Here is a 72089-nt window from a genome sequence, read left to right as displayed (position 1 = left end):
CTTAAAATGAGCACAGCAGAAATGATATATTGCAATTCTCACTGACGGGATTACCTAGATTACAGTATTGTAATTTCAAATAGGTAAATCTGTTTTAAGCAATTTTATTACTTTTTTATTTTCTAATACTTCACCAGAAAAATGACAATTATGCACACATGTGTGCACCAGTGTTTATCTATTCAAGCCATAGCGGTCACCGAAAGTGAACCTTTTGCACTATCAACTTGTATGTTATGAAAACTTCAACTACAAAGTACAATTAAAAAAAAATTAATTTCATTTTATTACACGCGCAAATACTACAGTAATATTTTCTCTGATCACCAAATGTCCACACACTACGAAACTTTAATTTCACTCTTGCATGGTTTTTCTCTTGTTTCACATTTGTATTACTTATTCGTTAGCATATCCGATGCCGAATATTAGTACTCAACACCATGCAATACAAAATACGACCTAAACAGCTAACACAATAATTAATATCTCCGATTACTAAACACGCATATCAAAAAATATCCTTGCGTTGAGAAATTAGGAGGGTCCATTTCACGGAACTAATCAATGTTATCAAGTCGGGTGAATGTTGTACATTATGACCTCTTAGCTTAGAAACTGGTTGATTACTCAAGCTGAGAAATATTTTCCCAACACCGACTGTGCATAATCAGCAAATCACTGGAATCTAACAAAGCTATAAACGGAAAGGTCAATGCAGATCGTACATATCCCAGTTTACTACAGCATAGTTTCTGCTGTGTTTATTTTGAAGTAAGATAACCAAAATATATGGCGTAATGACCAAGAAGGCACATAAGCTTTAACCATACCACTTAGGTCACTATACCAAGTCTTTTGACTAAATGACTGATACTATAAATATACGCTATAGTATTCGCTTACCCTCCCGTTGTTTGTACCCACCCCCCACCCCCATTTAGAAAAAAGAAAAGCATGAATACATAGCAATGCACAGAACGTAGTCATTTCATTCATCAATTTATACTTTCTAACCTGTTTGTCTTCAATTTACTCGCGAAAGTGTCTTGTTCGCGTTTCCAAACAAATGAATCTGTCGATGTAAACAATCGGACAGAATGTTCACTTTTCTATTCCATTTTTTCTTTTTCTCGAACAGTCCATTTTCAGTAAAAATTGTGTCATCTGCGTCCAATATTTGCAATTTCTTTATATAAAAAATTGGAACAAATATAAACATGCAATTATTGTGTACATGCGTTTAAAGGTACGCAACTCCCACAGTGACAGAAATTTACGGAATTCTAATTGTTCAGGAATTAAAACAAATAATAACCGCAGTCAGAACCAAACAAGTTTTGGCCTACATATCAGCCATGCTTTAATCTGCATTTATAGATAGGTACAGCTGTGCAATAAGGTAGGTGGGTGGGCATAACTATCTTCGCCTGACAATATTAACAAAGTATACACATGCAGATCAAATTAAAAATTGAATAATGAGTTGATGAGTATTCAAAAAGATGCGTTGTAAAACTATTGGCTTCTTGATTTTAAGTATGTTCTTTAAATCCATATAAGAGAATCAGTAGTGACCACTCTGGGGTCCTTAATGGTTAGAGCGTCCGACGTAGATGCGGGAGGACGAGGGTTAGAACCCCAGGCGAGTCATACCATAGATTTATAATTAAAAAAATGGTACTAGCAGCTGTCTGGCTTGACGCTCAGCAATAATAAGAGGTTAGTGTTAGTTTTGGTCGGCCTTGTGTCAGAATAATTTGACTGGTGGGACATCATGCTACATGTCAGGGACATGATGCCCCATTGCTAGACATCACTATAAACTGCCACACTGCAGACATCGTAGCGATATGACTGACAAATTTTTAAAGCTACGTTGATGATCCAAATCTCTCTCTCTCTCTCTCTCTCTCTCTCTCTCTCTCTCTCTCTCTCTCACACACACACACACACACACACACATAATAAGTAGTTGAAATTATAATGACAAGAATGGAAAAGAGGACATAATAGGTAAATAAGTGTCAATTAAAAGTTCCAAAAACTGTAAACATAAATAAAATTGCATAATTTGATTTAGGACGGAACATATTGAGTCTTCCCGGTGCATGCAGTCTTTTTGTTGCTGTAATGTTACAGATTTAGGTCTCACTGGATAGTTTCGTATTTTGACACCTCCCTGACTTTAAGGTAGAAGGCATGAACCTAATTATCACAAGCCTAGCATTTAGCAGAAAGGGGGAGGGGATTTAGGGGCGGTAATGGGGGAGAAAGTTCCCTCGCCCTCCGGGCAAAACGGGGGAAGGGAGATAGTGGAGAGAAAGTCTTCCGCGTCCCTCGGGCAAAACGGGGGTAGGGGATGGTGGCAATGTGGGAGAAAGTCCCCGCGCCTCTCGGGCAAAACGGGGGAGGGGAGTGAGTGGGTGGTAGCAATGGGGTAAAAAGTCACCGCGCCCTTCGAGCGAAACGGGAAGAGGGGATACATAGAATGCTTACATGGGAAATGTGGCGAGTCGGCACCATTGGCTGTACTTTTCTAGATGAAAATACTTACATGGTACATGTGGCGAGTTGACACCATTGGCTGTACTTTTCTAGAATGCTTACATGGGAATGCGGTGATATGCTACCATCGGTTGTACTTTTCTATATTAGAAGGCTTGCATGGTACATCTGGCGATATGGCACCATTGGCAGTACTTCTCTCTCTCTCTCTCTCTCTCTCTCTCTCTCTCTCTCTCTTTTGGACGGTTTGACTTAATTTTAGCATCATTCATACGTCCAGAGTCATGTTTTTAGTTTTGTTATTGTAGGGTCTAACGCCATTTCTCAGCAAAAGATATGCTATGCATGGCAACCAATATTACTTTCGGAGGAAGAACCCTGGAAAACCCCAGGAAGAACAACCGACCCACAAAAAGCTATTGGCAGGCTTTCTTACGTACTCACGTTTGCCGATCATGAGACTCGAACCCACGCAGAGGTGAGATGGCAGTGATCCGGAACGGTGAGCGTTTTAGAACACTCGGCCACTCGAGGCTCCACCCCAGAGACATCGTCGTATGACACAAACGAAAATCCCCAGCACTCGTATTTTCATGGAATTTTGCCCTTATCCTACTACGATGGTCCAGAGAGAGAGAGAGAGAGAGAGAGGTGCGCCGTTTGGACATTTTCATGTTTAACTAATAATAAGAATCGATTTTTAAAACATTATAATATGTTTTAGAAACAACAAGAACAACAACAATAAAGCATTAAATACGTTACTGTATGTGTGCCTCGTAACCGACAAATTTAACTTATAGTGTAGATCGGCTACTGAAACTATGTCTCATTGATATTATGAACACTGTAGATAGATCTCAAGGAAAGTGTAAACATACCGTTACTACGAACCATATTCTTAAAGGTTACTTGGTGCAAGTTCAGTTTTAAGGTTTTCATCCAACCGAAATTGGTTTTCTCTCTCACTCCTTATTTATGCGTATGTCGCCCCTTGTACATAATAGGGGAGAGGGGAAAGGAAGAAAAAAAAAAGAATTGCGATGAAATTGTGTACCATATTAAATTCATTTAGAAACCTGGGACTATTAATACTTTGTATCGTTATTTACATACGTTATTAATAATTAATGATTGGAAATTCATCATTGATCTATAGGCCTGCAGTTGAATGAATATTTATATATTCGTATTATTGCGCCATGGGCGGATCACAATTTGATACACCAATAGTATAGGTATTTCAATTTGCTTTATGACATCTCTCTCTCTCTCTCTCTCTATATATATATATATAGTACTGAGTATTTAACTTGAAGAAGAAATACTTTTTCAAACTATTGTCAGTTGTATTGTGGAATTGGGCCGAACTGATTTTCGAGTTGGGTTGAATTCTCGTATTTTCGGTCCAAGTTAGGTTGAATTTTCTTGGGCCTATTTGTCTTTGGGCCGCATTGTCTTGATACCAATGAAAACCATTATGGCAGCCCCCATTGCGTGGCATCATGCTGCATATTACATGCATTATATGCAAGGCCCACTGTATATGAAAAATGTAACGCTCGTCTCATCTTGTTTAGTCTCCATGATAATTACAACGAAATAGGTCAATAGTATCCCAGTGCCGTGATTTACTGAATTTAAAATGCAGTATCAAATTGCCATTGTAGCTCATATAAATACCTTTTCCACAAAACAGACTGCACCTACATATTTTTCTTTTAGTTTTATAATTTGTAACTTTTCACTTATGCGTATTGTACGTGATATTTGGCTATATCACACCCACCCACCCTTTTAAGATTATTCGCATTGCCAGTAGCCCTTAATCTCGACGTGTGCATGCTGGATGATGTTTCGTTCCACACCAGATTTATTCACATGTTTTGAAACTGTACACATGCATGTGTGTGTGTGTGTGTGTGTGTGTGTGTGTGAGAGAGAGAGAGAGAGAGAGAGAGAGAGAGAGAGAGAGAGAATTATAAATTATAAGTCACGGTATAACCAACACAGATATATCGTCTGCTATATAGGTACGCAGCAGATCAATAACCAGTACAACATGCTCTATATTTTATAGATATCAGTCTCGTCATGTGCAGGTTTTACTTGTTATAACATGTTTCGCTTCGTCAGCACTATTTACCAATATAAACCCGCAGTCAGCGTTGGCAAGGCATATCAGTGAAGGTACAAGAGATCACACAAGAAGAGTCAAGTGAATAATTTAACATTAAACTTACAGGTAATAATTAGAAATCATAGTTAAATTTGTCAAGCTCAGTAAACGAAAGATTTATAAGCAAGTTAAAATGTTATCTCAAAATACGTGTTTGCGTCCGATCACTTTTACAGGGTCTGCAAGATAGCATATGAAAACTTGACCGATTGTATATTTTCTATAGACAAATACCAAACAAACGTGGTTTTTCTCCTTGCATTAGTTCTCATTCGTATAAAGATCAATGAAAATATAATTATTTAACAATGACACATTTTGCATACTCAGTAGGACTTCGTTACATATTTATCGGTATAAAAATATTCACTATAAATTGTGACTTTTAACGTTGGTATTAGTTTTCATATCATGCATGATTGGCATACTGTGTTGTTCTGTGATTGGTCAGTTTTCACGTGAATATTTAACTTTTTTCTTTGAATGTATTGATAGTTTTCAAGTTGAACAAAGATTGGAGAAGATAGCTTATGTTGTAAGACCTTCAAAGTTTTTTCAATGTCAAGAAGTATTTAAAAAAAGCGTTGAAAGTCATAACTTTTTACATTCTTAGAGAAAACATGGCCGCCGCTTTGCCTCCCGCGGGACTCATGGAAGTAGCGTTCTCTTTCGATACCACCGGCTCCATGTCATCATGTCTTGACGAGCTCCGAAGTCGCCTCCAAGACATGGTGCAGCGCCTGCAGGCGGACATTCCAGGAATCAGGATTGCAATCTTTGCACATGGGGATTATTGTGACCACAGTAACTACGTCACAAAGTACGTAGATTTCACCGACAACGTGGCCGAATTGTGCAAATTCGTTCAAAATGCTGGGCCAACTGGAGGCGGGGATTCTGACGAATGTTACGAACTCGTTCTATACGAAGTTCGTACAAAATTATCGTGGACTCCTGGTTCCCAGAGGCTGCTAGTACTAATAGGAGACGCAAATCCACACAAACCAAGCTATCCACAGAACACAATGAAACTGGACTGGAAAGCTGAAGTACAAAAACTCAAGGAAGAGGTGAGCAGAAATCCAATTTCTGTATTTCACTTGTATTGACATTAATAATTAATTGATGCATTAAGTACAGTCAGATATGAAATGGAGAGTTGAAATATGTAGTACAACCCATTGTCCAGCTCTATTCACAATCACTCATCATTCCATATACCACAGTGCTTGTATTTAAATAGTAATATACATAGCAAGATGGCTTCCTGATTATTTTTTAGGTGAAAGATTTTAAATTTCACCATGTTTAATCCAGACACAGAGGTAACACTGTAGCTTGCAAAGTAATCCAGGCACACTAGCTTACAAAGTAATCCAGACACAGAGGTAACGCTGTAGCCTACAAAGTTATCCAGACACAGAGGTAACAATGTATCTTGCAAAGTAATCCAGACACAGAGGTAATACTGTAGCTTACAAAGTAATTTAGACACAAAGGTAACACTGTAGCTTACAAAGTAATCCAGACACAGAGGTAGCACTGTAGCTTACAAAGTAATCCAGACACAGAGGTAACACTGTAGCTTGCAAAATAATGCAGACACAGAGGTAACAATGTACGTTGCAGAGTAATCCAGACACAGAGGTAACAAGGTAGCTTGCAAAGTAATTCAGACACATAGGTAACACTAGCCTACAAAGTAATTCAGACACATAGGTAACACTAGCCTACAAAGTAATTCAGACACAGAGGTAACACTGTAGCTTACAGAGTAATCCAGACACAGTGGTAACAATGTATCTTGCAAAGTAATCCAGACACAGAGGTAACACTAGCTTACAAAGTAATTCAGACACAGAGGTAACACTAGCTAACAAAGTAATTCAGACACAGGGATAACAATGTATGTTGCAAAGTAATCCAGACACAGACGTAACCATGTATCTTGCAAAGTAATCCAGACACAGATGTAACGCTAGCTTACAAAGTAATTCAGACACAGAGGTAACACTAGCTAACAAAGTAATTCAGACACAGAGGTGGGCCCCGAGTGGCCGAGTGGTCTAGAGCGCTCACCGTTCCGGATCACTGCCATCTCACCTCTGTCTGCGTGTGTTCGAGTCCAAGGCTCGGCTAGCGTGGGTACGTGGGAAAGCCTGCCAGTAGCTTCTCGTGTGTCGGTGGTTCTTCCCTGGGTTTTCCAGGGTTCTTCCTCCACCAGTTATACTGGCCGCCATGTATAGCCTATCTTGTGCTGAAAAATGGCGTTAAACCCTAGAACAACAACAGACACAGAGGTAACAATGTAGTTTCCGAAGTAATCCAGACATATAGGTAACAACGTAGTTCACAAAGGTAATCCAGACACAGGGGTAACAACTTAGCTTACAAAGTAATCGAGACACAGGTAGTAATGTAGTGCACAAAGGTAATACAGACAAAGGGATAACAGTGTAGCTTACAAAATAATCCAGACATAGAAGTAATGACACAGCTTAAAAAATAATCTTAAATAGTATAGAATATGTACAAGCCTTTTGATCTCTTCCGGATGAGAATGAAAGAGTATTCAGATTTTTACAAATGAAATATGTATGGTCTATACTAATTATTAATGAATCATCCTTATTTTTTGTGATAAATAGTCGGTGCGGATCTATGGCGTACATTGCTTGTCATCAACTGACGGGAATTTCTACAAGAAAATATCTGAAAAAACCTCAGGATGTTACTTAAAGCTTAGCGAGTTCCAGAACATATTTGACCTCATCATGGCCGTCTGCTACTGTGAAAAAGGCGAAGAATTTTTGTCGGTATGTTTTATGAATCCATTCTGTTTTTTATTTGTACATTTATTTATATACTTCCATGCATATTCCCTCTCTTAAAAAGGTACTGAAAACGTGGCCGAAAATGACGACACATTTAACAGTAAACAGTTTTAGGCGAAGTTATTTCTTGTAACCGTCAATATTGTTTTTAAGCATTTCTACTGATATGCCATTCATATTAGCGTGCAAACATCCATTAGTTAAATCTTTTATTATTTTGCTCTTTTCGGGGGGTGGAGTGTATTTAAGCCATTTTTCAGCACATGGTAAGCTATATATGACGGACAGTATATTTGGTAGAGGAAGTGCCCGAAAAACCCCGAAAGAATCACCGACCCACGGAAGCTAATGACAAGTTTTCACATACCCACGCCGGTCGAGCCGAGACTCGATCCTACGTGGACAGAGATGACATGTGAGTGATCTATTAACGTGAACGCCTTTGATCACTCGGATAACCATTGTCGCGAAATATTTCAAGAGAAGTGGAAAGTGGGGGACGGTAAAGAAATTACATTGTATGTTTTGCTGCATTATAAATTTCATTTTGTGTTTATAAGTGATCTGGTGTATCAACTTTAACTTTGTTTCAATGCTTTCTGCACAGATGTATGAGAAGGAAGTACGTGACAGATGCGCAAGGCAAGGAATGCACAAAGACTTGGACACAATGTTTGGAATGTTGCGGAAGGCATCATTTACAGGATCAGATGCAACAGTCCTCTTGCCCACAGCACCAAAGCCTGCTCTGAAAAAGTTGTCTAAACCACCGATGCTGATGAAGGCTGGTTCCAAAATACATCCTGCCAGGAAAACAGCATCAAGAAGACCAAAACGTGGCAAAGGAAATAAGGGCACGAAACTAACAAAGGTAACTCTAACTTGTAGCCTTACTGGGTTAGTCATTAAATCTGTTTTGAAATTACATCAAACAATATGTCCACTCATTATGTTATATACATTAAGTCCCAATACATTTCGTAATATTTATTGAGAACTTAAATTAAACTATTGACTAAATTAAAAAAAAAAAATAATCGAGTCAGTAGTGCCTGTGTCACAGATAGCAAAGTATGACGCTTTCTATTAACAGGAAAGTCGCAAAATCGTTCCTCATTTGAAAAGAGAAAACGTACCAGAGACTAACTTCATGCTGAGAGATCTCAACTGGTCTCCGTGGCAACTGGTTATCATTTCTGATGCCCCTGAATCATCCGAGACAGGCTGGAGGAAGAGAAATGGGGACGGATGTGGATACAGCAAGAGAAAACTGTTTGGCGGGAAAATGAACGTACCAGCATTCTACGAGGTAGCAGTCCAGATGAAATTTCGTGCAAAGAAATTTGTTGTCTTCAGCAAATTTGCAAAGTCTTGCAGAAACTGGGAGAGGGAATTACTTGGGAAGGCTGATTTAAAAGCACAAATCGATGATGTAATTAAAAGAAACTGCAAAGTGTACATAAGGCGAGTTATCCTAAACAGACGAAACGTTGAGAAAAAAGTAATTTTGGACATTCAGAATTATGACTACGCATGGAGTAAGATCAAGGGAAGACTCGGGCACAGAACGGTCACAAAAGCTAATGTTAGGATTTCGGATGAATAGCAGCCATGTCCTCCATAAGCTGTTGACTAGTGTTTTGCAAGGACTCTCTCCAATGACAAAATTAGTGGAATAATTCACAGTATAGAAAAATATTTAGTAAAATTAAAGATGTGGTTAATGTTTAGTTCATTTGACGTTTGTGTGCCCTAGCTTTTAATGTTTACAGGTAATACCAGTTTATACTGTTGGTATTTAACAAAGGTTTGGTGTACAATAGCATGTTTATTCATCTATCATATCTGATTACATGGAGAGAGAGAGAGAGAGAGAGAGAGAGAGAGAGAGAGAGCAATATGTGCATTATTTATTTGAGCGAATAATTTCTAACATCTTCAACTCAATTCTGAATTTTGTGTAATACATACTGGAACACTTTCATAAGCTGTTCTACCATTACGTATTTGATCTTTCTGTTATTGTAATTACGTCTATATCTTTGATAGAAGAAGAAAAAATCAGAAATTTAAAAAACACATCCCATTTCAGTATTTAAGTCATGATAAAATATTATGGATTTACAAAAACAAGTCCCAACATGGACCAGGGTAGAGTGGCGATTAGGGCAAGTGACAGCGACATGGGTAGGATGGTGACTAAATGCAAGTGACAGTGACATGGGTAGAGTGGTGACTAAATGCAATTGACAGTGACATGGGTAGAGTGGTAATTACGGCAAGTGCCAGTGACATGGATAAGTGGTGATTAGAGCAAGTGCCAGTGACATGGGTAGAGTGGAGATTAGGGCTAGTGCCAGTGACATGGTTAGAGTGGAGATTAGGGCAAGTGCCATGGACATGGGTAGAGTGGAGATTAGGGCAAGTGCCATGGACATGGGTAGAGTGGTGATTAGGGAAAGTGCCCGGGATAAAAGCAGGTTGGTGACTAAAGCAAATGCAAGGATTTTTTTATGAAACTATACAGTGTGTCCAAGGACCCTGTAATTCAACATTTTATAAAAAGTCTCTGATATTGGACTTGTTTTCCCAGGCAATGTAAAATTAAAGAAGCAAATAGATGTAATGCTACCTCACGATCATAAAATATGGCATTTGAAATTTTTCATTGGACGTTTGCTCATTAATTATTTTGTATGATCAGCACTTAACATGATTTTTACTTAACATTATGTGAACAATATACCTTACGAGACTCTACAAGGTGTCCACAGTATCTAGGTGTCCAGTCTACCAGGTATCCCATTTGTCTATGCGTCCACTAAATATCCAATGTATCTAGGTGTCCAGGTATCTGGTGTCTACCAGGTGTCCCATTTGTCTACGCGTCCACTAAATATCCAAATTATCTAGGTGTCCAGGTATCTGGTGTCTGCCAGGTGTTCCATTCGTCTACGCGTCCACTAAACATCCAAAGAAGCTGGTGAAGTTTGATGTATAAAACATATGCATTGAATACTGCAGAATAATGTTTCCATTTTGAAATAATTTCAACAGAATGTTCATATTTGACGATATTTGTCACGGAGTGGTCATGATATAAATATAAGTTATTTTATTACTGTTGTTTTAGTTATTATGTCATTTGGTTTCATGAAAATCGAACTTTATAATAAATTTTAACGACCGATTTCCTTTGTGTATGTAACTTATCTGCTATATTTGTATATCTGTCTACCACCATCACACTTTCTAAAACTGTGTTTTAAATATAGCATGCTTGAATAATACCACTACCACTTCCCCCTCACCACCACCCTCTCTCTCTCTCTCTCTCTCTCTCCTGACTTTCATGAGAAAGTATGAATCGACGTGACAAAATACAAGCATTTTTAAAACCAATCAAACACTTCAGGCTAAAATTCAGTATGATTCCGTTTCTTCATATTGAAATTCAATTAACAAGCACTTCATGCGATATTGATCTCAAACCTTACTAATAAACAGCAAATATTATCATATATAATTTAAATGGAAAGTATTAGGATGTGCAAATTTATACAAGTATATATCGTTTACATAGAAAGTATTAGGATGTTCATTTTTATACAATTATAAATAATTTCCATAGAAAGTATTAGGATATGCATGTTCATATAATTATATATAATTTCCATAGAAAGTATTAGGATATGCGTGTTCATACAATTATATATAATTTATATAGAACGTATTGGGATATCCGTGTTCATACAATTATGTATCGTTTGAAATCTTAAGAAAATAGCGTTCTTGAATATCTTTATCTCAAGTCTAAAAATAAAATATTGCTTGAGTATGCAAACTCAAAACACAATATCCTCGGAGCATCTTTTAGAAATCTATTTGTGCATTCTTTTTCTTACTTTCGCGGTCAGCCTCAATGAGAAGAAACCAGTTATCAGAGAACAAACATTTCGTGCATCTTTGGCGGTAATGTACATACAGATTTCACAGTAAACAAGTTTCGTTAATACAATGGATTGAGAGAGACTAACACAATAAAGGATAGCTCCGATAGCCTAAGTGGTTAGAATGTCCGTCTCGGATGCGGGATGTCGCGGGTTCGAACCTGGTGTCAGGACAATGTGACTGGGTGGGACATGATGATAAATGTCTGCGGCATAATCCCCAGTGCTAGACATCACTATAAACTGCCACATTGCAGAAATCGTAGCGTTATGACTGAAAAATTGTTACAACTAATTGAAATATCCGAAATCATACACAATCACATCACACAATACAAAAAAGCAATCCTACCGTCCATACAATAAGCAATATAAATAACACTGGAGTTCTCTCCCGTCCACATCTAAAATGGCTTTGTCTCCCCCGATGTCCTCTCTGCGACAGCTGGTGTTGGACTGTAAATCAAAGGCAAGATCTGACATATTGATCTTGAATTTACGTCGTCTTAAGTCTTTCTGGCATGTACAAATGATCGTTTTAGTCCAGCCTTAAAACTGGCATATCCGGAAGCACAAAGCGGAAGCGGAATAGTTAACTGAAGCGCCAGTTATACTCCGTCAGTTTTCTAAGTAGGGCTGTCCCTATTGTTTATTATGTGTTAGTCTATCTACAACCTTTTCTAAGATGTTGACACAAATATTAAACACGAACATATCTACCGAATGGCCGAGTGGTCTAAAGCGCTTACAGCTACGGATCATTGCCATCTCACCTCTGTCTACGTGGGTTCGAGTCTTTGGTTCGGCCAATGTGGGTATGTGAGAAAGCCTGCCAGTAGCTTCTCATGGATCGGTGGTTCTTTCCGGGGTTTTCCAGGATTCTTCCTCCACCATTCATACTGGCCGCCATGTATAGCCTATCTTGTGCTGAAAAATGGCGTTAAACCCTACAACAACAACAACAGCAACAACAACGAACATATCTATAAGGGTAACATGGTTGGATAGTAAGACTTGACTGCCGATGATCTAAACCAGTGGCAACTTGCCATTAGACAGTATGCTTTTGCTTGCGACAGTATCTTTTAAAGGTCTCTAGTCACTCTTTTTTTTTAAACATGAATCGCTGGTTGGCGATTTTAACTCAAGTTTTTGATTATCCGTCAACAAATAAATCACCCGTGATATAGTATCCAAAGCCCCCCCCCCCCCGCCCTCCGGACTTCGTAGTATGCTACTAGCTTAATAGCAGAATTGTTTTTATTTTCGGACATTTTTAAACTAACTGTCATTATCCTAACTTACTTCACACGCATATATCGTCATTCACGTGCAGCTGTAGTTTTACAGAACGTTAATTTGTTTACATATCGATATTAAATTTATTGACAGGTTCAAAGAAACAAAAAGTTATTTAAAAATGTCGTATCTTCTTAATACCCTTCGATTACGCAACTATCGATGTGAAGGTCAAGGACGTTGTCTCCTAAAGGTTACAATACAGCGCACTGGTTTGTCACGTAAGCAGGCAGAATGACATTGCCAAACACGTCGGGTGGAACAAACTCCGTGACCTATTCGTAATTCACCAAGATCAGATCTACACGAATTATTTCCACATGTTTGATGGGCTGTATTTTATCGTCATTCACACTAACGAACGAAGACAAAATGGAAAGCTGAAAGTATAGACCTGGATCCACCAACTATTCAATCACGCCCAATGAACAATGGCATAATGGGTCGCATAAATATTTCCAGCTGAACGCGATGAAAGCTCGCATAAAACAGTTTTGTTAAAAGTTGAATTGATATGGGAATATGTTAATGTTTAAAAAGTATTAGTCATGCACTGACTGCACCGTATCTTCCTAGTTGAACGCAACAAAATCTCTCAAAACATTTAAGTGCAGAAAGGATTTGTCAACATGCTAATGTGTGCTAAATATTAGTCATCTACTGGCTATAAAAGGGTAAAATGGTTTAGAAGCATGAGTTGCATGTTTATGTTAATATTGATACCATTTTCTCTGCTTGCACATCACTCTGGTTGTGTAGATTATAGGGAGAGCTTATGTTAGATAACGTTATTTTGTCTGTCTATCGGCATTTAATTTTATTACGGGGTTCATAGAAACAATATATATATATATATATATATATATATATATATATATATATATATATATATATGAATATTCGAAACGTCTTCAATTATCCTTATGTATGTATGTATGTATGTATGTATGTATGTCTCTTACTACAGCTACTACTAGTACAACTACTAAAATACTACTGCTTGATGTGTATTATTGGTTGATAATCAGTACATGTTCCACATTTAGACTGGTTTTATCATATGTTATGTAAACAGAACATGGCTGTCCGAGCTCAGACTTGTACAATGACATCAGCACACTCAGTAGTACTCCCTAGCAGAGCATAGCGAAGGCGTTGATCAAAAAATTCAGAAAAGGCAGTTACGAACATATACTCTATATTATGTTCTGCTTTAAACTTTATTTTGAAAGATAATCGTCAAACTATTCAGCAAATTGTTCAATGCAAAACCTATTAATGAGGTAGGTGGTGGTGGTTAAAAGGGGCAATAGTGCTATAGAGCATTCTATGTCCTAAAATACTAGAATTTTTTTTTATATGTTTATAGAAGTGTCACATATTTTTAAAACATCAGCGAAAAGTATCGGTTCAGAATTTATACAAAGAAATAATATTCTCAGCAAGCATCGTCTGGCCTTCACTTGCCAAGCCCTATGCCCGTCGACATAACACGCATCACCCAACAAATGATGCACAAAGTTCCTGCTATTATAGGCATCTGTGCACAACTCGCATCTTGTACATTTTCATCTAAGTACAGTGTCTCCGGATTCCTTCGACAGAAACCAGAGGTTATTATAGGGAATAACAAATATACACCAAGCAAAGCGGAAAGTGCTATCCCTGGTGTTTGGTGTACATTTGTAATTCTCTCTCTCTCTCTCTCTCTCTCTCTCTCTCGAAATAAAAAAACAAACAAACTCCGATATAGTTTTGCGTAAAGTTTTGCATTTACTGTAAGCTTCTTCAAGCTGTCTACGTGAGTAGTGAAGGGGGACACCCTAGGGACTAGGGGAGTTCCATGTTAAAAAGGCAATAGCCACTCTGGGGACTATGGAAAATTTAACATGGGAGAAAAAAATATCCACTCTGGGGACAAGGGAATTTAACATGGGAGAAAAAATATCCATTCTAGGGACAAGGGGAATTGAACATGGGAGAAAAAATATCCATTCTAGGGACAAGGGGAATTGAACATGGGAGAAAAAAATATCTATTCTAGGGACAAGGGGAAATTAACATGGGATTTGTTTTTTGTTTAAAAAAAAAAAGAGGGTTGGCAATTGAAAGTCAATCTCTTTTCGAGACCTATGAGTGGCCCTGAAAAGGGCCGTTGGTTTCATCATCATCTTCTTCTTTTATTTCCTCCACTTCTGCAGCCATCTTCTAACTTTTGCCATTATTCCTGTCTTCTTCTTCTTTATTTCTGATTCAGGCATCCAGTCAGGATGACCTATCGCTCGGAATTTCTCCTGTATTCGTATCCAGTTATTGTTGAGTTTCTCAAAGCTTTCTTATCTCTTTCTATTTTCTTCTTCTTTTCTTTCCTTAGTCCACCTTTCTTTGATGTTCTTTACCTCTTCCGTCATCACTTTCCTCATTACTTCTTCCGTTTTTGTCAGCTGGTCCAACCCCCATTTTACGTATCGCCACTCCGTCCAATTCAATATCTTTTCTAAGAAGCACCTGACTTCGATGACATTTTCAAGTGCTTCCTTTAAACTTCCCACTCTTACATAAGGCGGGTCAATCAATCCTCTCAGTCTCTTTTCCTCTTCTTCCATCATTCCTGTTACTATCTCCTTTGCTTCCTTCGAATTATTAAAACAGTCAAGACACTTTTCTAATTTGAATTCTTTCTCTATCTTTTCCATGACAAACGTAACATCTACTATCCAATAATAAATGCCTATCAAATGATTCAGTAACGCTGTTGCTACCACCATTTTCTTTGTCTTTATTCCGTGGAATGGTTTCTAATGGCTAACACTGTTAGCGTTATAGTTAAAGCGCGGACGTGATGGAAAACATCCCCCTAAAACAAAATTGATCTTACCTAGAGCATGACCAAACAACGTGCGGACGTGAAGGAAAACATCTCCTACTTTTCTCATTTCATATGATCTACTATCCACATACGTGAACCAGCAATAAACGAACCCCAAATCTACTATTTACACACGCAAATCATTAAAACGAAATCCATAATCTACTATCCACACAATCGTACGTGATCGGTTACAAAACCCTAACTATACTCTCCACATACGCTAAGAAACAATAAACAAACCCATAATCTACTATTCACACAAACGTACGTGAGCGCTTATAAACACAAACACACAAACACAAACACAAACACATACCCTCACACTTAAAAAGAGTCAGTGTTTATATTCACACTACTCTACATACACACATTGGCGAATCGATTGTTATTTCTTTTCTAGAGTATTGGGTAGCCGTGAAAAGGGCTGTTTGTTTTTGAACTCCATGACACCTGGTTAATGATGGCACCTTCCAGGCCTGGCACCACACACACATCTTCTTCCCCAGTCTCTTTTCACTCGTTTTGGGGGAAGAGCAGAGGCGGGATAAGTGGCTTCAGAATCCCAATTTTCTGTCTCTGGGATTCTGAAATTTCCTCTCTCTTCTTCTTTGTTTCTTCTCTCCTCCTCTTCTTTGTTTCTTCTCTTCTCCTCTTTCATCCTTCCCTCTTCTACTAGGGCCTCTGCAGCCAGCTCATTCACTATACGCCTGGCATATTCCAGGTGTACATGAAGTTCAAGCAGTTTTGCTAGTCTGGTGTTCATTCTCTTGATCAATCAACAAGGGTAGCTAGACTGCCCAGCGATTTTCAATTTATACAAAAAGCGCGGACGTGAAGGAAAACATCCCCCAAAACAAAATTGATCTTACCTAGATCATGACCAAACAACGCGCGGACCTAAAAGAAACACTCACTCACTTTTTATACTGCCCATCACTATTCTAAAAAAATTTATTAAACAAATAATATACTATTCACATACGCAAAGCAATCCAAACCCTAAATCTACTCTCCCCACACCTCAAACAGCAAAAAACATGATCTTAATCTACTATCCACACAAACGTACGTGAGCACTTACAAACACATACACTCACACTATAAAAAAGAGTCAGTGTTTATATTCACACTACTCTACCTACACACATTGGCAAATCGATTGTTATTTCTTTTCTAGAGTATTGGGTAGCCCTGAAAAGGGCTGTTTTTTGTTTGCTATGGCAATCTTTTTAGTTTCTAAGAATGCGACGTCCTCTGAGGATAGACTTTCTGACGATAGGTCTGCTTCTTCGGAAAGAGAAGAAGAACTCTTTGGTGTCGATACGACAATCGACAAAGCCTCTGTCAGGTTCAGGTTGCTGCTGCTGTTGCTGCTGCTGTTGTTGTTGCTGTTGCTGCTGTCTCTGAAGTCTGTACTTCTCTGTCCATTCTTCTTTCTCCCTGTTCACTTCTTCTCTGAAGAGCTCTTCTATCAGGTCTTCAGTGACTTTTAACATTCTCACATTCTCTATCTCTTCTGGCTTCGGTATCAGACTGTGTCTGACCCTATGCAAATTCACGTAGGCTTCGTTTAGCTTAGCTAGTTTGGAGCACATCTTCGTAGGAGGATGAGTCGACAATGGATGGTTAGACTGGAAACTAACCCGGTTCTTAAAGTCAAAGCGCGGACGTGAAGGAAAACATCCCTCTGCGGTTTTCGAGCCGCAACGTTCAATGAGTGTCATGAGAGAGATAGAGAGAAGTGAAAGAGCATGAATCAACATTCTTATAGCCAAACAAAAGACAAAGGCATTTTTTTCAAAACACAACATTTTTATTCAAAATCACTTAACACTAACAAACAACTCTAACATTTTTAACAATAATCCAACAATATAACATCAAACATTTTTTTTCAAATGACAAACATTTTTTTCAATTAACACTCTACTTTAAACAGGGTTGACAACGTTGTGAATGAAATTGTGATTTCCACTGTTGGAAGTCATTAGGCCATTGATGGACACTACGTTTCCTAGCTTGAGACAAAAGATAAGCATACTGGTGACAAAACCACCGATCTACTTTCTCATCGTTTCTAGAAGAAGAACGAGGATCAAAATGAGTCACTAAATGTTCTAAGGAATAGCCCAGGCTGCGATGATGCAGAAAATACACCCAATATTGTCCACACACCAAGGAATCTTTACCTTGTAATTTCACATTATTGAATCGGGTGGTCTGAGCATTTCTTCTCATAAAGTCGATGATATCGTCTTCCAAAGGGGGCAATCCATACGAATCGAAATATTCCACACATCCTTCTTGAGGAAAGTAGACGGCTACTCAGTGGGTTCCTGGGAGATGACTGTCGTCCGTGTTGATCACATAAGCTTGATGGTCTTGAGGTTTACGATGAGGGAGTTCATCTTTAGCACAGACGACAGGATTCCAAGAAGCCGTATACGAACTGTGGTTCAAAAGGTAATAAAGTTCCTAGGTATCCATTTGTGTGTTGTTTTTTTCTTCACAGGTAATGATAAGTCATCAATTCGATCCTGACTTTTTGCTTGAAAATGTCTGACAAATAACCGTTTCTTCGTTTGGTCTCCTCACTCTGATTCAGGAGAGCTTCGATACGATGGATCTCTTGAGTGGTTAATGGTGGACAAGAATGTTCACGCAAGTCTTTATACCACTGATGCAACACGACTTCGTCCGAGATGAGACTCCAAGCTTCGTCTAGATACCCGTTCAATTTTTCTTCTTGACTCAGCATCAGGCATTTATCGTGTTGAATTTGACTGGGATGATCGTTTTGACATCCATAGCAATCTTTCTTGATCAATTCCGTCATTTTTTCGACCAAGTGTTTGGCAAAACAGGAGACTAAATAGGCTTCTTGTTCTGGCCATCTTGACTTCATCATGATCACTTCTTCGTCTTTGTCTTGGGATTCTTCCACGGTCTCCTCACATTCCATGTCCAAAGTTTCTCCACTAGGTAAAGAGGGATAACAGTCTTCCATGGCTTCTAATAATCTAGAATGACTTCTCTCAAACTGTTGATTTCTATCGTATTGTCGAATTCTGCATACAGGATGACGTTCAACGTTGGATCAGCAGGGTCTCGGTTTACAAACTGAATTTCCATACGAATCTGGCCGGATTTTATAGGGTGGAAATGTCCCTCGTCGCTGCCTTGGTCTGGAGTGAAATCAAAACAACACAAAGCATAGCCTCCTGCATAATCCTCGTACGTAATGCCATGACTGGTGTTGGTTCCTAACTGTCCCGTGGCTTCGTACAGGGACAAGTACGATCTCAAGTAATTGTTCTGGGTAAAGTTAGTCTCAAAGGGTCGGGTACACAAGGTCTTGCCGTCGCGACTGACTTCGATCTTGGACACGCCAAAGTGTCGAAACTCAAAAGGATTTTCGTTGTGAAGTCCATTGAAAGCTGAATTCCTGACGATACCAACGATCAAACGTTTGGGTAACTGTCCTTGGAACAGATGATCTTCGATCATGGATCGCTGTCCAACAGGAATGGTGAACGTTTTCACTTCTACGCGTCGTATCGGATACTTGGCGGTCGTTCTGCTCAACGTCTGACTGACGTCGTTTCCCACTTTAGGTAACACTTCCACACGACGCACGTAAAGTCGGACTTCTTGAATGAAAGTTTTGTATTCATTGGAATGGGCCATCAAATGGAAAGCGGCACTGCTACGATTCAGTCTCAGACGGATATCCACTCCGTTCAGCAAATACTTTTCTTGTAACCACATGTCCAAATGCAAACGATCCATCAGTTCTAAACTTCGCCCTTGCAGAATTTTATTTCTACGTGTGTTAAACCCCACATTGTGAGGTTCGTCATCTGTTGTGAGGACTGTGTCGTTAAACGTGCCTGTCGTGTCAGGTTTCCATACCACGCAAGCATCCAGATGAGTATTCTTTGCTTCTTTTCCGTACGTCAAGAGATTTTCCAGGTAGGCACGATAAGGGTAAGTATCCATGCTGCTGCTGACCAGTTTGTTATTCAAGTACAAGTCCACTTCACTGAACAAGGAATGCATGAAATTGTTGACAGGAGCTACTCTATCATTGGCTCCAGGATTGGTGTTGTCCGTTTTGATCACTTTGACTTTCAAGTACAGGTAACTGCTATTCAGATCGATGTAATCTTCGGGCTGACCTTTGATGTCAAACTCGATGGGAGCAGAATCCGTCAAAGAGGAGACCGGGTGAAATTCCACCCATTGGGATTCTTGCATGGTCATCATGGTGGGCGGCATGGCAAACAGATCCAGTTCCGACTTGGGACAAGCGCAAGACTCTCGGTGCATCATTTTTTTTGTTCTTTCTCAATAATCGAAAACGTCTAAGTCTCGAACGGTTCTTCTTTTCTTTGTCTTTCTAGCTTTAGACGTGTGAAGTCTGGTGAAAGGCTGTTTTCTTCGTCGTCTCTTTCTGCCTTGTCCTTGCTGAATGCCTGACTCGGTAGCGTGCAGGGCATTTATAGGTGTTTCTCGTCGGCCCAAAAGGTCTTTACCAGTTTGCAGCAAGACATTTTTGCCTGCCCTCATGAAAGCTTCTTTGGGGTTTTGTTTGTCGATGATGACATTTTGGAGAAATTCTTTGCCTTGTGTCAGTGCAGCATCTTTCAAGGCGTGCAATCCGCGTGTCACCATCGGTTTCAACACCGGAGCCACCGAACGAAAAGCCGATTTTAACATATCTCCTAAACCGTGTCCTCGCTGTCGAGCAACCCCTCGGTACACTGGATACATGACTTACGAGTCGTGAGAGAACCGTTTTCGAAAATGGAGTTTCACCGTGACTTTTCCTTTGGTGAATGGAATATTTTGTCCCAGATCTCCTTTTATAGCAATGTTGACCGTGTCCAAATACGACTTGCTGACAGGCAAATAGTGAGGATGTACAAATTCGCGGTGAACGTGGTAAATGTTTCCACCTTCCTCGTCAGCGCTCGTGGCAGAATCCACTTTGAAAGGAATGACACGCAGTAACGGCACAGAGGTGTGTCCCACCACGTTATACTCCACCACATCGGAGTACACAAACATCAAATTCAGTCCTTGGTTCAGTTCTACCGGGGCACGAAATAACTTGATAAAAGACGCGTTGTCGTAAACGATTGGTAATTCGCTTTTCTTGATCATGGCCATTCTCATGTCCATGTCTCCGCCCAACATGGCAAACAATTCAGGACAAAATAAAATGGACATGATTTTACTCCCGTCAAATTTCATCATGAAGCGACGAGCTGCTTTGTGGTATTCCATTGTGACACTTTTTTTGACACTTTCCAAAGCTTTCAGAAACACGACATTAAATCTGGAGGTAATGGTGCTGACCAAATGTTGACCACTAAAATAGTAGCCTGGGGGAAACAACAAGTGGTAGGACCACTTTTGAGTTTTGTCATCATAGGTTTTGTGATCATATTTGACATGGGTATTCAAGTACTTTTGCATTGACTCGTCATGAACTTCCACCGTAAAAAAATTTTGATTGGGAAGGACATTGAGGACTTGGGTCGGGTGAATGATTTCCACTAAAGCCACTTCCCAATGGGCTTCGTGATCTAATGGGATGACCTGAGGTAATTTGGCCGTGTAACAGCACAACGTGTTCTGGGGAAACACCTCCATGGAACTGTCACTGGGTAAGGTTAAGTAAAACTGGTTTTGGTGACTCATAATTCCAGAGTTCTGTGGCTGTCCGAGGGGTTACTGGACGTCAGAGGCGTGTCTCCGCCCAAAATGGGGTTGTTGTTGTTGTTGTTGTTGTTATTGGAGTGGTGACTGGCACTGGCACTGGACACAAGGTTCCTGTTCGAGGAGAATTTCAGGGAGGGATTAGGAAGCAGGTAACCGATGCAACTGCTCAGTAAAATGGTCCACAATTGTTTGTCTCCTTGTTGCAAACTCAAATTGGCGATGGCTGCCCCGATGACACAATACACCACGAAGATTTGGCAGAAAAAGACGATTTGCGTTTTAGGCACACGTTCTCCGCACCACACCCACAAAGGTTGTTTTTGTAAATCTTGCACAGAAGAACTAGGTGAAGGAGTGGTCGACGTAGCTGCGTCTGTATGAAAGGGCATGATGGTCACTTCTTTTTATAGTTGATGACTTGCGAAGCGTCGATCCAAGAATCAAAACTGGGTGGATATCCTTTCCAACGTACTTTGACTTCTTTGACACGTCGTTTGCCCACTTTACGGGTTCTGCGTTCGAGAATGCTTTCGATGTCGTACACGTCGTCTTCTTTTTTGGTGACACGTTGTAACTCGGGCAAATAAAACGTTCCTTTGAGCACTTCTCCGTTCATGTCTTCCAATTTATAGACGGAAGGATGACGGCCATGCACTCGTCCAGTGACACGAAACAATTCGGTCGTCCAGTTAGGTAAGTAACCTTTGTCGAAAGTGCGTTTGGTTTTGCCAATGCGCACCCAATCTCCTACGGTCAACTCTCTACTTTTCTTGGGGACAGCCCTCGTCGGGGACGTACCAAACAGGCGCTCAAACACCAGCACTTCGTTGTCGGGAGTCACTTCTTGCGGGGCACGTCCGATGCTTCGATGGTAAGATTGGTTTTACGCTTGCACCAGGTGCGGTAAGATGTCGATGTACTTCAGAGTGTGGTGATGCGTAAAATATTTCCACATGCGTTCTTTCAAAGTGCGTTGAAAACGTTCCACGATGCTGGCTTTGGTTTCGGGATTCTCGGTGGTAAAAAAATGAATGTCACGTTTCTTTAATTCTTTTTGGAAAGCTTGGTTCAGAAATTCGGTACCTTTGTCCGTTTGCCATCGAAGAGGGTGACGACCACTTTGTTTCAACACTCGTTGCAGGGCTCGCATTAACTCGCTGCTCGATTTGGAAGTCAAGGGCACGACCCAGGCAAATTTGGAAAAGACGTCGATGACACAAAACAAATATTTGTAGCCACGATTGTAGCTGGTCAAATGAGAGACATCGGCTAAATCGGCTTGCCATTGATGATCGATGCCTTCCACTTGGGGGCGACTTCTGGAAAACTTGCGTCGAATGGGTTTGTGTAAAGTGTAGGTAGCTTGTTCTTGTCACCATCGTTGCACTTGAGGTAAACGGAGACTTTTCAGTCGAGTTTTGGCAGCACGATACAATTTTTGAACTCCTGCGTAACCTGCAGGATGGTAGGGATCGTAGTAAATGCTGGCTAAGACTTTTTCGATTTTTGTGTTTGTTTGTGTGTTAATAAGTCACCCACTCCTCGGTGATGCTACTTTGGGTGGGACGAAAGGGTGGTTTAGAAACGGATTTACGTGTCGATGGGCTACGGGAGTAGAAGTCGAAGGTAGTGGTGGTGGAGGTGGCAATGGAGTGGCTTTGGTCTTCTTTTCTTTTTTCACTTCTGGCTTCCCTTCTTTCTTTTTCACTTCTATCGAAGGAGGAGTGGACATCATCTTTTTAACCCAAGCTTTCATTTCTTCTCGTTGGGGTGTGGGGGACGGGGTCAACAAGGATGCTGCAATCTTACTTGAAATGGGAGCTGCTGACGGTGTTTGAAACATCTCTTCTTCCTCAGGTCTTCGTGGCGTAGCATCTCTGGTGACCCCTGGGGATGGTAGTAGTGGTGGTGGTGGTGTGGTAGTGATGATGGTGCTGGACTTTTCATCAAAGTCTTAAAATCTTTCAGAGTGGATAGAGCTGTTTCGTCTAAAGCTTTCTGGTGAAAGAGTTGCAGTCGTTGCAAGAGTTGACCGTACTTTTGCGATTTTTCTGTTTCGGACAAATCTTGGCGATCCATCAAGGACTGCAATTCGTGTTGTAATTGGGACATCTCGCTCAAATTGGGATTGGGAGGTAAATGCGGGGTGCGTTGTTCTTGCCACCGATGGTATTCCATCCATCGTTTGGAAGGCACTAAAGCTAGTTTTCGTCCTTCCATGGGGTTGTCAGGGGTCGATTCTGAGATCTTGGGACTTCAGAGGGCCTTTTTATCTTGCTCCCACCAGTCCTCCCAACATGGTTCCCAAGACTCCTTTCAGTAAGGGACCTAACAAGAGGGGTAAAATGCCTCCACGTTGGACCAACATCTTCTTCTTTTGACGAATGGGAATTTTCTTTTGAACCATTTGGCGAAGAACTTGACGATGTTTGCCTAAGCATTGTTTCTGGTGTTTGGACAAAGGGATCGTGCCTTTCAAGACGTTCAAACAGCATTCGCACACGGTATCGACGACCTCTTTGGAGGCTGATTGAATGAGTTTTTTTCGTAGAGGTGGAGAAGCTTTGGACAGGACAGATAACATGTCCCCATGTTTGACTAAACGAGGAGGCAGTCCTTTTCTTTTCTTTCCTTGGGGCTGTTTAGAAGAGGGATGTTTTCTTGAGGGTGACATCTTTGAGTCTTCAGCACCAAAAACACTGATACCCCCACTTGGTCACAGGCCTTTTTTATACTGGAACGCGTCGCCACTGATTGTCTTTACGTCGTATCAACTTCAGGACAGGCATGACACGTCGTGCAGGGGTACGCAACGGACTAAATCGAGCCAGTTCTTGCTTGGACAAATCCAGTAAACTTTGTAACATGCCCAATCTTTCTTGGACTTTGATTTTGGGAGAAGGTACTTTGTGAGCAGCAGCCACTGTCACTAAATTGGAGGGTCCTGCCACTGGGGAAGTTCTTGGGGTCATCAACGGAGAAGTTCTTGGTGTGATCAACGTCTCCAAGTACTCGTCAGTTCTTGGTGTCATCAACGGGGAAGTGGATGAACGTGAGGCTGCCGGAGACGCAGTCACCGCCGTGGCAGGTCGTGGTTTGCGAGTGTAAGGTTGCGTCCTGGCCGAAGTGCCTCTCTTGCGACTAGTTTTTTGTGGACTTTTCTTTTTCTGGGGACATTTTCTCTGTTTCTTTTTCTGGGGGCTTCTTTTCTTTTTCCGGGGTGGTGTCTGGTAAGAGGAGGGTCCCGCCACTGGAGGAGTTCTCCTTTGCGACCTGGTCTTTTTCTTCTTGGGGCTTCGTTTGACTTTTTTCTTGGGGAGAAGTTTGGGGGCATTAGGATCCCATCTTAAGAGAGAGCGAATGATGACCCCTCCTAGAGTACCGCTCCCTCCAGGTTTCAAAATGATTTGTTTTTTGGTTTGAGTGTCGATGCGGGGATCGGCCAGTTGGGTCAAAGCGACTTTGATTCGATCAAAAAAGCGTTTGGTTTGATGAGGAATCTGAATGATTCCTTGGAGTAATTGACGTGCCGTCACCGTGAACCATCGTAAGACTTCTTTGAGACTAGCTTCTAAGACACGAGCTCGTATTTGTGGATTTTTTTCTCGACTGATACCATACAAGGCACGAATCAATTTGACGGGAAGATGCGACTGAAGGGACGTCATGTTCAAAATGTGTGTGAGACAGACGAAAAGGGTCTGAGGTTTTTATAGATTTTTTTGTGGAGTGAAATTAAGTCGAGGACGGAGACGTGTACAGGACAGGCCCTCCGTCTTGGCACCAGTGGTGAAACAAGTGGGTACGAAATCGCAAATCCTCGGGGATCGTAGGTTTCAAATCGACGAGTAAATAGGCGTGTGGAGTTTGAGTGGCATCGTCGTACGCCTGAGTCAGCCAAGGCGTTCCTAACTGTTTGGCTAAGACTTGCACTTGCGATTTATCTCGAGGGCTTTTAAACAAGACCACGTAATGCGCATTGAGACTGATGGTGCGATGGGCTTTACTTTGTTGAAACAAATTTTGGGTGATGTAAACGACACTGGCATTACGGTGATGCCCTTTGCGCGTGAACCACAGTTTAATTTCTTCTTCGTCTTCTCCTAACATGTCGTCGAAAATGACCAAATGGGTTTGACGGGAGTCAGAGACGATGCCGTCGTCTTCTTTAGGAATGCCTTCCACAAACACAATGGAATCGCCTTGACTTTCTTGCAAGAGGCTGTACGCCGATTCCCACTATTTGTAACACCACACGATCCGCTGAGGTGGTCGATCGATCAAATGATGTTTATGTTCGATCAAACGTTTGACGAATTCGGTTTTGCCTGAACCTCTAGGTCCAGCAATGAGCATGTTAAAAGGATGGCGAAGATACAAAGCCTCCCAACTGGCACGATCTAAGTGTTCGTCGATGACTTTGACAGTGGAGGAAGAGGGAGCAGAGACAGCAGAGGTAGCCATAGTGTGAGGAATGTCACTTGTGACACGAAAACAAACAAGACGAGAGTTTATATGCTTTTTTCAGAACACGTTTATTGAATGTTTTAAACATGAATACGAAAGACAAAAATACATAAAAGCCAAAGGCTTAAGTACAACGATAAAAGGCACATGAAAATCATTAACGTGGAATAAAAACAAGTGTCTGTACAACATGTTTTGGGTAAAGTTCTGACCAGTTCTATAGGGGGTAAGGTCACACAAGTGTCCTCCCGAAAGGGTCTTTCAGGCCTGTCCACGACAGTCCTGTCCTGGGTGACGGGTTCTTCTGGCACCGTCACTAACACGGGTTGAAAAGTAACTTTTTTCCTTGAACAACTCTCGTGCATACTGGGCCACTTCTTGGGTCCAAGCCTCAAAATCCCATTCTTTCCAGGCACGGACATCTGTCCAATGGGGATGTAAGTCACAAGCTACACACACATCGTCATACACGTCTTGGGTAGCTAAAAGTTGACGAATCTTTTTTTCCCGTAGAGGTCGAGAAGTATCCAGATGAAAACGTAAGGCTTTGAGCAAAAGGAGTCTCTCGTGAACGTTTAAAGACACCACTTTCATGTTGAATGGGTGGTAAATACTGTTCGTAAATATTCCACAAGGAATCGGCTGGTAAACGAAATCCCAGAAAACAAGTCACTAAGACACACACTATGCGTCGTCCCAAATTGAATGGATACAGTTCTTGCAAGAATTGTTTTAATGATCCACGGTTTGAATATGGTCATTGAGTTCCTTCCACGGAATCTGTTCAATCACATGTGATAAAAACCTCGGCATGACAACCTGTTTTTATAGTCTCTTTTTTTCGGATGCAATACGCGTACTTTCTAGCCAGACATCTTCGTTCTCCAGTAGGAAATTTAAATGTTGCATACTGTAACCGAAACTTCAAACTTCGTTTAGGAGTTTCCTCTTCCTCTAAGTAGCTTCCACGTAAAATATGTTTGTAATCCTTTAACTTGTCTTTCTCAATGCGTTGCACTAGGTGAATCTCGAAGTAACCAAAATTATGAACATGTCGATCATTGGCGACCTCAATTTTGAACAATGTCTGACCACTGAAACAATTTCTGACGAATTGGGTGGTGGCCAATAGCCTCGTTTACCTATGTGACTGATGTAATATCCACTCATAATCAGTCTTCTTATACTTTGGAACAGAGCATAATTTAAAAACGGATGAATAACTTTGCGTTTGCGTTTCACTTGTATTTTGATCAGTTCTCGGTAAATGCGTTCTCTCAACTCCACAGGCAAAGCACGAATGTTCTCTAGCAAAGTATCCATGAATAGGTCAGTCCGTACAATTCATAATGTTCTCCTAGAGCAAAAGTAATCCACATAGTGAGTAATTTCTGACCACTGCCATTCAGGGTAACGTCCAAGAATGTCACTGAACTCTTTTGATGTAAACGGTCTAGAGTAATACAATAGGACGAATGCACACTTGACCCAAAGAAATCTAACACACTGGTTGACTTTTTTCACTTTCCTCTTGTGAATTTCTCGGCACAAAAGTTCTACAGTCATCCATTGAGATTTCACTCTGGCAAATCCCTGCCAAACTTCGTTGTAAATCTTCTCTTGCAGTTCTTTAGGTAATGATTCAATATCGTTTTTGAAATGAAGTTTAAATACTGGTCTCGGTGATGTCCAACATTTGACTCCTAACCAATCTGGTTTCTTCTTCGTCAACGACATGGTAAGTTCCTTTAATGTCTCGGTCCCACTAAGGGTAAGTAACGACAATTCGGTGACCATCGAGCATGTTCTACGTAGGCCGAATCTTGCGGTTCCCAGTGGTGAAGTGACACACCGCAACTGAAGCACTTGACTTTATCTCCTTCGCCCAAATAGAACAATCCGGCTCTGGCTAATTCTTCAGGGGTCGGTCCTCCCAGATACTTAGGCCATTTTCCTTTGAACGATTGAAGACGATTTTCAAAGTCGCAGTATTCCGACAAACGCACAGTAAACGAATATTCGTCTTTCACAGGTTCGTTTCGATGAGGGTTGGGTGACATGAACAGGAGTTTGCTCAGGGCTGGATGACATCCGTAGGGAGGTAAACGTGAAGGTCGACATTCCCCTTTAAAACGAAACCTAGTAAAATGTCCAAGAGGACGAGTGGCGTCGCTTTCGCATCCCTCAGGTTTGACACGCACAGCATCACTTTCCATGATAGGGGTAGTGAGAACAAAGTTCCCATGATGCTTTACGGCATCGTTAAGGTCACAACGTACAGCATCGTACCCATCGCAAGGCTCACAATCGCATTCCACTTCAGAAGTCCCACACTTGAATTGTGCCTTTCTAATCTTGTTTTGTGTTTCTCTGAAAGTATTCATCTTGTTCGCTTGGTCTTGGTAGTCACAATGAACTATCGATCTTACCTAGGGTTCCTTTTTATATACAGACCAATACCGACGTGTCCATACGGTAAGGTGAAATGATTGGGAAGTCGCACTCTCTTCTGGCACACGATTTGATAGACTTTTTCCAAGGGTCGATTGACGATGTGGTGAGTGGGTAAACGTACAATCTTGTGGGGTTGATAGGTGGTCACTTTAAAGTGTTCATCCTCTCCAGATTGCAAGGCTTCTTTCAATACCCCAAAGTTGACCACACGACTGGTACGATAATTCAGAGTCAATCCTTTCACTTTGCACGTCGTGTGCACTTCTCCTTGTGGGTCCCGGTATTCGTAGCCGTAATTTTTGGGACCACCACTGACGAAACTTAGAATCTTGTCGTCGGGATGCTCGTCTGTCCAGGCTCCTAAACGGTCTCCTTCGATGTCAGGGTGCTGTTGACTCGGGTGATGGATGTAAATGCAACTGTCCGTGTCAAAGTACAGGACGCGTTCCCCTAACAGTTCTAAAGCTTCGTACAATTTTAAGCGAGCATGAGCTGTCACGTAAGCCGCAATGATGACATTTCCAAAAGGGTCGTCTTGTACAAAGTCCAGATCTTCTTCGTAATTGACCAAGATCAAATCCTCGCGAACGACGTCCCCGTGTTTCATGTATTTGGTTTTGTCGTGAATCTGGAAGAAGCGGGAAGGTTCTGTCAAATACTCCGTCTTGGGTAAACACGGTCGTTGTGCCATTTTACCCCACAAGCAATTTAACATCACTTTGGCAAACGATCACCTGCCTTCGTTTTTCTCGATGTGGTCTAAAGAGATGCCTTCTTGTTCATAGTATTTCTCTTTGAATTTTATTTGGTCTTCGGGAGTGTGACACCAGGAAGGATAGCCGCTGGCTTCTTGCTTCAGTTTCAAAAAGGCATCCACGTAGTCGGCGAAAATGCCTTTCTGAGTAGGGTCACCCTTGTGGTATTGTTGTGTCTTGGGAAAGTGGCAAATTTCGTACGCTTCTAACAGTTGGTATCCCATGTCCAGAGCTTTGAACAATTCCACGCTAACCCACGTCCACGTCAAAGCCCGTTCTTCCTGTGTGTGCTGACAAGGCTGATCTTGGTTGCACGTTTCGGCACAAGTACGGCACAAAGGAAACATCAGTTTGCCTTGGCAATGGTGAGGTAGCACGGGATGGTACAAGTCCGTGGGAGGCAAAACTTTACACTTCATCAGACCCTCGTATTGTCGAATGTTTTTCAGGTCGATGTGTTCCGTTAACAATTGTGGATGCCCTACAGGAAAGCGACAATATTTGCACACGTAGGGATACAGCGAACACACGTCCAAGTATTTGATTTCTTCTCCTTTCTCTTCGTCGGCTTGGTACAGCAAACAGGTGGCATTGGTCCTTCCTCCGTACAAACTATCCCTCGGGTTCAGGGGGTCCATGAACTGGTAACTTTCCACGAGGCGTTTAAACTCGGGATCGGTTTTCAAACGGTGATCGTATTCGTGTTCCCACATTTCCACCACTTGGTATCCTTCCTGTTCTAACTTTAGGCGTGGCTGACAAGTGGCCTGGTACAAGTCTTCCATGGTTCGTTGTAAAAACTGATTTTTAGTGCCACGGTCAGGACAACAGACGGGACATCCGTGAAATAAGCAACCGTTAAACTCGTACACGATCTTGGGGTTTCATAAGTCTCAGCCATCTACCGAATGCGTTCCGATGGTCTTCTAGCCCCCTCCGTTGCGGGCATGCTGAATCCACTTGTATTCCTTGTCGCACAAGTAATGTAACCAGCGTAGGGCTTTGACCGAGTATTGACGTTTGACATAGTTGGTCGTTTGAGGACTGATGACAGCCACGGTGTTTTCAGGCATGAATCGTTTCCGGTACACTAAGGAACACGCTTTGGCAATGGTGCAAGCTTCTTTCAAAGGATCGACCCCTCCGTGTTCCATGAACAGTTCTCGAAATTGTCCACAACAACGCGTAAAATGTTCACGTCGGAACGACAATACTTTAACATTTCTTCCTGAAAGTCGAAAGGATCGGAGGCGTGAACCTGGTACCAAGCGTAGAAAGCTTCTCGTTGTTCGGTACGCATGTTGTCGGGGTCGTAATAGTAAGCCTCAGGTAAATGAGGTAGAACGGCGTGTTGATTGGCTTCCGTATTGAAAAAGTGTGGAAAGTACCCTTTAGCCATTTCTGTCATTCCAAACGTTTTAGGCATTCGGCTCAAAGGCATGGCCAAGTAACTCATCGAATCTTTACACTGTACTTGTCCCACTTGCATGAAAATGATTTTGGCTCCGTTCAAAGTCACTTTAGGACGCTCGGTGCCTTGCTCCGTATAGTATCTCAAAAGAAACTGTCCATCGTATCCGGATACATTGTGAGCCATCACCGTGGCATGACGATGACAATCTCCGTAACGTTCGATGTCCTCTTGGCTCCACGTCTTGTCGATGGGGTCTAAGACCCAACGAGCGAAATCGGCTAGCGTGTTCGGTCCCCGAAAGATTTTTTCACGTCCTCCAGGAATCTTACTGCAGTGAGGGCAATGACTGAAGATAGGTTCTTGAATGCACTTCTCGCACGCTCGATGAGCCACGCAGAAATTAGGAATGTGAATGCCAGTCTCTTGCATGCATTCGAAATCGAAAAAGATGAAATTGCCTTTCTTCTTGTGTCCATCCTCTTTCTCTGGTGGGGGTTGGTATTTTTGCACGTAGCATTGGTGTTCCAAGTCCACGATGTGGTGACAAATGTGACATTTTTTCTTTCCTGAACATACGTGTGCCTTGGCATTATTGGTACGTATGCCTTGTCCACACGTAGGGCACAATCATCTCAGTTGACAAGCACATTTCTGCTGTGAACCTTGCGTCTTCAGATGTTGTTGGTAACAGGCAGGGCTGAGAAACGTGCGCAGACAAGTTGAACGATGCACTGGTCCTTCGCTCAGACAGGGTGGAGAGGCCAAACATCCTGAGCATTTCAATCCACAAGGTTTGTGTTGCTCTCGATTATTATAACCATGGTCACATTTCTCACAGTAATATTTGTATCCCAGGAATCCGGTGATACTGGTAATGGTATCGAAATGGTCATCGTGATAATAGACATGAATGTATTTTCCATCCTTAAAGTCTTTCCCTGGAAACAACAGAGGCCCGCGCATTTCTTGAGGGTACACTTTCAAGGTGTATCGTGGAGCTAGGGCATCTTGCAATTTTTGCATGTCAGGAATGCCACAGGGTGTATCTTTGGACAGTCCGGCTTGTTGTAACAGGAGTTCTGCTTCATTTCGTTATTTGGCTTGGTTCGATTTTCGAATGTTCTCCCAGGCTCTTTTCCATTCTACCGTGTCGTTCTTGTTGGCATAGGTTCGTCCCACCACTATAGCCCTGGCTAAACACATCTGGTCTTGAGGGTTTTGAATTCGGACGAGGCTCGTTTTGGTGATGCGAAGGTCGTTCACCAATAACACCTTTTTGCGGCCAGTCCCTTGAGGAGGAGAGACGTGGGTCATGTCGAGTGTGGCTTTTCCATCGGTGATGTCAAACTGATCATTGGATTGTTGTACGTGTTGAATCTTGTCCATGACTTTGGAAGCAGTCAATTCTGCAGGGGTGCTAAACTCGATCCAAACATGGGATTTCAAACCGTCGTGTTGTATGGAAAGTCTCAAGCGATCGTCTTCTTTGGGTTGACATTGTCGCTTGAGTGTGGTGAGCAAAGAATTCCACACCCCGGTGATGAACCCTTCTGCTTTCTCTAACGGTACTTCAGCCTTGAAATCTTTAAACTTCACTGTGTATTTGTAAGCCGTGGTTCGAAATTTTCTAGAGGAGCGCTTTTCCGTCTCTCGAATGGAATAGTACTTTTCAGGGTTGACTAAGGGTGGTGAACTTTGTTTAGAGGGTTCGGATTCTGGTTCACTCATGTCCTCTTCAAAATCACTGGCATGAATTTGTGCCAAGACTTCAGCCCTGGTACGAGGCGATAGATCACGTTTCTGCCTCTTACTTTCTTCTTCTTCTTTCTTCTCAAATGAATTGGATCGTTTCATCTTGAGTGCAAAACGTCAAATGACTCAAGTTTAAACACCATGGACTAATTTATAGTCATGGCAGACCAGCGTATATAAAAGGGTGTGTGTCTTGTTCTTTCACTATTCATTTCACTCTCAAGCAGAGCACAACGATGGAAGAGACTAGCCAAAGCGAACGTTTCGTCAGAGCTTTGCGAGGGGTCATTAGAAAATTCTCTTCAGACCAGCCCACGGACTACTCTCCTTCCTTTCGAGATAAAAGTCAAGATACTTGCTATATCTGTCAAAAGAAAGGGCATTGGTCTTCAGAGTGTCCAGACCGTCAAAAAAGAAAAAAAAAACAGGGGCTAGAAAAGACAAAAGTCAAGATACCTCTTATTATTGTAAAGAAAAAGGACATTGGTCTCCAGATTGCCCAAAAAAGAAACAAGAGGAGTCAGAAGAAAAGAGGGATTCTTCAGAAGAAGAGAGGGATTCTTCAGAGGAAGAAAGCAGCCAGGTGAAGAAAAAGAAACAGGAGAAAAAAAAGAAGAAGGGAAGAAAGTGAGGAGGAAGAAGAGGAAAAGACTGTGACAGTGAAGAAATTGAAAAAACAGAGAGAGTAAACAATGAGACAGAAGAAGAGTATGAACTTTTTAAAGTGCTCTGTTGTGAACTGGATTGTAACTATTGATAAAAGAAAAAATTAATTATATAAGGTAAGTGTCTTTGGGTTTTGATTTTAAAATAAGAACGTACACTCACGCACTCATACACAGACACGTACTATAGGGGTAAAATGTTTTTTTTTTTTTTTGAGTTATTGGCAAATTGAAAGTGTATCTCTTTTCGAGAGACGTGGGTGGCCCTGAAAAGGGCCTTTGGTTTTTGGTGTAGGGGTGAGTTTAAGCAATCAACTTTAACTGTCTTAATCCTTTGCCACGGCCAAGGCCTACTTCTGGACTGCGTACTGTTGATGATGATGATGATTTGGTTGAAATCACTAAGGGTGGTACGGTAGGCTTAGTCACAGGGTTGACGTGTTTAGCTCGGGAAGGTCGTATTCTCTTTGGTCGTAATAAAGAAGTCTGATACATTTGTTTCAGACTTCTTAACTCCGCTAAAATGTCCAACAGTACCGTGACCGTTTGATTTTCACTCTCTTGTTTCTTTGCTGCTACTTCTTCTTGTTGTTTTTTTCTTACCTCTTCTTCTTGCTGCTGTTGCTGTAGAAGAAAAGTTTGTTCCGCTTCCTTTTGTCGTTGTATAAATTTCTCCAATTCTTCTTTCTGTCTCTGTCTAAAATTCTCCACTTGCGGTAATGAAGGTGACGAAGGTTCCGGAACAAATTCTTGCGAGGTAAGAAAATCCACAAAATCCCAATGTACCTCTTCTGAAAGTAAGTCCGGGTTCCCTTGGGCGGTCTCCACTGCTGGTGCACCCCAATGGATCGTTTTCTGAGTTTCCGTCATGTTGAATCACTATCTCGCATCGATTGACTGCACACAGGCGCTAGCGAATCTATATAGACCACGTGACGTCACAGACTGTTCTCTTCCCATTGGATGCGGACTGACTGAATTTTGTAACGCGTGTTTGGATTGGTCAATGAACTCAATCCATTTCAATCCTTCCTACCCCTATAAATAAGCGCAGTTCACTGCATTGATTCACCTGTTCTCGGCGCCTCAAGATGTGGACCACAGTCGAATCATCCACCCTTGTTTCTTCAATGATGTTTAGGACGGACATGCCAATGTATGTCCGATCCAAGTGGACAGTTGTCCACAAGTCAGACACCAGTCTGTGGATACGAAGAGTGTACGTGGAGAGACAAGGTTGCCTCAAGAGGACACTGATTTATGGTCCTCGAGTAAGACGCAGCTTGAGGACAAGAAGATGCCGCAGATGCCCTTTATGTTAAGGGCATATTAACATAAACCCAAAGGCCCTTTTCAGGGCCACTGATAGGTCTCGAAAAGAGATTGACTTTCAATTGCCAACCCTCTTTTTTTTTAAAACAAAAAACAAATCCCATGTCAATTTCCCCTTGTCCCTAGAATGGATATTTTTTCTCCCATGTTCAATTCCCCTTGTCCCTAGAATGGATATTTTTTTCTCCTATGTTAAATTCCCTTGTCCCCAGAGTGGATATTTTTTTCTCCCATGTTAAATTTTCCATAGTCCCCAGAGTGGATATTGCCTTTTTAACATGGAACTCCCCTAGTCCCTAGGGTGTCCCCCTTCACTACTTACGTGTCTACGTGTGTCATGGAAAAGGAATTTGGCTCCCATTTCCTTTACATGATACGGTAAAAAATGAACCGAAAGTATTGGTAGAGAAATCAACCAACCAGCCATCTTCATCTCGGAATTTATCTCTCTAACCATTTAATTCCTTTGTATGTCAAAGTAATAAATACATATGTAAATTAACGTTAATTCTGTTAATATGAAGTTCCTTTTCGATTGTAGTATCCATGTATTGCACTTTACGTGTTAAATATTATTTTGTATATTACAAGTTTGCATTTTTGCATTGAACAAATATATGTAATTTATTCAATATGTTGTAACAGTAAGTTGTTCATAATTCTAGTTTGAAGATGACCATGATATTACTAGGTTTCTGTGAGTACCTGAAAGGTTGGGTTTCTGTGAGTACCTGAAAGGTTGATAAAGCCAATTTGTGTTCTGGCACACTTGACAAGAAACGATACTTATGTTTTATTGATCAACAGAGGACTTGTTACAGTTCTGAGACTTCACTGCTCGCGCTTCAACACTGCATCTGCAAGTCTCTTCGGCTCAAATTCTGTAGATCCGGTATGGAAGAGACTCGACCAGGTGGAGCAATCCTGTTTACGATCTTCCGAAGACTCAGGGTCAATGTTAAAGCGTTTCTGGGATGACTTGAGGAAATCCTTGAAATATTTCTTCCGACTATACTGAGATTTGTTTCCCTCTTTCAGCCCCCCATAGAATATATAGTCGTTCCTCTGACATACAGGTGACGTGACCTGCAAATCTCAAATGTGATTTCATCGGCAGAGCGTGGATGCTTGGAATGCCCGCCTGTGTGAGAATTTCAGTGTCTTGGACCTGTCTTGCCATCTTAATCTTCATCAATTTCCTTCAGCAGCGTCTGTACAGTCCAGGTTTTGCTGACATTCGGCAGGGTCTACATCATAATAGCTTTGTAGATGTAAACTTTTATTTGTTTACTGATCTCTGCGCTCCCACACATTTGCACGTAATTGCCAAAGCCCAACCTTGCTTTAGCAATTCTGGCGTTGGTTGGTGGGGTTCGAATTTTAAAGAAAAATAAATTTCCCGTCTTTTCATTTAGCATTGTGCTTAGATCATGTACAATTTCCAAAAGTATAATATCCAAAGAAATATCATCCACATTACATTAATGTAGCATAGAGGTATGCCAACATTCTCTCCATTGTGCATGTTTTAAATGCAAACAACTTCACCTTACACACGTCACTCTCTCAAAAGTACATAATAACTGGTGAGCGCCCCCACAAAGAGAACATAGGTATTATTATTGTATGATTTAATTTTGATTGTACGGCTGAAACATTTAAGTCGCAAGCATCAAAACAGTCCTTTTGAATACTTCTCCTGCATTTCCCCCCACAGAACAGTATTTATGAGTGTCAGAGTCTCTAACAAGTCCACCACCACTTTATGATAAAAAGTGAGCTATTTTAAAAATGCACGTTACATTTTGTAAACATAGCAATCAATGTTATGCTTATGTGACAGGAATATGAAACTAGCCACAATTATTTCTGAGACATCAACAATGAATTTTACAGTTTGAAAAGGGATGGAACAGATCAGGTTCATAAAGGTCAAAGGTCAAAGTGTAAAATATTTGCCTATTGTTTAATATGGAAGAAGCGAGTTCGCTTTCTCATCATTTATTTATTTATTTCATTGCAAATAAATGAAAAGAAACATTTTCACAATATATTTCTTTTACTTATTGCAACAGTTTTAAGTTTAAGTTGACTCTATTCCTATATTCTAAGACTTATAATTTTCTCATAATTAAAGTCACTACTCACACAAACATGCCTCATGGCAAATTATGTAAGCAAGAGCAAAACGAGCATAATTAGCTTATGTTCAAGCTTAACATCAATATGAATGTACCATTTTATTCAGAACATCATACATAATGATATGAAGAGAAAAAAATAATTGCATACAATTTTATATTTGCTTTAAGGTGGCGCTCCACAGTTTCGTATTTTGCATAGGGTTAGAATTTTAAAGAAAAAGAATTTCCCTGGCTTTTCTCGCTGGTTATACTGGCTATTTACAAAAGACCTTGTATATCTTAGTATAATTCAAAGAACCTTTAATTCTCTTTATTTTGGTGTATGATTGATAGGTGTAATATGGGTTATAGAGTATACAGCTTGGCCTTACACCAGATGTGCACCTTTCAAAAAAGTGCTTGCTCCACTTGGTCATTTTCACTTTCTGACCTTCAGAGGTAAATTGCATAAAAAAGAGCCGATAACTTTTTTTTACACTTTATATATTTGGTAATTCATTCATTGCACTTTCAGAAGCTGGTATTGTCTAGTCTGGCAAAATTCATTTTCCCTAGTTTAATAGCTGCTATGTTTACAAATATATATTTATTATTTTAAATGTTTTTCTAATTTCATGGTGTTTGTTTTTGTAATAATATTATTATATGTTTTTTATCTTATAGGTGTTGTCTAATGTTGTAAAGCGCTTAGAGTTTCTAAAGATTAGGCGCTATACAAAGTCCTCATTATTATTATTATAGTGTACTTTAGACTAATTCAGGCTGATATTTTTAGCAAATGTGATCAGTCATTTTAGTTAGCATCTACTTAGATCATGTACAATTTCCAAAAGTACAATATCCAAAGAAATATCATCCACATTACATTAATGCAGCATAGAGGTATGCCAACATTCTCTCCATTGTGCATGTTTTAAATGCAAACAACTTCACCCTACACACGTCACTCTCTCAAAAGTACATAATAACTGGTGATCACTGTGTCATGGTCACGAAATGTATTAATAGGCATGGCAGAGAACAGCACACTGAAGAGGTCTGGGGCCAACACATGGCTCTGCTTGACTCCAATGGTTACTGGAATGGTTCAGATGACCGTCCGTCGTCCGCGACACGAGCGAGCATGCCGCCATGGAAAATCAAAATCATCATGAGGAATTTCACTATGCAATCAAATTTTGCCGTGATCTTCCAGAGGCCTCGACGGCTGACTGTGTCAAAGTCTTACGTCAAGGCAACGAATGGCGAGCACAGGCTGGAGTTCTTTTCTTAGCATCACTCCTGGAGTTGACGAACTGCAAACACCATGTCTATGGTTCCTCGTCCTTTTCTGAAACCATATTGACTCTATGGCAGGATGTGATGCACATGACGATTCAGCAGAACTCTGACAAGTATTTTGTCGGCTATTTATAGCAAAGATATGCCCTGACAGTTGTCGCAGAATAGTTTGTAGGGATTCCACTTGTAGAAGTGGACGAAGGATGCATCATCATACTCCTGGGATATAGTTCTCTGTGTTTATTTGACTGGACGAGTTCAGTAAGGTTCTGTGCCATGTGAGAACCTCTGGCTGTCTTGACTTCTGCTTGTATAACACACGATCCATGTGCTTTGCCATTTGACTGGATGCCAATTACGTTCACAATTACAGTCAGTAACTGGATAATCAGCAAGTATTTTGCTGATTTACACTTGGGGCAGTCGATCGATTACCTCCTCCCTGATAGATGACTTTTGATTGAGGATGTTGTTCAAATTTTCTGCCCGTCTTGGAAGTATTTTTTTGTCACTGAGCAGCGTAGTGCTCTCAGCACTCAATGTTGGAGTTAACTTTTTACACGCGTAACAGTTTAGATAAAACATGACTGGCATATTACCTACCGGGGACTGATGGAAGTTGTTCCCCTTTTACACCATCGGATCCAAGAGATCATGTTTCGAAGAGGTCAGATGTCGTTTCAAGACACGGTGTAGTGCCTCCAAGCGAATATTCCAGGAATATGGCTGATTTTGTACGAATTCGTGAAAAGTATTAGTTCAGCAATTATCTGGGGATGCATACTTCCAGCCAAATAACTCTGTATGCATAATGCAAATTAGTAAATTGTGTAATGCGAATTTAATCAAACGTAATCTATACCTGACCTGAAGATTACTAGTAAACAAACGTGAAAAAATCTATGAAAAATACGTTAAGAAACCAGTCGCATAAAAACACTTTATTAAACTACCCAAGCAACCAGTCACAAAAACGTTATTAAAACAAAATACATGAATAAACCAGTCTCCAAACCTATATAGAAGCATGCAAAGTGATCAGTCACAAAAACCTATGTGAAAGTACCCGAAGAAACTAGTCACAACATTTTTAATATGTTTCTCTACAAACGTGCCGTTCATATTGACCTTTTGTCTTCACAAACATGTACATTTTAATGTGACGGTTAAGATGGAAATAAAAACAGAACTCGATTGTTCTCAGGCACTATATAGAACAATCTGTGTATGTAAATAACCTGCTATGTTTGATGTTTATTTTCATAGTATTACGATTCTATGGTTACTAGCTTATAGTAATAGAAAAGAACGAACACGAAAAAGTTTTGTAATTTTAATAAAATTTCATAGAATACAAAGTGAAAATTTAAAATGAACTAACAGTAATGCGAATTAAATCCCATAATACTCCAAAAAGTTCAATCACCAGTCAAAATTAATACAGTTCTAATTAAATTTCATCGGTCTTTTAATAAGATCCAACGCTGAAGGTGTTGATGTGTCTGTAGTGGCCTGTGACGTGGTCATGTCACAACAGTTCTTCGATGAATCACAGTAATATAATCCAAGATGTCCTTGTTTGAATTCACTATCATTCTCAATTAATGTTTCTGTCCAAAAATATTATTTAAGAGCACTTTGTATTTCCGGCGAAAAATAATTTGAATAAATAATTTCACCCAAATCAAAAACTGAACACAACAAATAAAGATGATTCATTCGCAAGATCTTACGGCACGAATAAGTACGTTTTAGATAAACATGATTATAAAGCGTTCTACTTGACCTAGGAAACAATTATCATTTCTGAAAATCCTAAGACTTGATGGAATTTTCCCATTCTAGAACAATGTTACTAAAATTACAATAAAGAACATGGGAAACATAATGTCCTCGACTCCGAACAAGATAATAATCCTAATATTTAACCCACACTTTTATAAAAGTATTAGCTATCTATTATTTGTTTACCTAATTAAAACAACTTCAGTGTCTTGTCAGGGACACAGTGAACTTGATTTTGGACAAGGTCAAGTCCAAAATACAGTTATATATAACATAATGATGGAGAACAAAAACTAACAAGCAATGCAAATTAAATATGCATAACATTAAATGCATGGTAAGCAAGCGATGCACATAATCAATGCACAAGACTTGAACACTATGTTCTGCATGCTAAATACTACTTCGTTAAGGTGGCGCTATACAGTTTCGCATTTTGCATAGGGTTAGGAATTTAAAGAAAAAGAATGTCCCCGGCTTTCCTCACTGGTTATACTGGCTATTTAAAAAAGACCTTGTATATCTTAGGTATAATGCAAAGAACCTTTAATTCCCTTTATTTTGGTGTATGATTGATGGGTGTACTATGGGTTATAGAGTATACAGCTTGGCCTTACTTCAAATGTGCACCTTTCAAAAAAGTGCTAGCTCTACTTGGTCATTTTCACTTCCTGAACTTCAGAGGTCAATTGTATAAAAAAGAGCCGATAACTTTTTTTACATTTTATATATTTGGTAATTCATTCATTGCACTTTCAGAAGCTGGTATTGTCTAGTCTGGCAAAATTCATTTTCCCTATTTTAATAGCTGCTATGTATAGTGTACTTTAGACTAATTCAGACTGATTTTTTAACACAAGGGAGCAGTCATTTTAGTTAGCAGTGTGCTTAAATCATGTAAAATTTCCAAAAGTACAATATCCAAAAGAAATATCATCCACATTACATTAATGTAGCATAGAGGTATGCAAACATTCTCTCCACTGTGCATGTTTTAAATGCGAACTACTTCACCTTACATATGTCACTCTCTCAAAAGCACATATTATCTGGTGAGCGCCACCTAATATAATCTAATAAAAATGACCTTGACCATGCGACTAAAACCGGCAAAGAAAACCAATTCAGACACGCTCCCGATGCTGAATAACACTGTTTCTAAGGTTAATCCGGAAAAATCATCAACCTGACGAATAAAAAGTGGGAGAAAAAAGATATTGTGCTGGATAAAACGTATTTCAAGCTTGAGGGTTTTGATTAAATTATCAACCCATATTCTCAATTTCCCTTAGATAAGTTTAATTACAAGAAGCGAATTTCATTATTAAAATATACATTAGTTAGTGTGGCAATACGATGTTTGCATCTTTAATGTCTAAATTAAATGTTTTATTTACAATTTATTATTTTTCATGTCCGATACGATTGAGAGAAAAAATTGTTAATACCATGATGGTGACAAGCCGTCGAGTTAGGAATGTAAATTCTGATAGAACTTAGGCAGTATAACTGTGGCTTTAACTGGCCACTAGCAATCAGTCCTTATGCCCAATAATCATTTGTGTCCTAAGTTAGTAGGTGAAGCAGGCACGGTTACATATAACAACTTTTATAGGTGAAAAGAATGCTAGCATTCTACAATGTTAAAGTCCAGATGAATGTTAACGCGAAGTATATTTTGGTTTGAGCATGCTTGTGGTATCTTGAAGAGACTGGGGACAGAAAATATTTGGTGGTGGGGTTGGCTAATACGAAATGAGAGATGGCCAATATCGCAGAAACAATTTTGTAAGTGAACATCAGGCGAGAACTGCAGTGGTTTAGTGATTAAGGGCTTGGCAGAAACTGCAAAATTTACCTAAGTCTAATATTCCGACGAAACGCAAGGTACATAAATTCTTTTTGGAACAATGAAACTACAAAACTGTACATGTTGCATGTAATGTAATAATTTATTTATCATTGCAGCCAGAATGAATAAAATACATTCCTTTGGTAAAAATACTTCAAGCAAATTGATAGCCATGTACTTCATCAAACATGAAAGTCAGGAATGTAATACCTGTAATTGTAATAGCTTCTGCTGGACTCTATTGCCCCAGTTTGATTTTATCATTAATCTTATGCGACTCTTAATAGAATACGTAAATAATTGCTTGTTCAATATTGTTCAATATAATAAGTTTTATTTTTGAGGTAAACCAGTTACGCAATGAAATAAGTAATGGCTCTTGATAAATAAATTTAAAAAATGGACATGTCACCATAGAACCTTGGTCACCCAACCCACTTTGGCTTTCACCACCGTACAGTGGGAAATAAATCACAACTTGGAGAAGGGAAAAGGTGTGATGCAAAAAAGGCTCCCAAAATTTCAGACGCTGGGCCCGATGCCATTCATTTCAGTAAGATTTGAAGAATAGAATCAATTGTGAAAAGCACATGCCTTTAAGGAAACGAAAATTAGTCACGAATAATGTTGAAAGAACAATTTAGTTATATAAAACACTGGTGGCTTTTAAACCTCATAATATTTGATAATGTCAACACCTTTCTCACGATATAAGATATAAACGTATCAGCTTGATTTAAAAAAATCGCAGTGGGGCGTAGGATTTGCTGTTTTTCCCAGTCCGATGTCTCCGATTCTCTATGTAGATATAGTTGATAGATCGTCCGACCGATGTGTCCGATTCCCTATGTAGATATAGTTGATAGATCGTCCGACTCGTGGCCGGTGAGTGGCGAATTCGAACCTAAGAGCTAATGGACAGTTTCAAGCACTCTTGCGAAAGATCTTTTACCTCAGCTCATATTGCTAGAGCTGTTGTTTGTGAAAAATAATATTTGATAACAGTTAATGTTACCTGTTGAAAATGAAAGCCATCATCACCAGAAAAGTTAATTGTACACTGCTATAGCTCTATTCCGATATAACCGATGACCTAAATAGCAATATCATAATTCAGCAAAAAGGTATCGAATTAGCGACACATTTTATGGTACTCTTTATTTATAGCATTCTGGAAAACCCAAACTGACTGTTCTTAGATTCGCCCCTTATATAACTATGACAGAGTCATTTCCCAGTCAGAACGTCGAGAGGTTGTTGACATCTTAGAATACCACATAGGATGTCATTGCTTGTGTGACAGGATAACAAACAATTAAGGTAAGTATCTTAAATTACCTTCTAGTAATGTTTTGTGTGTGTGTGTGTGTGTGTGTGTTTGTGTGTGATTTGAAATTTTAACATATCTTTAACAATATTTGAGTCATATCGCTACGATGTCTACAGTGTTCCAATTTATAGTGATGTCTAGTACTGGGGCATCATGCCGTAGACAAGTGGCATGATGTACCACCCAGTCACATCATTCAGACACCAGGCCGACCAGTCCTAGCACTAACCTCTTAATGTTGAGCGCTTAGCGAGGCAACTGTTAGTACCATTTTATAAGACGTTGTTATGACTCGGCCGGGGTTCCAACCCACGATCTCCCACGTCCGGAGCGTAAAGTACCTGTCTGGTAATACTTTGTACATGCATAAATTATCTTAACTTACCTGTCTGTTAACCTTTTGTACATACATACATTATCTTGAATTACCTGTCTGGTAATCCCTTGTACAGACGTACATTTTCTTAAATTACCTGTCTGGTAATCCTTTGCACATACGTTATTTTAAATTAACTGTACGGTAATCCTTTGTGTATACATACATTATCTTAAATTACCTATCTGGTAACCCCTTGCATATATATACATTATCTTAAATTACCTGTCCGGTAATCCTTTGCACAAACATACGTTATCTTAAATTACCTGTATGGTAATCCGTTTTACATAAATACATTATCTTAAATTAAATGTCTGGTAATCCTTTGTGCATGCATTATCTAAATTACCTAACTGGTCCTTTGTACTTGCATACATTTTAAAGATTTTCATGGTATTAGAAGGGCGGTTTTTGGAAACTTGCATAAAGTTTAAAAGTTGGGGGTGGGGTGGGTTGGTGTCGAACTTTAGTTCAGTATTAAGTTATTTACTATTTCATATGTGTTCATACAATGTGTCAACATATTAGCTACAACATGGTATATAATAGACTAAACTGCCATATATATATATATATATATATATATATATATATATATATATATATATATATATATATATATATATATATATATATATAGAGAGAGAGAGAGAGAGAGAGAGAGAGGTTTTCACTTGTAATAGAATGGTACACGCTCCATTTATCTATTTATTTATTCTATTTTGCACCATATTTAATTTACACGACTGTTTATTTGTACTTATTTCATACCAAACTTTTCTTCATTAGACCTTCACTTATTTACATGCATGGAACATATGTGAATCAGTCTAAGGAATAAATGTAAATCAATTAAATGTACTAATACGACACAGATATATGATCAATTCAAATGCAAAACCTTTATGTTTTAACAATGCTGGTATAACATTAATGGCTCCAAATGTTGGGACGTATTCAAAAGGAGTGTATGAGATTGTTTGTAAGTGTTAGAAACTACTGAATTACTTAATGCCAACTATATTTTATTTAGATATCATTACATATACTTGTTTACCTCTTGGTGACCTATTGCCGATTCTACACGAACCTTTCCATACCATGAAGTCAAAATAAAGCGACAAAATTAGAAATTCGTGTCTCGTTCTTGCTGCTTCCAACGTTCTAGTACACAAACGTAATTTGCAAACCAATATATACTCATGTATAGCTCACTAATTAAACAAAATATATAAAAATTCATACAAACATCCTTTTTGCTTTACATTATTATTTTCCCGTCGTGTATGTATCTTAATCTACACAATTATTCAGGTTTCCGAGAGGTTATTATTCTGTGTGCATAGAAATTTGGAAATTATTGTGTATCCATACTACAATCAGTAAAATTAGTCTCCAAACCTGTATTGGTATGTTGGCGGTGTTGATATTTGGTCTCACGTATTGAATAAGCCCGAGACATGTATAACACGCGTGTTATAGATGTCGCAGAATAAACATCACCGTTATTGCAGATATAGTTTGCTTTGCTTGTCCGAAACATAGAAACATAGTTATACTGCCTGAGACATGACACTTCTAACGTTTTTATGCGTTTCTATGCGATCCAACAATTGGATTGCTTTCCGTTAGTCTAGCACTATGCTAACAAACCTGCTATTGGGGCTGCTAGTAACTGGCATTTATATAACTTTGTGAACGGTTTAAATGGACAACGTTTTTGTATTCGTAGTAAAAGAGTAACTGTGTCCAGTTTTGTGAAAACATTAATATGTACCTATTTAAATAATGAAAAAGAAAACAATTCAGTCGAGGAAAGAATTAGAGAGGCATATAATTTTGCAACTGGAGAAGTAAAACGTGTCTCTTACGAGTAAATACTTCAGTAATACAGTGTGACCCCGCTATAACACGGTAGTTGGGAGCCATAAAACCCGACCACGTTATATACCGAACCGTGCTATATGCAACCAAGTCAGCTAGCTGAAGAAAATGTACCCCCAACAAACAAAAAAATGTGGGGTGGGTGGGTAATAAATGCGGGGGGTAAAATACGTGCTTCGTCGGCACAGTTACCATCTTGACTTGATGCATATTAAATGAGAAATACACCTGTAGTGAAAACAGAGAAGACATAATATTATAGTTTACTTTATTTAGAGAACCATGAATTGGTACATATACGTGAATCCTGTTTATATATAAATGTCTAATGTATAGCATGAATAGAGTATCAACACTGTGTACTCACCTGCGAACCTCATCATATACTTTGAATCTACAATACAAGTGATTCCATCGAAAATATGCACACACAGCATTAAAATATTCATTAATTTTGCAACAGATCATATTGGTCTGAATTCAGTGGAAAAACAGCACAATTACGTAACGAATGACGAAGCACATTTAATTTAAAGTACGTTCCGACTTTCTTCGAAGAAACGTTCTTTGCTGTTATTGAAAGGTTGTAGTCGGCTTTCTTTGATGAAGGGTGCATGCACTATTGAAGTCATTGCTAAAGGCCAGCTTTGAAGAACCAAACGAATGCCCATTTCTTATTGTGGCAGCAACATCAAATAACTGTACTGCATGACTGAAACTGGTATTTTTTCCATTTGCTGAATACGTTTTCATAACAGTCGGCGCTTCAAAGGTAATCTGTTTCCTTTGAAATTTCAGCAAACTATTTTATCTGGGTACATTTTCAAAAAGGAATTGGCCGTCGTTTAGACTATTCTAGTTACTGTCCCTCCATGCCTACTGAATGAATCAATAAGTACGATGTATTGTTATTTTTTTTTTTTTATTTTTTTTTTACATTTGTGGTAGTAGCGTTATGATTCCTTCCACGCATGCGTCTGAAAATTAACAAAGGGTCAACGGACGATAGAGACGCAGGTGTTCTGATGACATGGATTACAGAAAACGTGAGCGTTCTGAAGGATTTAATTCTGAGTAAAACGAAGAGAAATTTTACTTACCATCCACATACAAATGTCAGTCTTTGTAAATACATTAATTATTAGCGAGCGGCCGAAAATCCAATGAAAGATAGATTACGAGACAATGCCTCGTCCAGTTGATCTCCGTTACTAGAAATGTCAATAACAAAAACTCGGATATTTCACAACAAACAGAACTCATGCTAGATGTCAGGATAAGCGGATTATGATATAACAATGCACTGTTTAGATGGTTTGTCAGTATGGACAAAGAATTTGTTTATGTAACAATAGATAAATTTCAGTGCATTTTATATCCAGTTTGAGGCTTCCTTTCATGGGGCCTCTGAATTTCTGCACTCCAAACCAATGGTTGCAGATACAAGTTTAAACAGCCAACAATGTCGCCAGCAAATAAAAAAGCCACATGGTATGTCTTGCAGCCAATAAGGAAAAACAATCCAAGTTTGCGACATTGGCGAAGACCTACGCGATCCCAGAATAAACTTTCTATGCGTTTTTTCTTCTTCTTACTTTTAAAAAAAAAAAAAAAAAAAAAACTTTTTCGTGTACGAGAAAAATACATATAAAATTTAAGGAGCCAGGCCACGATCGTCTTGTATTATTCATACGCGATCTCTTCCCCAAAATGATAAGCAACTTTACGTTTTTTCCGTACCTTTTAAGAAATTTTATGTGCACAAAAAAACACATGTATATGAAATTTCGGGACCCACGCCACGACCGCGTTATATCCGAAATCGCTTTTAAACTGAACGCGTTATAGCGGGGTCACACTGTACGCAGAAAGCTGTATTACTGGTAATATTCGAAGTACATGTTATAACATGCACATGGTAATCAGATATCTGGAAAAGAAAGCTTTAGTGATGTAATTGCTTTAAGAGTCTGTGAGTAATACATGATATTATTTCTCATGGAAACTGGACATTTTTGGAACTCTCTCTCTCTCTCTCTCTCATGTTGATTGGGCATAACCTATTATTTCAATATTTCAATAACTAACATTATAGTTCCTACATGAATTTGAGATCGGTTGTTTTAAGTGTTTTATAAGGCCTTAATCAGTCTTCCTATCTATATATCTGTCTGGCAGTCTGATCGCTCCGGTGGCCTAGTGGTTAGAGCGTCCGCCTCGGATGCGGGAGGTCGTGGGTTCGATCCCCGGCCGGGTCATACCAGAGTCTTACAAAAATGGTACTAACAGCTGCCCTGCTTGGTGTTCAGCATTAAGAGGTTAGTGTTAGGACTGGTGGGCCTGGTGTCAGGATAATGTGACTGGGTAGGACATCATGCTACATGTCTGCGGCATGATGCCCCAGTGCTAGACATCACTATAAACTGCCACATTGCAGACCTCGTAGCGATATGACTGAAAAATTGTTAAAGCTACGTTAAAAATCAAAATCACATTTCATCACGTCTGATAGTCTAACTATCTATCTGTACAACTCTCCCGATGTTCATTGCCTCTTAACGAACCACATCAATGCTGCATTTACCTTTATGTATTGAACATTTTATTATTTCTTTCCTGTGTTTCTACCATTACAATTTATTTGACATTTAGTGTCTCTTTTGAAAGTTTCGATTTTGCTTCTACCTTTACAATTTATGAATAGAAAATTTCTCTTTAAGAACGTTTTGAGTATGTTTTACCTTTACCGTGGAATGCATATTTCTCTTTCAAACGTTTTGTCTTTGTGTGAATCTTACTTTTACAACGTATGCATTTAACATTTATTATCTTGTACAAATGTTTGTTTGCAAAAACATCACGAGAGAAAGAGAGAGAGAGAGAGAGAGAGAGATTTAAAAAAAAGTAAAATTGGAAAGGGTTCCATAGGTCTAATTATCTTTAATCAACATTGTGCAATAAGTCTTTAGTGTTTACGTGAACTATTTGTATTATTAAGCACGTTAACATGGACTCCTGTGTGTTCCTTGTTGCTAAATACAGCAACATTATGCTGTTTTTACCTGTTCTACTTCACATTTTGGTTATTAAAATGAGAAATATACTATCAAAAGCTGTCTTGATACAAATAGGAACTTACATATTCATTGGTTTGCTCAAAATTAGGGGCTCAGGGCTACCATACTTTTTAATTTTGTTTGTATCGTTTAACTACAGAAAATATGTTGTACCAAATGGAAAGCTAGTGCCAATTATCCGTTTCTTAAGTATACACCCTGTTAATTTCAAGCTACATGTAACTCATGTCGAAAAGCAATCAAACTACAAAATACCCATCCACACTGTAGCATTTGAAGGAAATTAATGAATCAAGCAGAAAATGATAGCTGCCGAAATTATATTTATATTATTAGCTATTTACTCAGCCCGTTACAATGACACAAAACGTAGACATTCTTAACCACTTTTGTGCTAATCCATGGCATTAACTAGAATTTTTTCATTAGAAATGTTCAATAACATATCTGAGATGTAGATGCGACGCGCCAAGTGTCAGGATAATGTGACTGGGTGGGATATCATGTCTGCGGCATGATGCCCCAGTGCTAGACATCACTATAAACTGCCACACTCCAGACATCGTAGCGATATGACTGAACAATTGTTAAAGCTACGTTAAAATCCTAATCACACACACACACACACACACATTCTGTAAAGCTTGGAGAATGACAATGAAGATGTTGTGTGTGACCTTTGACTTAATTTATATGCATTGTCAGAAAATAACCTGTGCCAATTTGCAGACTTTTTCTTGCATGTCCTAGATATAAAGCACGTTAAGAAGCATTTGTGAACACATAAAACGAATCAATTGCATCCGGTTTGCTTCCCAACAGAACATCTGTAGTACTGGCAGGCCAGGTCAATGATGATAAGCCTGTCAGAGAGGTATACTGCACTAAAAACGTTATTGTCACTGCATCGAATAACCAGTCTGCTGAATGTAAAGTGGACAAATCGATTTATTTTTGTATTTGGCGTATGGTAGGCAGGTCTTCATCGTGCTTTGCACTATTTCATCTTGCAAAATAAACATTCATGCAGGCTGTCTACAACATAAAATAACCAAATTGACAAAGACTCATTTAACGTATACAAAACATTAAAAAATGTCACTTATATGTAGATGATGTCATTAAGACATCTTCTGTAATCAAAATGGTATTATGTATATCTATAGTTGTATTTAATATTTGTTCATAATTACAGATCGCAAGGGTCATTTTTTAAACAACATATTAAATAGTTATTTTTTATGCTTCTATATTAAACATTAAGATAATTATCAATTGTCGGTAAACGTATTTACATGTATTTGAGGTCAGGACATTAGTTTACCCCTTGGGAGTTCCTAATGTACCTAGTGTTTGTCATGTTCTTTACTAAAATTTAAGTAAACGACCTGTCTTTGTTTACAGCTCACAATGTTCTGGAAATGAACATTTGCCCCTCAACGTGTTCCACTTATTTTATCCTAGGTTTTTATATAAAGGCTGTTTGCGTTATAATAAATTATTCTATTATAACATCTGTCGAGTAAAATCAGTCGTTTTCTTGTGTTTAGTTGTGATTTAAGAGGATTTATTTATTTATTTAAATTGTTAATTGGAATTAAAAAGTGCACATTGACTTTAGGAATAAATCACTATTTTGATAATAGCGTGAATTAAGTCAAGGACTAAATTGATTATATTTTTGTGATACATTAATACTGTTGGCACATTGGCACATTCAAGGTCTCTGGCACATCAGTACATTCAAGATTGGAATTCATTTGAAACACCACTTGAATTAATTTGGAAAACTCTATACTTTTGGACATGGGATTTAATCCACAATATCAAAAGGTCCTTCTTAATTTCCCGCTTTGTATTCTCGGTAAATAAATTATTTGTTGAATTTTATTAAAATTTTAGGTCTTTGTGTTATATGTGTTGCTTACTTTAAGAACATGGGGTCGTATCAATTGAAACAAGACAGTTCCTCAATTATCTTATGAGAAAAAAATCTTTTCTCTCTGATTGTGTGACAAAGTATGAATGATGTCGATATGATCATTCTCGTGGATTAGTAAGGCTGCCTATCTATATAATGACAGGCAATACAATCATGATGTCAAGGTTTTTAGTGTTTAAGTTGACTACACTTTAGTATTCACTACGCCTGTTCTCTTTAACTTGCATGGGTAATATCTTTACAATATTTTATTCGTGGTTTGATTCTGTTTAAATCTCAAACTGACGACAAATTGGCAAAAATCCAACATCATTATTTTAATATATTGATTTTTTATAAAAAAAAGAACATACAAATACATATGGTCAAGTCTTCAGTTTTCTTTCCTAAACAAAGACTGCTTGATGAATTCATGGATTGGCTTATCGATGAAAAATGAACTTTTCTTTATGTGTGGTAGTAGTGCTATCAGTTTGTTTAAAACAGAAGTGTTGACAGGAGATCAATATTAGAAAAAAACTCGTGTCCAAGATTGTGCAAAGATTATTTCAACGGATCCTATATAACACTTAGCAGGTTCAAAATATTCACAGAGCAATTAATGCGGTACGTATAACCTTGTATTTTATTGTCTGACCGAAAAACATTCGAGTTTTCCATTGATTCAAACTTGTTTTACTTTGCCTCTGACTTTGGTTACAATCATTCTCCTCTGCTGTATGCAGCCTTGGACTTCTGAAGTTAATAGTGGTAGTAATAGAAGTAACTATTGGTAATATAGCAAAAATAGTACAGGTAACTTAATGGTATACATAATTATAGAACCTAATTTTATTGCAACTTTTTACTTAGGTCTCTTTAATATTCCGGAATACGAAAGGTAAGAAACACTGAATATGACGTCGCATGGGATGATTCCGTAGCAAAATATGAAAATAGAAGAAGACTGACAACTCATACGAATTGTAAAGGAAGTGACATCATTTTCATCATCAAATCAATGTTTGGGCATCCATGCTTATCTTCGTTTCCTACATTCCTTTAACTTTGTTTGGTAAGTTTTACGTTTGCTCTTTTCTTTCTTATGTTGTTTTCCTAATAGTTAATTCCATAGAATTGTATAACTTTATTGTTTTCAAAACTCTTTTAATATTCGCACTCAAGTTTCTGGTACTTAATATGCAAACTCGTCCAATACAGTAGCCTTCGTACCAGAGCCCTAAAGAGTTTTCATTTATACTCAGCTTTACATTTTAAAATGAATCTTTATTTCCCTTACACCTTTGTGCAAACACTCTAATTAGAGGTCCAAATTATTTTAGTTTTTAGGCAACCTTTGTCATTTAGTAAGTATGACGCGATAACTGAATAATTAAATACGCGTCCCCTTCAGTGATGCCCCAACCATTTATATTGACATGCCCAAAACGTCCCTGAGGGGTATCCCTTCTGACTGAGATTATATCCAGGAGATTTTGAAGTAGTCGTTTTCTGCTTGGAATTAAAGTAGCAGATGACTTACTATTACGGCAAATATTACAATATTGATTAATAAATACAGCATATTGTATGCTCATCGTTTTGTCCGTTAACTTTAAATTGTCAGAATCGTTCAGGATTTTTCCATATTGCACTGCTTCATATTGCACGACATGTGTGTCTGAAAATAGAATGATGTATTAGAAATTACTTTGATTGTAAACAATGTAGATTCATCTAGCTAAGGCTTTATCTTTCAATTTATAACATTTGTTTGTGAATAAATTAAACAAACTATGTCGTCCATTTGAAAGGAGAAATGATAAAGTTAACGATGTGGACGAGTTCGATGAGTCATAAATGAAACTTTGAAACGAATGAACGTGACATTCGCAATGCCAACAACAAACATCTATTTAGAAGAAATATTCGCAACTTTTCGGAAACAAAAAGGTTCAGACTATGACCAGTTTTGTCTGGTGTCTATAAAATAGCACAGAAAACATATTGTGGCCCAGGGTTCTGGCATTTCTATCAGAGACGTACTATTTTACAAGTCAGTCAAAATACTAAATTCGAGATTATAATGTAACTGAAGGCTTTGGTAGGAAACTAAGAGCATCAGAGCCAATTAGCCAAGGCGACGAAAATGTATTATTTATGCTGGCTGAATGGACTGTCACAATTGCAGTTTTCCCCGTTTAACGATTTTGAAAAAATTGCTAGGCTTGCGATAGAATTTATACACAATGATACATGTGACAGGTGGGGTCCTTCCAAAAGCGAGCATGCAAGTGACATGGCATAAACATATGTTTTCTTTAGCTGGTACTTAGAATGGTAACACATATACTTACATGTATGCATCTTGAATACATTTTCAGTTAGTTCTGCAAATCCGAAAGACATGACCCATGTCATGGAAAACCTGATACACACCAAAATTGTGCTGTAATTTCGACTACATTTCCAGCTGAAATCACATTCTTCTTACTGCACTAAATTGACTAACAAATCTAGTCCTTCATAAGCCGAAAAGGAGAATTGAGTTGGATCAACAAAACCGAAATATACCCATTCCGGAAGAGCGCAAAGGTTCTTTCAACGTGAGACCAAAACGAGAACTTTTTTAAACCTATGTAGAGCACGCGACGATGTTCAAAGGTCGCTGGACGGTGCTATGTGCGCATTAATATTGTTACTGTGTATTGATGACTCTACGGTTGTGTATTATTTTGAAATACATAATAAACTCAAATACTTTTTTTCTTGTTGTGTATTTCTTTATTATTAAGCCTCAGGTAGGAAAATGAAATGAGTACATAATAAAAGGTTGCTACATTTGTGTGGGAAAATATATACTCGTTTTTTTTTTAAAAAATAATACTGCACTCCTAAGGTCGTGCCGAATTTTTGTTTTAAAGAAGCTTATTTATAATTATTGATTTAAAAAAAAATTGCATCACTTTGAAGGAATTGTTCATTGAGTAGTTAAAACTTTTGTTATGTTCCGTCGTTGAATCACTAATAAGAAGTATGAATAATACGTGGAAATTACTCTTAGCGCCCTACCACATTCATTAATTTAGTTTCAAAATAAAATTATTAACACGTTATAATTAACACGTAACTGACCAGTAATTTTTTTTCTCTCGCCTTTCTTTTTAGCTCTCCTAAAAATGGCCGGTACTATATTTCCTTGGCTCTATGTCATATTGGCAGTGGTGACCCATCTATACAATAACGAATTTAAATCAAAGACAAGAGACGTAAACGAATTCTTTTTTCCATATAATCTCTAATTTTCCTTTGCGTCGTCGTTGGAAACACAGACTTTCATGTCACAAAACCCCCAAATTCATGACAGAATCAATTGAAACGAAACATATATATATATATATATATATATATATATATATATATATATATATATATATATATATATATATATATATATATATAATGGTGTCCAAAACCCATATTACTATTTTGATGTATTTATTCACCATGATCGAAATCTCTCCCGAAGTGACGATATCTCCATTTTGAACATTTGCAAAGTATAATAGTGTCATTTATAACCTTTGTATATCTCTTAATAACTGCAGTTATATTACTATGAAGATTTCACTCAGTAATTCAATCGTTTGTTGAAGAAGGTGGGTGGGTAGTGGTATCTCTTAATTTGTGTGTGTATACCTTATGAAATTGTCAGCTTCATTTTTATTGCTGAAGTTTTCGCATTACAATAAAAAAATCTTTTTATAACAGAAATGGTACAAATTCAGTTTCGGCAAAATTGTCAGTTATTGGTAGGATGTTACTATTAAATCCTTTGTAATTTCACTAATGCCCATGATCTGTAAATAAATTGCGTTATTCTTAATAATGATATCACCTTTGAGAGCGAAATAATATTCAAGAGTCACAGAGTGCCATTTTCAGCATTATATTGAACCAGTTTACCCGCATACATGCACTTAAAAGGTCTAAAAGAAATAATGTTGGCTTCTGTTACACTAGAAAATTCATTTTTTTTATTTTAAATTTCAGACATCAAAGCTTCATATAGAACTAATCGAGGCCTTGCGTCTTGGTCATGCAGAGTATCCAAACATATCGGCGATTATACAGATTGTTGCGAGTTTGGTATTCGTTGTTATTGAGCTAGCCTGTGAAGAAACAAACATAAGATGGATAATGCATATTTGTGCAATTCTTTTCAACCAGTCCAGACACTGGTATGTGGCCAATACTTCTAGGTATATGTCTGTATCATTGTTTGTGTATATACTATGTATGTTCTTGCATTGCACCTGTGTGGGAGAGAAGAAGGTGGAAAAGAAAAGAAATTGATCAGAAAGGAATATGCTCACATAGGTTTAACTGACATAGTTCTTTGTAAATAGTTTTATAATTGTTCCGACTAGAAAAAGAAATGTATGTTGTATATTTTAATTGAGAGAGAGAGAGAGTTAGGACGAAACGAACACGCTGAATATATAGCTTCTATATTAATAGATAGGATGAAGAAAAAAAGTCACAAGAGATACATTTTAAAAACATTGTTTTTCTATCCTGTGTTTGTGTTTTCTTTTCTGATTTTAACCTAAAACTGAACTGTCTGCCTCAGAATGTTGAAAGTTTATAAACAGTTATTTGCTCTATATTTAGAAGTTTCGAGCACACTTTATTTATTTTACTTCTTGACCCACCCACCACAAACGTCACGGTACAATGATGGGGCAAACACTTTTGATATTTTCTGTAATTTATCAAAGATTTGGAAGTTCAATTTGGAAATGGCCTTGTAACTACAGAAAAGCGGGATCTCACTGTCATTCTATATAGTACCACTTTAGAAATCATGTAGCTGAATAAACATTCTGATGTTGGCTTATCTACAATTTCGCTGACATTTACTCAGATCACTTCCATATGCAGAGTTCTAAGTGGAATTTTTCCATTACATACACAAGACATTTAAATCCTTTTCAACGATATCAACGTTGTGAGTTTGACGTGCAGTAGACTTACTGACAACGTTCCAGTCATGACAGACTCCGTTTGGCAACAGTTTTACCAAACAATTATGGAATCAAAATCCTACCCTCGATATAGAACGACCCATAAACATAATCTATTTCACTTCATCGTAGCCATAGTCTAAGTTGGCCTTATTTCTATATAAGTTGTATCGTTGACATTGGTGACATCATGTCCATTTCCTTTTGTATGTGTATTCATGCGGGGTTGGGGGTGGGGGAGACAAACATGGAAAGAAGCAGTTTTAAAAAACTATGCATTCTGTGAAAGGAAACTAACAATAATTTCCTTCAAATTTATTGATGTTATTTTAGTCAGGTGTGAATTTTACTTTATCTGTTCAAATACATTGGATACTTTTACAGGGTCGGCTCAAAATAGGTATGTACCAATTTCCATTATGAATGTACGCAGTTAAATTTAATGGCGATTCTTCATGGCACAGTGTATTATAGTGTCTGTTTAATGTTTCATCCATGACTGTAGGTTGTAAGGATAAATTTGTAAACAATATATTACATTGCTAACCTTTTCCATTATTGTAGGGTTATGTACATTTAATTAAATTGTTTGTTTGTTCGTTTTTACATTCTTTTATTTCATTACATGTTATTGTACTATAACATTGTATGCCGGACCTGGTTGATTTTTTAAATATTTTATTCATTGTTAACTAGCTAATACACAATTAAATTATTCTTTCTCTATATGGGAATAATATCAGGATCATGATTAATAGAAGAGGTAAATATGTTTATTTGGGTCAAAGTTTTGGAATTTCCTAAACGAATAATACATCATCCAGGTTACTGTTTTGTAAATATCAGGATCATTCTAGACGGTTATTTTCCATTGGGTAACGCTTTTTTTTCTATATAAGCTATAGCAGACACGTCATCGCCTTCAGTTTTCGGATTTCTTCGGGACTTGTACTGAGTTTTTTTCAGGACTTTTAATTACAAGGACTTGTGTCTGTAATTCTTTGATTATTTTGGGATTTAATTCGCAATACCGTAAGTTATTTTTTTTTCTCATTTTCACTTTGTTTTCAAGGGAAATAAATTATTTGTTAAACTTTACAAAGCTTGTTGTCATTCACTCTTTTCTGTTACTTATTTTAACAGATAGACTCGTAACAGTAGACCAAACTTTATTTTTGTAAACATGCTTTATTGGATTTTAGTTCAGGACACTTGTTTTCTCCTCAAAGCCTCATGGTCTCCATGATATTTGTCAGGATGAATTGCCTAAGCGTAAGTAAACATACCTGACCTTGTTTGGAAAAAGTTTCCATTAAGATGACATAGTATTTTAAGAAAATAGTAATTGCTAAATAGGTCAAGTGTGGAGGCATATAAAGGTATTTACATAAGAATTAGTCATTCATATCGTAACATCTGAAATGGAATAAGTCTTTTAGCTGTGTACAGTTATAATTTGATAGGATATGTTTATTGGCAGTATAAAAAAATGCTCGTTGACGTTAAAATGAAATCATTATTTTGCTATTTATGTGAATTCATTCAAGTACAATTTGGATTATATCAGTGTTATATATTAAGAATGTTAGCACATAAGCACATTTAGAACTTTTGGCATATCAACACATTCAAGATTAAAATTCATTCTGAACACCAATTGATACAATCGGAACACTCTACACTTTTGGACTTGTGATTTAATTCACAATACCGTAAGTTCTTTTTATAAAGGTTCGCTTTGAAATTCTTGGGAAATAAATTTGACTTCTTGAATACGACGTTTTCCCTCTTTAATCTAGGATGCTTTCGATATCGTACAAGTCGTCGTCATTTTTGGTCACTTGTTGTAAATAGGGCAAGTAAACATTTCCTCGAAACATTTCTTCGTTAATATCTTCTAACCAATCACAACAAATAATTCTTTAGGCGTCCATTTGGTAATTATACTTTGCCAAAAATGCGTTATGTTTATCCGATGCACACCATTGTCCAGTGTATATGACTGAAATTTTTCTTTTCTAAGAATTCCCAAACAATAGATTTAACACGGATACATTGTTTTGGAGACTTCTGGAGCGAATCCGATACTATGATGGTATGATTGATTATAAGCTTTCACCATACATGTTAAGACATCGCTGTATTGGAAGGTTTCTTGGGGTATACATTATTTCCACATACATTCTTCCAAGGTTCTTTGGAAATGTTCTAAAAGGATTGGTTCCTTTATGTTAAGTGTGAAATATGAACTTTGTTTTTGGATGTCAAATAGACCACCCAAACAAATTAGAAACATCCGCTAAATCTGCTTGCCGTTGATAATCTATTCTTACAACACTAGCCTTACATCTTTCAAATTTCCCTCCAGGATTCTTGATTGACATGTACGTCAATCGCCTTTGTAACTTTTATTTTATATCTTGTAGAAGGTACAATTTTGAATTTGGATTTGGTTGCACGAACCAAAAACTTTTCTGTAGGGATTATAAACGATAGCAAACAGCATGTCTATGTTGCTTCTGCTCAATAAATCAGATAATGTTTGATGATTTTAGGTTCGTGTAGTAATTTGGATAGCAAGGCTTGACGCGTTCAACGAAAAATAGGAGGTTTCCGCATAAGTGATTAGTTCTTTCACTTTGTCTTTACTCTACGTTTTATTTCTTCTGCTGAAAAAGTTGTTAAAGACCTTTTTCTTTTACCCAGGCTTTCATATCGTATAGTCTGTGCATAGGTGAAGGTCTCAACAGAGTCGCCAAAAGCGTTTGAATGAAAGTAGCGTAAAATACGAACTCTAGATCCAACGTAAGAAGATGCTTCAAAGTAAAAAAATTTGAGAGTGCTTAAAAGCTGTGAAAGAAGAACTCAGATTCGTTTTCCAGAGAATGTTTAGAGATGTTTAAATACTAATGGAGAAATGTTAAACAAAAATTTCTAAAACTTGTCTACCATACAATGACTAACTTGTCTACCATACAATGACCAACTTGTCCACCATACAATGTCCAACATGTCTACCATACAATGTCCAACTTGTCTACCATAAAATGACTAACTTGTCTACCATACAATGTCCAACTTGTCTGCCATACAGTTACTAACTTGTCTACCATACAATGTCCAACTTGTCTACCATACAAACACCAACTTGTCTACCATACAATGACTAACTTGTCTACCATACAATGTCCAACTTGTCTACCATACAATGACCAACTTGTCTACCATACAATGACCAACTTGTCTACCATACAATGTCCAACTTGTCTACCATACAATGACCAACTTGTCTACCATACAATGACCAACTAGTTTACCATGCAATGACTAACTTGTCTACCATACAAATACAAACTTGTCTACCATACAATGACTAACCTGTCTACCATACAATGACCAAAATGACGCCATTTCATCCAACGGAATCGAAACTCATGCCTGTCTCCGATTTGCACGTATATATGGAAGCTACTGATTAATATGCATATATTTGAGAACATGTATCTATCCAGTTTTCATCGTTCAAAATTAGCTAAGTAGTCACATCTAATTTCACTTCAAAGAAATAAAGTACAGTCTGTTGATACTAAGAACCGCTAAAACATTCCAATATATATATATATATATATATATATATATATATATATATATATATATATATATATATATATATATATATATATGGAATAATAACATTTTGTTCTGACCTTAGAGGAGGCTAGGGTTTATTATTCATACATATATTTCCCTTTGCACATGAAAATAATAAAACTTGCGGGAGCTCACCAAATTAAATCAATGACCCTATCTTGTACAAATATATCTTGTACAAATATTCTCCCACAATCTACTGAGTTGCTTTTCAGTTTATTTTATCAAGGGAACGGTTATGTTGCATTGTTAATTTGAACACGTACTTTGGACTGCAGTATAAATGCAAACTATCTGAAAAGAACGAAACGTTCAAGAAACAGTGTTGAAGAAATAATACATCTGTTTAGATTCACAGGTTTACATTATTTACATAAACATAATTGAAAACTTATTGCAAGTTTTGCTGCCTGAATACGATTTAGTCCAATATTCCTTACTTGATTATTAATATGCACTGAGTGACCGTAAAATGTATATTGTATGGATGATGTATCTATACTAAAATATTATAAACCGACTTCTTAAAATATTAACTTAATGGGCATGCCAGGTTTTCTCTGTTCTGAAAGGAATAAATAGGAGCAAAATTAGTCATAACATATTCCATTTATCTGAGTGTTTTTTGTCTGATAAACGTGTTAATTTGCCTCTCACTAGTCTAAACGAATATAACACAACAATTACCCCTATGCTTCCGTCCAGTTTTTCACTGAACAACTTCATTATCTGTTGCAAACTCCGTTCACTAGAATGTACATTATCTGTCTACTTTCCCTCTCAATCTGTCCATATGTTTGTGTGTATATGCCCGTCCGTTTATATGTTGATCCATCTGTCAGCACGTCCTTCCATAATTTAACTTGTCTGTAACTTTGTTTGTCAACCGGTTACTTGATGCATCCATTCACCAATTGCCCATTTGCATATTTGCTCTTTCATGTTGGGTCAGTTTGTATGTTCATCTCTTTGCCTATTTTTATCCATCTATTGTTGTTTGTTTGCCAATTTAAACAACCGTATGTATATCTCGTCTTAACGTTCACTGTTTATGTCGTCTTCAAACGTTTTTGTTGAAACAGAAGATGCATTATAAATGTATGAAACCACAAAAAGTTGCTTTCTTTTCATAGATGTACGTCCCGTTTTGCACTTTAAATAAGGAATGTTAAACGTTTATTCGGATGAAGTAAATTAAAAGAGGAAGCTATAGTGAAAAGTAGAGTTATTTTGCATCATGCTTATCTACCTACCTACCTACCTAATATATAAACTGTACATGTATATAGCAACTAAATCCAAGACTACATCAAAGAACAGCACAAATAGGAAATATCAACTAGCCGTGCACCCGATTTAAGAAAAGCACGAAGGTGAGACGAAGCGAAACTATATGGGTGCACTATCTTCACGAACTTCAAATTTGCAAATGTGATTGTGCGTTTTTGTGTACGTGTTCCACGGATAGCGACTGTGTGCATGTGTGCGTATGACGTGAAGCTTGCTCAGGTTTATCTCCTATAATTTATTTTGATGCAATATAAGCCCATTCTAAATACACATCATACCGTCGCTTGGACCATCTCTGCTATTTCATCAAGACAAAAAATGTCTCATATGTAAGTCGGCGTATTAAGTTGCAGAAAAACAATGCTATTTGTTCGAGCCAAATTTCTTTGCTGTATGATTGGCAGAAAAGCAGCGAATTAAAAATAGTTTGATGCGTTCGCAACTTCTCGGTCAATCCTTTCTTTTAGCAAATAACAGGAAGCCAGAATAGCCGCTAATGGCTGTTATAGACATACATCTGACGTTTCGAATGAACAACACGTAAGGCCGCAGAAAGTGGCACTGACTTCTAAAGAGACAAGAGAATTTAAAAAATTGCTGGAAAAAACTGTTTATCGCCTCTATCTATCACGCATACACACAAAAACACACACTAATATGTAACTGCAAATACATATTAGTATTCACCCTTAATTAACAGAGATACAGACAACATGCAATGAGAATTATGATGGGGAGGTTGTCTACAAAGGTGAAGAAACATTAATGTTATGTTAAATTACCTTCGATCTCCGTAATAAAACGAATATTAACAAAACAGCAAAATTAAACGTTCCACATTATTAGAATAAATTGTTAGTATAAATTTAATAATTTCACAAGAAACAATTTCGAGCGAGACCACTGAGAACCGTGGACGCCTTAATGTAGATCGACTTTATAATGACTAAGAAAATGTTCCCGATATTGAATACACTTTTGGAATAATATAAAGAATAAAAAATATATTTCTATTGATAAATATAAACGGAAAAGATAGGATTAAAACTGACATTTGCGTGTCTATCTTATATACAGCATGATGAAAACACAACAGGTCACTCCTATATTTGGAACGCTGATGGATGTTTTAGCATGTATGTGAGGTTAACGTCATTTGGTTAGCAGTTCGGTGTGTTGATCGATAGGTTTGAGTGCTGGTCAGTATAGGTTGATGATGGCTAATGTAAGTGTATGTTCAACCTATGGACATTTTTAGTATTTTCTTTCTCCTTGTAACAGAAGTGTCGCTGTATACAAAACCGAAAAGCCTGTATGGGTACAAAGGAAATGTTAAGTTAAGGACTAATATTAAATTACCCTTGTACCTCATGTGTCATTTCATTTCAGAAAACAATTTACAGGTACACAATTTATGGGTACATACTGGAGACTTAATTTTAAACAAGACTTGTATCACCAACGCGCATTTTTTTCGTATCCGTAGAGGCCCTATGTACTACTGACGGTTATAATTGGTGGTGTTATGTGGGTTGCATTTGCAGAAGCAGATTCTTTAATTTTTAACGTTATTTTGTCTATCGATCGACATATTCAGCTACCACTACTAGTACTAGTACTGATACTACTAATACTGATGCTACTACTACTACTACTATTACTACTACTACTACTACTAATAATAATAGTAAGGGGGCCCCGAGCAGCCGAGTGGTCTAAAGCGCTCACCGTTCCAGATCACTGCCCTCTCACCTCTGTCTGCGTGGGTTCGAGTCTCAGGCTCGGCTAACGTGGGTATGTGAGAAAGCCTGCCAGTAGCTTCTCGTGGGTCGACGGTTCTTCCCGGGGTTTTCTTATCTTGTGCTGAAAAATGGCGTTAAACCCAACAACAACAACAACTAATAATAAGAATAAGAAGAAGAAGAAGAAGAAGAAGAAGAATGAATACTACTACTACCAGGGGCCCCGAGTGGCCGAGTGGTCTAAAGCGCTCACCGTTACGGATCATTGCCATCTCACCTCTGTCTGCGTGGGTTCGAGTCTCGGATTCGGCCAATGTAGGTATGTGAGAAAGCTTGCCAGTAGCTTCTCGTGGGTCGGTGGTTATATCCGGGGTTTTCGCGCGTTCTTCCTCCACCATTTATACTGGCCGCCATGTATAGCCTATCATGTGCTGAAAATGGCATTAAGTCCTAAACAACAACGACTACTACTACTACTGCTAATAATAATAATAATTAAAACAAAGAAGAAAAATATAGTGAGGACGAGGTTTGAAGTAGGAAGTGTGATACTTTAAGATTTATATATCATGCCTTAATTTTGAATTCTGCGAGTTATACATCTAAATTCTAACTTCTGAAGTCTACATATATAAAACCTGACGTTGAAAGAAAACTGCAATACAATCAGGTAAACATGACTAGAAAAAGGAAAGTAAATATCACTAACGTATTTCGAATAGGAACAAATTTATCACGTATGTGGCTAGACAAACACAGCCATTCCCCAGTCAATACGTTGAGAAGTTACAGACACCTATGATTACCACTTACTTTGTAATTTCTTGCGCTCAGGATAACTTTACAACATTCAAGGTAAGTATCTTAAATTACCTGTCTGGTAACATTTTGCATCAGTATATATTTGAAAGTTTTGTGCATGTTTGGGGGTGGGTGGGGCTGTATATGAACAGTTGTTGGCTGCGTACATACAGTGTAATCGCGCGTGTGTATGTGTGTGATCACGGTACGATTGCTTCGCAACAATGGATAATACACGAACCTTCACGAGCAAGCAAACACATTTGATATATCTTTTCTCAGGCTGAGTATCGTGACTGCATAAATATGTAGCTATCATTTATTTTTATATGAAGCGAATTATGCTCTGCAATCGGGAATATGGGGTAAACCTTTCATACATACCATTTAACGTGAATTAACTACAGACGAAACATATATGTGCATTAAATGACTAGAGAAGTAAAATACAACTTTTTAAATGTTGTATATTTATTAATTACAATGAAAACAAAAGATATGTAAAGCATACGCTATTAATCTCATATGATATTCATTCTGTATAATATGAAATTCACTGATTCCCATCAGGAGTAGCTATAATAAAATTATAGGATTAAACTGAACTTAAATAAATTAAAATAATGAAAATTGCTAACGTCCTTTTGGTCCATTTTTGTTACAAATGATAATAAAACTTTAAAGAATTACCATCATACGCAGAACGATCACTTCACTGGACTCTTTCTTGTGCATGATTCTGCTTCAGTATAAACTTCTAAGTGAAAATAACCATATGAGGGCATCATTTTGTGTCAGACTCACTCATCTCTTCCTAAAACGTGACCTTAAGTACAGAAAAATTCCCAGCACCATAAACCCACTCGTACATGAAATCAAAAAGCGTGGGGAATATTGATGACAATTTCGTCTCTTGCGTTTGACCATTTACCATGGCATTAGTGTTCAAGCTCTTCCGGTTTAAAAGTTAAAAGCAAAATAGCCTCTAATCTTACTTCCGCTTACAGGGTCATTTTGTTTTATTGCAGTATGGGCATTGTGAAAGTCATATCAGGAGAGGAATCCGTGTAAGTAGCAAGCTTCATATTCTCAACCTTTTGGAAATTCACGTAATGTTTTTCTTATCACCAACAAGGTAACTTCTCAAGACAGGCTGACCTTAACCTGTCATTATGACCATGCGGAGTTTTAATAAAAACAAAACGGTTTTCCCCTTTGATGTCGAGACGCCTTATTCAAAATTTCCTCAACTTGGTCTGTACACCGAAGACCATGTTTCTTAAATGAATCTCGTTAATTTGTAAAACTTACAAGACTAAAAGCAAAACTTAATATGATCTGTTTAAATTTTCTTACGTTTGTTTGTTTATCCAAAAATGACCATAGAAAAAAGTTTGGATATGAAGCTAAGTTGATTTTTTTAATACTGAGGTCTGCTTGTGAAGATCTATTGTGTGCTTCGCATTGTCCGTGATTGAGGGTACAGTTTTTGCCTACTTAATTTTTGTCATTTTTAAAAGATGCTTATTGGATTTGAGTTCAAGACATCGATTTTTCCCTAGGAAATGTTATTGTGTCTTAGGTCAAGTGAAATATGTATGTAAAGGATTTGGTGAACAATAATTCATTCCTGTTTAATACCGCTCATTGGGAATCTATGATCAGTGTTTATAGTTGTGCTCAGTTACAACTGAGAGGAGTTATTTAATTGTATTATTCAATGGAATCACAGAGTATTCATTTTTTTTTTGTTGGACTACAACACTATTTTGGGATTATTGTGGATTCATTAAAAGACATTCTGGACAATATCATTGTGATATACCACGACATTTCAAGACTATTGGAAAACATTCGAAATATTCTATACTTTTGGACTTGTGATAGGACATTAAGGATTATTATAGATTTAATTCACAATACAGTAAGATTCTCTAAACATGTCACTTAGTGTCATCGGAAAATGAATTATTTGTTGAATTTACAAAACTTGATGGTTTAGCTTCCTTATATTACGTAGCTTAAGACCACGATTCGTAACACCTTACATGATTCAAATATAATCATACGTTCTGAATCGTTTACGCATAAATAATGCAGAAAACCGAACTCTTACACATGTATTGAAACGAGATTAATATGGATGTCAGCTGTAATGAGTAATTTCCTAATTTCCTTTTATTATGATGGTGAGCTAACGAAAACATGTGCCACACTATATAAAACATCTGCCACACTATATATAAACATGTGCTACACTATACAAAAACATGTGCCACACTATATAAAAACATATGCCACACTATATAAAACATATGCCACACTATTTATAAACATATGCCACATTATATAAAAACATGTGCCACACTATATAAAACATATGCCACTTTATTTATAAACATATGCCACACTATATAATATCTGAGACCATTTGAAACGTATCTGTTGCGTAGATAAACTATAAGAGAAATGCAATCTAGAATTATGCAAACTATTTCTTGTTTCGCGTAGGTAATATCGCCGTACATATATTGAATTTTTAACAAACAATGTTTACAGAATTTTTTTTTTATTTTTATGATTTTTTTTCTTTTGTAAGCAACTTCTCTTACCATGGACTCATATCAGTGGTCATGCACGCCACCATTGCCATTGTTGCTTGCTGTTGTTCAGAAGAGTTTCATGCGACGAGAGTTCGAGTAAGTCAGTTTTGCTTACTCAAGTGTGAGATGATGATCGAAGTATTTGTTAATATGTCAGCGATTATTCATTTTAATATTGTCTGGAATAATGTGATCAAATTTAGTGAGATATGAGACAGTGAATAGTCAAAAAAATGAACTAAGAATAAGAAGAAGATTAAAGCGATAGAGATTTCTTTTGCTTGTAGATCACATATCTTTCCATATGTTGCCTAATTTGTGTTGTAACATTATAATTTTTAATTCTTTATACCCTCTTCATTCATCTAACCCACCTAAAATCTGTTGCACAAGTTCGGCTCTGTAGAAATGCATGAATCACGTTTTTGTAAGAAATATTCCAGAATGGCACTGTTACTGAAACTTTAGTTTTCATCAAAATCCTTCCGATAGAACATTCTGGAAGAAAGTAAAATAAAACAACCTTAATGCAAATAGTTACAATACATATAAGTACTGGAAAGCAGATTGCACCGAGCGTTTTAGCACACGTTAATTTAACAGAAACAAACTTTTAAAAAATTGACCTCGAAGCAACTTGTATGAGACTGGAAGGAAAAAAGCAAAACGGCAAATAATATGCCTCATAAAAATTATTTTAATATGAATAAGTTAACTAGTAAGTTTATTAAATTTCTATCTGGAGGACCATTGACAAATTTCTTTCAATACATGTGACATTGGCGCTTCTATGCTATCGCTGCATTTCGCCTCGAACCAGGTATTACATACAGAAAACGTCAAATATGACTAAATATTTTTAATAGGATCCTCTTGTCACAATCTCAGGTATTGCAATGTACCGTTAGACTCGTAACACTGACTAAGGTTGGCACATTAACAATTTTGTTTTCTTTGTATCATGTTTATATGAGATGTATGCATTTTTATGCTTTGATATGATTGTCCTTCTGGGCAAATATTGACACTAAGCTCCCGAATTTTTCTTCGATTTATACTTTATGAAATGCTTCCTCTCCTCCCCCACCACTCTGCGTACTGATCCAGAATTACATAATTAATATATTTGCTGTCCATTCCTTCCCTCGTGCATTTGTGACAGAAACCTTATATAAAAGGCGTTTAGTTCTTTATTTAAGTAGTTTTTGATGAAATTTTGTCCTAAACATCAAGAATTTTTTCGTATATGCATCATAAAATCTCCATGAAGTGTCGGTGCTAGTTTTCATTTCTCATCATTTTACCTTCCGTCCCTAACTGTTTATTTTTAAGGTGAGAATCCTCTGTAAGGAAAGGCAGAATGACGTTAAATCGTGTCATGTATACAATTAAAATTAAGTTTTCCTGAATAAGAGTTTTCATAAATTTCGTCTTTTCCTAACGTTATTTTGTTTTTTCTTTTTTTGCTTCTTGCGTATGTGTTAGTGGGGTGGGATGGGGAGGGGCAGAGGTAGGAGGGAGCTTTTCAGAAGATAGGAAATAAGATTAAAGCCGAGTGTTATTGATAATAAAAGCAATATCTGTGAAGTGGGATATATTATTAAGAATAACATAAATACGTAATTTGTAATTTCTTTACAGGTGGACACTTGTATAAAATTCATCGATGCAGTGCGTGTAGGTGTAGACGAAAGTCCAGAAGCTTCAGCAATTATCCACGCACTGATTGCCATTATTCAATTTTATTTATCTTTGTACACAGACATGTCGGATATGGCTATGAAGTGTCTTTTCTCTTGTTGTATTGAGCTTGCTGCATTAGTTCTTACTTTTGTGAGACATGTGTGTTGTCAGTGTAATGTAGATGAAACGATGTTAAGGTGGTTTGATCGAATAATGACACAGATGGCTAAGTCGTGTTTTATGTATGGAACGTGTTTATGTTGTCATATATATCTTAATTTTATATAATAAAATTGAAATAACATTATAACGATAATGATTACATTTAGAATACATTGAAAAAGTATATTGCATAGGAAAGGAGTAAATAGGAATACCATTAGAACTTGAAGAGAGAGCGAGAGAGAGAGAGAGAGAGTACATTTATATCAAGCTAAAAAAATTTTTAGTCTAGATAATATAAATAGATAGGTTTTGTGCTGTCAAAAATTAGGGACATGTAAAAAGAATATCACATTCTATTCAATTTCAGTGTTTATTTTTCTAACATTCTTACGTTGAAATCATTCTAAACATTTTATTTCGAGATCACATGGGGTGAGTCTAAAATGTTCCATACATACATAAATACATACCTACCTACCTACCTACATTCATACATACATACATACAAGCTCTTCTATAAGGAACAATAAACATTAATTAGTAATATTTCTTAACTATTGGGCAAAATATAATTAACTTTTGTCATTATGGTAGGGTAAAGAATACAGATCATGGTTATCCGACATCTGTCGGTAAAAAAATGAAATAGTTTCCGTCCACCAATTTTAATATTATTCATGTTGCTGAGCCTTAAAATTAAAGTGTAATGACGATTTGCTGATAACACTGTCGAATGAATCCATCCAGTATGTACGTTTGTGCCATGTTCGACCGTGATAATAGAAACATGACGGGATATTAATCACTTGACAGTCATATGGCAAATGCAGATACTTTTGCTATGCATGCTTAATTTGTATTGTTTGTTGGCCTTTTCGTCGGTGATAATATGAAATATGTATTTGTATTTAGTAATTGACCTTAGTCCAAAATCAAGTTCATGGTGTACATCACTATGGATATTGATTTTTGTAAAGAATACAATGTTTATCTTAATTTGTGTCAAATACATAGGCATTGCACCATGGTAATACCTGATGTACATAATCTTTGTCGTGTACAAAAGATTATGGTACAAAAATGTTGGCCATTAAATGGGACAAACGATATCTGTAATGATATCTAATTAAATAAAGTTGACAACATGTACGTCAGTAGCTCCAAAGCTCTTAACGCTAACAACATTTAAAAAACATTGCATGTACGGACTTTGAATATGCTGTATTTACAGACTTTCAATACGTTGCATGTACATCCTTTCAATACGTTGCATGTACAGACTTTGGATACCTTACGTTGCATGTACAGCCTTTCAATACGTTGCATGTACAGACTTTGGATAACTTGCATTGCATGTACAGCCTTTCAATACGTTGCATGTACAAACTTTGGATACCTTACATTGCATGTACAGCCTTTCAATACGTTGCATGTACAAACTTTGGATACCTTGCATTGCATGTACAGCCTTTCAATACGTTGCATGTACAGACTTTGGATAACTTGCATTGCATGTACAGCCTTTCAATACGTTGCATGTACAAACTTTGGATACCTTGCATTGCATGTACAGCCTTTCAATACGTTGCATGTACAAACTTTGGATACCTTGCATTGCATGTACAGCCTTTCAATACGTTGCATGTACAAACTTTGGATACCTTGCATTGCATGTACAGCCTTTCAATACGTTGCATGTACAGACTTTGGATAACTTGCATTGCATGTACAGCCTTTCAATAAGATGCATGTACAGACTTTGGATAACTTGCATTGCATGTACAGCCTTTCAATAAGATGCATGTACAGACTTTGGATACCTTGCATTGCATGTACAGCCTTTCAATACGTTGCATGTACAGACTTTGGATAACTTGCATTGCATGTACAGCCTTTCAATAAGATGCATGTACAAACTTTGGATACCTTACATTGCATGTACAGCCTTTCAATACGTTGCATGTACAAACTTTGGATACCTTACATTGCATGTACAGCCTTTCAATACGTTGCATGTACAGACTTTGGATAACTTGCATTGCATGTACAGCCTTTCAATAAGATGCATGTACAGACTTTGGATAACTTGCATTGCATGTACAGCCTTTCAATACGATGCATGTACAGCCTTTCAATAAGATGCATGTACAGATTTTGGATAACTTGCATTGCATGTACAGCCTTTCAATAAGATGCATGTACAGACTTTGGATAACTTGCATTGCATGTACAGCCTTTCAATACGATGCATGTACAGACTTTGGATAACTTGCATTGCATGTACAGCCTTTCAATACGATGCATGTACAGCCTTTCAATACGATGCATGTACAGACTTTGGATAACTTGCATTGCATGTACAGCCTTTCAATACGTTGCATGTACAGCTTTTCAATACGATGCATGTACAGCCTTTCAATAAGATGCATGTACAGACTTTGGATAACTTGCATTGCATGTACAGCCTTTCAATACGTTGCATGTACAGACTTTGGATAACTTGCATTGCATGTACAGCTTTTCAATACGATGCATGTACAGCTTTTCAATACGATGCATGTACAGCTTTTCAATACGATGCATGTACAGCCTTTCAATACGATGCATGTACAGCCTTTCAATAAGATGCATGTACAGCCTTTCAATAAGATGCATGTACAGACTTTGGAGCCACTCATGTTATATGAGCATTGTCACTGCATAAAGGCTTTTCATTTGACTATTGTGGTCATATCTGGTAGTCGTGATAGTGTTTTGAATAGGATTGTATTTATTGACTTCACATATGTTCAATTCATGCGATTAGGTGCAGGTCTACAGAAGGAATGTTGACTGTGAAATGCGTACAAGTAACCAGCCATGTAAAGTAAATATGGTTTAAATAGTATAATTAAATAGACAAATAGCGTACATAATAAACACTCAGCTATCAGAGCAATATTTACCATAAAAGACTAATGCAGCTAATGTTCAGTCTACCTGTCTCCCTCCCTCCCTCCCTCTTTCTCTCTTTCTTTCTTTGTTTTTTTTTTTTTTTTTTTTTTGATCTGTCGATAGATAGATGTTTTTACACAAATGGTTACGTTTTTTAAAGTCAAACCCATTGTACATTTTTTTCTTTCTGACAAATCTTGACTCTACGCATGATATTGACACGGAACGTACAAAGTGTGTGACTTAAAAATACATCCAAATTAGTAATACTTTCATCATAGCTGTATTACCTAATCGGTTGATCCCAGAGTAAAAGATTGGTATTTCCAACCAATTTCCAGCTCTTGACATGGTATGCTATTGGAACTTGTATAGGTTGCTTCCTGCATCATTCTGAACCACCCCATTAAGTGGTGTTTACAGGTCAAAGCCACTATCAAAGTATTTAGCTGGAAAATGTTTGTAGATACGTGTGTTTATGGAACTGAGACATAGCGTTGCTTTCAATAGTTTAATGCACTCAGTGTGAAACTGGCTGCAGTGACCTAATATTCGTACAGTTATGACGTTAATAAATTGCTAACGCCACTGTAAAATTTTAATCTTCCAGACAAATCTTTAGTTATAGGCATGATATCTGCAGTCAACTTTACCAGGATATTCATGGCATCATAATGCCCTTTTCCAAAGGGGAAGTATTGCCATCTTTTCTTACACTAATTACTTTTGTATATGCAAATTGCCACTAATATCACAAAAACCACTGTACACAGTTATCTCTCTGACAAATCTTGTGATAAATATGGAAAATGTATGTATATATGAATGTATGCGCTTATTGTTATTTAATTTAATTTAATTTTGTATTGCCTTTTTGTGATAATGTCATCTATTCCGTTTACAATAGATCTTTTTACTGAGGAATAAGACGCACTTTGCATTCGAAATGTAGGACTTTTATTTTATTAATGTGTTGATCGTGAATTTGTGTTAAATTCTGCAACCTTGTTCTTTTACTAATCTATTGCAGCATCAGTCTCACTGTTCTGTAGACAAAATGAGTACCAAGCATGACAAAGTTACTTCCCTTAGACGGTATCAGTGTAACATATTTGCCTGGCGAACTAATTTTTTTCCGTGGAAAGTCTCAGGGGCAGACAAGTGAAAGTTGCTCACAACACTTTTATTATATTTCGAAATTTGTTAAAAGTACAAATGCCAACCATTCCCATTTCTCAGTATATACGTATATAAACACTAACAATGAACAGAGTAAAACTAGTTTTTAACTAGTGAACGTGCTGTCAAATCTCAATGAGTCTTCGTCCAAGGCAACATTACATATCAAAGACACACAAGTCAAACAATAAACACCAAAGCAATATAGAAACGAAAAACTTTCCAGAATAATGAAAACATTTAAGTTAAAGGAAGCGACAAAGTAGCAAGAAATAATTGCATTATACTCTCATTTTTGTTTTCTGTGTTAACCTTACATCGTCAGAATCGTTCAGTGACAAGGCATAAAATGTCTTCTTTAGCTGGTAATAAGAATGCCTAAAAATATACTTTCATTTTTCCATCTTAAATTTCCTCAAAATGTTCTTTTGTAGCTAGTTCTGCGAAAAAAGTTAAGCAAATCCGAATTACATGAGCTGTTATGGGTTCTAAACCTTGATTACACACCGCGGAATTGTACTGTAATTTCGACTACATTTCCAACTGCAATTACATTCTCCTTACTTCACTCAAATGAAATGAGCGTGATATTCCTTAGCGTCTTTTTGATAGTTTCAATTGAAAAATTTCACATTTTCCCACATCTTGATTCTAAACATTCAATGACAAACAGAAACTCACATGCAGTTGAGTTAAGCCGTGTCCCTCCCTGCTCAAATTGCATGTACTTCGTTCGGAATTGACACAGATACTAAATCCAGTCCATAACCAGCAGAATTGAGTAGAATCGACAAACAACCCACACAATCATTCACACCAACTGGAAAGGTTGTTGCAATACTCAAACATTCACAATATGACTCTAAATTTCAATTTGAAGTAGACCCAAAAGTGACAATACCATTTAAACTAATGCCGAGCACAAGCCGAAGTTCAATGGCCGCTGAAATTGTTATTGTGTATTGATGAATGTACTGTTGTGTATTTATTTTCGAATACAGCATAAATTCAATTACTTTGTTTCTTGTAGTTTATTTTTAAAAAATAAGCCTTAGGTATGATAACAAAATGAGTATATAAGAAAAATGTAACTGCATTCGTATGGGAAAATATCAGCTCGTTTTTTTTCGGATTAATCCTTCACTCCCAAGGT

At 37.8% G+C, this 72089-nt stretch overlaps 2 protein-coding genes and 1 long non-coding RNA gene across 3 annotated transcripts; all 3 read left to right on the top strand.

Moving 5' to 3' along the window:
• Nucleotides 1-4675: 4675 nt before the first annotated feature.
• Nucleotides 4676-10714, top strand: LOC149804081 (uncharacterized). Its single transcript, XM_089954003.1, has 5 exons — nucleotides 4676-4753; nucleotides 5301-5757; nucleotides 7336-7503; nucleotides 8129-8392; nucleotides 8615-10714. Exons 2-5 carry the CDS (start codon nucleotides 5308-5310, stop codon nucleotides 9125-9127), a joined length of 1395 nt encoding a protein of 464 aa, XP_089810129.1. The 5' UTR covers nucleotides 4676-4753; nucleotides 5301-5307; the 3' UTR covers nucleotides 9128-10714.
• Nucleotides 10715-42496: 31782 nt separating this feature from the next.
• Nucleotides 42497-55925, top strand: LOC149804080 (uncharacterized). Its single transcript, XR_016420003.1, has 3 exons — nucleotides 42497-42590; nucleotides 50735-50936; nucleotides 53915-55925. It is a non-coding gene; the product is annotated as an uncharacterized LOC149804080 (long non-coding RNA).
• A 6437-nt stretch (nucleotides 55926-62362) lies between these two features.
• On the top strand, nucleotides 62363-68924 carry LOC149804079 (uncharacterized). Its single transcript, XM_089951477.1, has 4 exons — nucleotides 62363-62426; nucleotides 63401-63439; nucleotides 64972-65071; nucleotides 66617-68924. The coding sequence occupies exons 1-4, from the start codon at nucleotides 62370-62372 to the stop codon at nucleotides 66781-66783; spliced, it is 363 nt and encodes a 120-aa protein (XP_089807603.1). The 5' UTR covers nucleotides 62363-62369; the 3' UTR covers nucleotides 66784-68924.
• The last annotated feature ends 3165 nt before the right edge of the window (nucleotides 68925-72089 follow it).

Source organism: Sinohyriopsis cumingii, chromosome 3 (genome assembly GCF_028554795.1).
Source record: "Sinohyriopsis cumingii isolate HCF-2022 chromosome 3, ASM2855479v2, whole genome shotgun sequence".
In the NCBI taxonomy this organism is placed as follows: domain Eukaryota; kingdom Metazoa; phylum Mollusca; class Bivalvia; order Unionida; family Unionidae; genus Sinohyriopsis; species Sinohyriopsis cumingii.
Note: the sequence above shows the minus strand (reverse complement) of the source record. Positions and strands in the feature narration are given on the sequence as shown.

Coding starts and splice junctions, on each gene's coding strand:
- LOC149804081 (XM_089954003.1), top strand. CDS start 5,308: ATGGCCGCCGCTTTGCCTCCCGCGGGACTCATGGAAGTAGCGTTCTCT. Junction 5,758..7,335: donor TACAAAAACTCAAGGAAGAG/GTGAGCAGAAAT, acceptor TGTGATAAATAG/TCGGTGCGGATCTATGGCGT. Junction 8,393..8,614: donor AGGGCACGAAACTAACAAAG/GTAACTCTAACT, acceptor TTCTATTAACAG/GAAAGTCGCAAAATCGTTCC.
- LOC149804079 (XM_089951477.1), top strand. CDS start 62,370: ATGATTACCACTTACTTTGTAATTTCTTGCGCTCAGGATAACTTTACA. Junction 62,427..63,400: donor ATAACTTTACAACATTCAAG/GTAAGTATCTTA, acceptor GTTTTATTGCAG/TATGGGCATTGTGAAAGTCA. Junction 65,072..66,616: donor TTCATGCGACGAGAGTTCGA/GTAAGTCAGTTT, acceptor ATTTCTTTACAG/GTGGACACTTGTATAAAATT.